This window comes from Martes martes, assembly GCF_963455335.1.
Source record: "Martes martes genome assembly, chromosome: 5".
Lineage (NCBI taxonomy): Eukaryota > Metazoa > Chordata > Mammalia > Carnivora > Mustelidae > Martes > Martes martes.
In genome coordinates, this window is record NC_137892.1 from 18005560 (window position 1) to 18077648 (window position 72089).

Here is a 72089-nt window from a genome sequence, read left to right on the forward strand (position 1 = left end):
AGGAAGGACATACATAATCATAATAAAAAAAGAGTCCAACAAGAAGATCTAATAATCACAGACGATTTGTGTCCACCCAACATGGGAGCACCCAGATATGTAACCCAAGTATCAACATGCAAGCAGGGAATAATCATAAGGAATACGATAGTAGGGGACTTGAATGCCCCACTGACATCAATGGCTAGATCATCCAAATCGTCCAAGAAAATCAAGAAGGAAACAGTGGCTTTGAATGACACACTGGACTAGGTGGATGTAACAGATACATCAGAAGATGGCTTTCTAACCAGCAGAATGCAGATTGTTTTCAAGTTTAAATAAAAAAAAATACATGGAGAGGAATGAAAATGAAAACCTAATGGTCCAAAATCTTTGGGATGAAGAGAAACTATTCTAAGATGGAAAACTGTAGCAATATAGGCCTATGTCAAGAACAACAACAAAAAATCTCACGAAAGCAAGCTACTCCTACATCTAAAGGAGCTAGAAACACAAGAAACAAAACACAGGACTAGACAGGGAAGGGCGTAATGAAGATTACGAATGGAATAAACACAGTTGGAACCAATAAATAAATAAATGAATAAATGAATGAATGAATAAATGCCCCAACAATCAAAAAGATCAATGAAACAAGGAGCTAGTTCTCTGAAAAGATCAACAAGAATGATCAATGTTTAGCCAGACTCATCAGAGAGAGAGAGAGAGAGAGAGACATCAAGACAAGAGGATTTAAATAATCAAAATCAGAAGATAAGGAAAAGTAACTACTGACACCACAGAAAGTTAAAGGAATGTAAGAGATCACATTGGACAGCCTAGGAAAAGAAGGTTAAATTGTTAGAAACATACACCCTTCCAAACCTCATGCAAGAAGGAATAGAAAATGTGAACAGACTGATACCCAGCAATGAAATGGGATTATAATTCAAAACACTCCCAGCAAAGTCCAGGACCACATAGCCTCAAAGATGAATTCTATTAAACAGCTAAGAAGAGTTAATAACCTATTCCTCTGAAACAATTCCAAAAAACAGGAGAGGAAGGAAAATGTCCAAATTCATTCTGAGAGGCCAGCATTACCCTGAGACCAAAAGTAGATAAAGACACTATAAAAAAAGGAAACAACAGGGTACTAGCTCTGATGAATACAGATGCAAAATGCTCAAAAAGCTTAAATAAACTTAACCAAGGAGGCAAGAGACCTGTACTCGGAAAACTATAACACACTGGTGAAGGACATCGGAGATGACAGAGACACATGGAAATATATACCACACTCATGGACTGGAAAACTCAATAAATGTTCAACGCCTATAGTATGCAACACAATGTGCAGATTCAATGCAAGCCCTATCAAAATACAAGTAAACAGACCTAAAAAAAACCCTTAGAAGAGTTCTGAAATCCTAAAATTGGAACCACAAAATAATTTGAATATTCACGGGAAACTAAAAAAAAAAAAAAAAAAAAACAAGAACAAATCTGGAGATATCATAATTCCAGATTTCAAGATATAATAGAAAGTGTAGTAATCAAAACATTATGGTATTTGTACAAAAATAGACACAACATCACTGGAACAGAATAAAGGACCCAGAAATAAACTCACAATTATATGCCCTATGAATCTATGCAATGGGAAAAAGACATTCTCTTCAACAAATGGAGTCGGGAAAACTGGAAAACTACATGCAAAACAATGAAACTGGACCAGTTTCTGACATCATATGTAAATGTAAACTCAAATGCATTGAAGATCTAAATGTGAGACCTGAAACCATAAAATCCTAGGAGAGAACACAAGAAGTGTCCAACCTTAGTTATAGCAACATTTTTCGAGGCAGGGGAAACAAAATAAAAAATAAACTCTTGGGACCACATTAAAAAAAGAAAAAGAAGGTTTGTACAGTGAAGGAAACCATCAACTAATCAAAAAGACAATCTACTAAATAGACAATATTTGGTAATGATCTATCCAATGAGAGGTTAATATCCTAACTGATGAAACTCAACACCAAAAACCCCCAAATAATCCAACTTCAAAAATAAGAAGACATGAACAGCCATTTCTCCAAAGAAGATGTACAGGTGGCCAACAGACACATGAAAAGATGCTCAACATCACTGCCCATCAGGAAATGCAAACTAAAGCCCAATGAGATATCACCTCACACTTTTCAGAGGGACTGAAATAAACACACACACACACACACACACACACACACACACACACACACACACGAAACAGGTGCTGCTGAGGATGTGGAGGAAAGGAACCCTCCCACGTTGTTGATGGGAATGCAAACTGGTGCAGCCAATCTGGAAAACAGTATGGAGGTTCCTCAAAACCTTAAATATAGAGCTGTCCTGGGATCCAGCAATTGTACTATTAGGCAATTACACAAAGGATACAAATATACAGTTTTGAAGCGGTACCTGCACCCTGATGTTTACAGGAGCATTATCTACAATATCCAAATTGTGGAAAGAGCTCAAATGTCCATCCACGGATGAATGGATAAGGAAGTATGTGATCTACACCAGAATATTACTCAGCCATGAGAAAGAATGAAAGCTTGCCCTGTGCAACAACTTGGATGGAGCTAGAGAGCATTGTGCTAAGCAAAATAAGTGAGTCAGAGAAAGAAAAACACCATAGAATCTCACTCATATGTGGAACTTAAGAAACCAAACAGATGATCCTGGGGGATAAAAAAAGGGAGACAAGCCAAGACATAGACTGTTAACTACAGAGAAGAAACTGATGGTTACCAGAGGGGAGGTAGGTGGGAGGATATGTGAAATAGAATGGGGAATGAGTGCACTCATCATGATGAGCACTGAGTCATGGTTAGATGTGTTGAATCACTGTTTGTACTCCTGAAACTAATATAACACTGTATGTCAACTCTATTGCAATTTTAAAAACTAAAAATAAATAAGTGCAAATAAATAAATAAATAAATAAATAGAATCTTGAAATAATTTTTATTTTGTTAAGCCAACAATAACCTCAATTTGTTTTATGCTCTGTATTTCTATAAATGTTGGGTCTTTTTGTTTAATTACACAGTTATCTAGCTTTGTAAAACTGTGGTGTGTTCCAACGTAAAACAAGTTTTACTGAGTAAAATCTAGCCCTTACACTGTCTCTGCACGTGGTACCACTAATTCCCCTATAGATAATGGAATTTTATTACTGAAGTTGTCTTTTGTTAAATTGAAGAACATAGCAAATATTTATTAATATTTTGCACTGTCTTAGATCATCACTAACATGATATATGGACTTACTTCTTGCACTGAACAGTATCCTGGAGATGAGAGCATAGCAGTGTACAGGGTATTACTCCTCTGTACAGTTGTCCAGTCATCTATTTTGTGGATGTAACATTTCCTGCTGAAGAACATTGGATTTTTGTGTTTTACCATTTCAGTCAGTGCTGTGATTAATAGTTTTAAGCAGACATATTTTGTATTTTTTTTCTAGTTGTTTTGTTCTTTTCCCCCAGGTTTATTTAGGTAAAACTGACAAACAAAATCATATATATTTTAAATGTACATATATATTATAAATCATATATATTTTAAATGATATATGATTACTGCAATGAAATTAATTAACACACCCATCAACTCACATATGCGCCAAATTAATACATCCATCACCTCACATGTTTATCCTTTGTGTGTGTGTGGTGAGCAGGTGGAGAAACTACTCTCTAACAAATTTCAAATATTGTGTTGTATTATTGCACAGTGTTACTAAGTATAGTCACATGCCACACATTCACCTTATAACTGAAAGAGGTGCTCTTTCAGCAGCATTACATATTTCCCCCACTTTCCACCCCCTGCCAGCCATGAATCTACCCTCAATTTCTGTGGCCCAGGTTCTTCAATGTGAGATCACTGGGGCAAAGTGTAAATGAGTGTGTAACTTTTATTGAGATGGCCTAATTCACCACATTACAGGCAGGTCATTTTGTGCAAACACCAATATTGCATGACAATAACTATTTCTCTACCGTTTCACCCACGGAATGTCAAACTGTACAATCTCCTCCAATGTAATGATATGAAAAATGATATGTTAGTGATATGACATTCCTCTTATTAGATGAGGGATCAGATATGATTACGAAAAACTTTTGTAATTTTTAAAAATTTCCACTTAGATTTGCCACAATCCTCTTGTCTCTTATTCCCTAACTTCTCAAGTTCAGACACAAAATACACTGAGAGCAACCAAGGGGTGTTGGTTGCAATATGCAAACCTTGGACTATGTCCCTTCTTATGCACTTGTCCCTCTCACAAGTTACCCCAGATAACGGTTTTCCTTAGCTGATGTTTCTCTTTCATTTCCGGTGACACATGTTCAGCTCTCCATCTGTTATGTTCTTAAATAAAATGATAAGTCTAGAGAGGACAAGGAGGATATCAGTCACCTTAATTGAGGATCTATTAATGATCAGAACGTATGCATTCCCAACAAAATGTCAGGAACACCAAAATTGCACTATGTATGCATTCATTTAAAAAATCGTTTTTGAGGACCTACTGAATGTGTGCACAGCCATTTTTTACTAGATGTCGGTAGAGAGACCAGTGCTGGCTATGAAGTAACCATCACACAAGGACTAAGATCATCTGAAGGAAGGATTCTTTAGAGCTGATTACTCTCACTATCAAATAATAGTCACTAAGTGGGTAGTTTGTTTGAGAGTGTATTATGGAAATGTCCGTGATACACCTTGAGGGCAGTGGGACAGGACTGCTTCAAGGGAGCCCAAAGTCAATGTTCCAGGCACCAGGCACCATGACAACACTGAGAAGAATCAGGAGCTGGGTGCCTCACTTTTCCCATTATTATTCCTGACATGCTGAAGTAGAGAATTTGGTCCAGAGCCCACAGCATCCTTAAAATTCTCTTTTCTAAGAAGAGCTTTAGCATCCTTTGCCACACACTCAAGGAAATAATTTTGCAAACAGAAAATCATCTCAATGTAAAAAGGAGTGGCACTAACAGGGAAGAATTTTTCCACATATCTCAACAGTTTTTTGTCTAATGACTCATCATCCTTCTCAACTGATAGCAAATGGGGAGACATGAGGTTTGCCTTGAGTTTCTCTACTGACACGTTAAAGTCTTTGGCTATGGTTTCCAGGGATGCATCATCCAGACTAAAATGAGACCTGTAGAAGGATAAACTCTCCTCCAGTTTCTCCATATCCTTATCACTGAACGAACCCATAAAAAGGCTGGTGGCCAAAGTTCCAGCCTTCAGGGCCTCCAACAAGACCTTCTTTCTCAGGGAATCCCTTCTCTCATCAATGGCAACCTCAGCAACAGTTGACAGGTATTGCATGAAGATGTAGTGCTTTTGGTGCTTGTGGATTGGGAGCTCCCTCAGAAGCGTGGTCTCTAGGCGTTCGAAATCATAGTTAGACAATTCAAGGCTGGAGACTAAGAAGATCTGAGTGTCATCCATATTGGCTTTCTCCAACTGAGTCACATAGTAATTGCGGATCCTTTGCAGGACTTCATCCTTCTTGAATGTGCTGGGTTTAAACATTCTTAGATTATTTAAATCAAGGTCCACTTTAGTTCGGACAAAATAGAAATTCTTCTTCATTTTCCTAATTGCCATAGTCAGATGCAAATCATTCTCTTTGAAGTGTGTAGCAGAGATGATAATAAAGAAATCATATTCCCCAAATTTCATTTTCTGCATATACTCCTGTAGTGGAAGTTGAGTGGTTCCCAGGCTAGGCAGGTCCCATAACAACACATTGGGAAATTTTTTGTATTCATATTTAGTTCTCTCCAAGTTTATCTCCACTGGCCCAGTGTGGGCATCGTTTTCTTTGTCTTGCCCGACTCCCCGCAGGGCATTGATGAAGCTGGACTTCCCTGCCCCAGACTCCCCGATCACAGCAATGTTCAGAGGGGCATTGTCAATGTCTCTCAATGCATCACTAATTGCAGAAACGGCTCTCTGAAGGTCCCCGTTCTCCAGGTGTGATTGAATCAATGTGATGGCTTCCTGAGAGACCATTTTGCTTTCCAGTTTGAAGTCCTTAAAAAGCTTGTCAAGGCTGGAGACCAAATCACCAACCTCTGTAGGAGAAGGTGTGGAAGAGGAAGAGGAGGACTGACTCATGGCTGGAACATTGAAGGCACAATGGGGAGGAGACAAGAGGGAAGGAAAAAGAGTTAGTACAATAAGGGGTGGCTTGGGCTGTGCTGTATAACAACAGTCTTGGACACAACATTGTATCCAGAAGCCCTTCTTTTTCTGTCTAGGCATTGTGTGGACTTCTGACCTGGATGTAAAGTTTGCCCTTGCTCAGGCTCTTCCCTTATCTCGGAAAGCTCTTTTTCCTTAAGATACTCTTCAGACTTGCAGACTAATTTTTCTATCCAAACTTTCTTGCCCACATTATCCTTTATTTATCTTGCTTCACTTGTCTTTAATGTAATGTTATGAAAATAGTATTTCTTCATGTGGCAAATCTGAGAAGACAGCACCAGCACTTACCTCCCCACCCCCTCCCTTCTCACTGGTGGTATGAGACCCTCCAGAAAGTCCACTTCTGATCACCTCCTACTTCATGTCGTAGACTTTGGTTCTCATATGGGGAGGTAAAGGATGAGTGGCTCCTTTCTTTCTCAGAAAAGATACTGTATATTTTCATTAGGAGATAGAAACGTTTAATGGTTGCAAATGTGGTTTCTTTTATCTAGAAAGTATGTTGGTTCATGGAACAAGGTGTTGAAAGGACTCTCTGTTTTTCCTGAAGCAGAAACAGCAGGTGATATGGATTCTCATGTTCTAAAAAGTCATGCTGGACTATCCACTTGGGACTTGTTATGGACCCTCCCAACTGTCCCGAGATCCCACCCATCCTTTGCTTCCTGCTGTGTATTAAAGAGGACAGAACAGAAGTCAGGAAGATAATTCACCTGGTGGACTGTATAATGTATAGAAAGTGGCCTGAATAAAAAGCTGTGTAAAGTGTCACTGATGTAACAAATGATGTTAACAAAGACTGAAGCTGATTGGAATGTAAGGCAGCCATGATAAGGAGGTCCCTTTGTCACCTTCTCTGAGGTCAATGAAACTGAGCTTGTTCTGGAATCTTGGACCTATCTGATCACTGGAGGCTTATATCTTGAGAGGGGGGACCAGAAAAAAATCATATACCCAGCACTAAAAGTAATGTGAAAGATTTGTATACTGTTCCCTATAACAACTGAGAATAGAGTATTAATTTATTTTAAATTTTTAAAATTTTTAAAATTTTATTTTTTCAGTGTTCCAAGAGAGGAAAGAGTTTTCAGACTAGGAAGCAAGTCACTTCAAGTCACCACTGATGTCTGGGCAAGAGGCAGGTTGGAGAGGTGTCTTTGTCTAAAAGTGAGGGATCAGACACATCTTCTAGGGGCTTCCTGGCAGCCAGAACTACAGCCCAGAAGAGAGGATGGTGAAACCAAATTGGAGAAGAAGTTTTTCAGACCAAGCGTACATTGTTTGGAGTTTCACACATATGAATGGGGCATGCGAACATTCTCCTTAGAAGAGTAAAGTGTGGGAATTTAGCTCATTATGGGTGAAAGGGGCACTAAAAATTGTACTGATGGATCCTATTCTCTCCCCTTAGGAGAACAACCTTGCCTACAACAATGGATCCTTTGCCAATCATTGTTTTTCTGCTTTCTCTCTTCACTTAAAAACCTTTCTACTTCTACAGCTCACTGGAGTTCCTTTCTATTCCCTAGATGGGACACTACCCAAAACAAAAATTGTTTAAGAAAGCCAATTAGGTCTTTAGAATTTACTTGGTTGAATTTATTTACCAGATTGGCAGGGTCTAGATCCAAAGCAAATTTCTGACAGTATTTGGGGACAATAAGAAAACAGGTGTGGTTTCCCACAAATCCTTTTGAGTTCATGTTCTCTCTCAGCATTTCCATGGGCCATTGGTAATGCTATCTTGTTTTGAGCTCTGCTCTCTTTTGCATGAGAGCTTCTCATTGAATTGCCAGTCTAGGGTTAATGAATCACTCTGTCACAGACACAGCAGGCAGTGACAGATCACCAGGCATTAGCCCGTGGTTGAGTTCAGAAGTTCACTTTGGAATTCCTTCCCCAGTTCCAGTCCACAGTCTGTACTTACTGCTTTTTGCTGGCTTAGGCTGTTTCTTGTTCCTTATCTGCAGTCTTTATTAATGGAACCTCCTGGTTTAGCTCATGTGGACATTGATGGTGATGTATAGAAGGCACTCTATGGAACAGTCCAGAGTAACTTCTAAACCTAGCCCCTGGCTGTGAACTCAGATTCCAAGTTGGCAGCTGTTGGTGGCAGCTACAGTTCTCCGTGTGTGTAGAATCAGGCAGCGGTCCCGATTCTCCCTATTCTTGGAGGTGTGCTGGTTCAGTCCTTGCCCTGGTCCCTAGTTCTTTGGTTACTGCTGTGTCCATAGTTCCACTACCTAAGTACTTTGGTTTCTCTTAATAGTCCAATGACATAAAGGCTTAGCTTAAAGATAAACAATAGATAAACAAGTGAATAAATAACCAACGGAAACATAAGTGGGATACTTAAAAATCCAAAGAGGTAAGTGCTCTACGTTTGTTTTACACCTAAGAATGATGGTTCTGACTCTTACCATGTTGGTGGGAGTGCCAACTGGGGCAGCCACTCTGGAAAACAGTGTGGCGTTTTCTCAGAAAGTTAAAAATAAGACTGCACTATGACCCAGTACTTGCACTAGCAGGTATTCACTAAATGTTATAAAATTACTGATCCAAAGGGTTATATACACCATGAAGATTATAGCAGTCTTATCTACAATAGCCAAATTACGGAAAGAGCTCAAATGTCCAATAACGGATGAATGGATAAAGAAGATGTGGTACACACATATACCTCATACACAATGGAATATTATTCAGCCATAAGAAATATTGAAATCTTGCCATTTGCAATGCCATGTGCAGAAGTAGAGTGTATTTTACTAAGTAAAAAAGTCAGTGATGAAAGAAAAAATATCACATTATTTCACTCATATGTGGAATTTAAGAAAAAAAAATGATCATAGTGGACAAAAAAGGGAGGTGAACCAAGAAAGAGACTAAGTATAGAGAAGAAAGTGATGATTACCAGAGTAAGGGGTTGGGTGAAATATGTGATAGATATAAAGAGGGCACGTATTGTGATGAGCACCAGATGTTGCAAGCAAGTGTGGAATCACTACATTATTCACCTGAAACTGATATTACACTTTATGTTAATTATCCTGAATTTAAGCAAAAACTTAAAAAACAACAACAAAAAAGAGCTATGGTCCTGGAAGCCATAGAAGTCTACAAACCTGTTTTGTGTCACTTGCCTTGGTATCCTTCAGGTTGGGAGCCACAAAATAAGGCCAGACAAATATGTATCAGTTGCCCCCTATTTGCTATTGGATATAGATGGACAGAAACGTGTGTTAACCTCCATTTAAGGCTAGCTTTGTAACAAACTGCTGTCAGCACTCAGAGGCAGTACAATGGCCATTATGAGGACTGTAAAGCACAGAGGAAAGAAAATGAAAGCGACACAAAGAAATGGAAAGACTTTTCATGTTCATGGGTTGGAATAACAGATGTTGTTAAAATGTCTCTACAACCCACAATGACTACAGATTCCATGTAAGGTCTACAAATATACCAACAGCATTTTTCACAGAGATGGAATGAATACTCCTAAAATTGGTAAGGAACCACAAAAAAGATCCCAAAAAGCCAAACCACCTTGAGAAGAAACACAAAACTGGAGGAATCACAACTCCAGACTTCAGGTTATATTACAACCCCGCAGCAATCAACACAGTGTAGTACTGGCCTAAAAATAGACACAGAGTCCAATGGAGCGGAGTAAGACACCCAGGATTAATCTCCCAATTATTTATGCAATTAATCTTTGACAACACAGGAAAGAATATACAATGGGCAACAGACGGATGCTGTTGGGAAATCTGGACAGCTACATGTCCAAGAACGAATCTGGAGCACTGTCTCATCCCACCTGCAAACACAAACTCAAAATGGATTAAAGATGTAAAGTGAGACCTGGAACCACAGAAGAGTGCACATGCAGTGTTGTCTCAGACAGAAGCCACTGTAACGGTTTATAGGTAGGTCTTCAGAGGCGAGGGAAACATAAGCAGAAATAAATGATGAGGACCACATCGAAACAAAAAGTTTGTGCATGGTGAAGTAAACTCTCAACAAAACTAAAGGACAGCCTATTGAATGGGAACAGGTATTTGTAAATTACATATGCTATGATGAGTTAGTATCCAAAATATATAAGGAATTAATACAAGTAAAATTACTTGTATTAGTCCAATTACTAAAATGGGCAGAGCACCTAAATAGCAATTTCTCCAAAGCAGATATCCAGATGGCCGACAGACACAAAAAAGATGCTCAACAACACTTATCCTGAGGGAAATGCAGATCAAAAACCACAGTGAAACATCACCTCATGCCTGTGAAAGGCTAACATTAAAAACACAAGGAACAAAAGTGTTAGCGAGGATTTGGAGGAAAATGAATCCTTTTGCACTGTTGGTAGGAAAGCGCACTAGTACAGTGAATGTGGAAAATAGCTTTGAAGTTTCTCAATAAGTTAAAAATAGAACTACCATAGAGTCCAGTAATCGTGCTACTAAGTATTTACCCAACAAACACAAAAACACCAGTTCAAGGGGATGCATTATCTCTATGTTTACTGCAGCATTACTTCCAAAAGCCAAATTAGAGAAGCTGCCCAAGTGTGTATCGATGGATAAAGAAGATGTAGTATATACACTCAATGGACTATTACACAGCCATTAAAAAGAATGAAATCTTACCTTCTGCAAAGACATGAATGGGGCTACAGTGTATAACAGTAAGCCACTTGTGCCAGTCAGAGAAAGACAAATACCATAGGATTTCACTCATTTGTGGAATTTCAGAAACAGAACAAATGAGCAATGGGGGGAAAAAAAAAGAAGAGGAAGACACAACGTCAAAAACAGACTGTCCACTAAAGAGAACAAACTGGTGGTTACCAGAGAGGATGGTGGTAGGGGATGGGTGAAACAGATGATGGGGTTTGAGAGTACATTTATCATGAAGAGGACTGAGCGTTGTATAGAACTGTTGAATCACTATCTTGTATGCCTCTAACTAATTTAACAGTATCTGTTGACTATACTGGAATTAAAATTAAAAACTTAAAAAATAATAAAAATAAAAACACTGTATTGTGACTAACATAATATAGTAAAAAAACAAAATAAAATAAATAAAAATACCTTGGGAGAATAATTGACTAATTTTTCATGGTGTCTGATGACTCATTTTAGTGGTAATCTAAGGTTAATTATTAAGAACAAGTATAGTGAGTAAATGTTTAAGTAAAATTTTTAAAAATTTAGGTATACTTTAAAGTAGTTTTGATAACCTAATACTTCAAAGTTTTGTTCAAAGTAGCGATTTAACTTAAGGTCATTAAATACCTAGATCATTTCCAAGTAAAATAAAAAATGAAACATTAATTACTACATACCAGTTTCTTTAATTTTGGGTTTTTTTTTAACATGGAAACTAAAGATAAATGTAGGTCTATTGGTAAACGTTTTGGGCATGTTTATTTGAAAGATTGTACTACAAAAGAGCATATGTTCCCAGAAAATATTAAATGCATTTATAAATTTGCAATCTAAAGAATTCTGAAGTAACATACAGTTAATCAGGGCTCACCCTTTATTTCCTAGAAATTGAAGTTTTTAAGGGCGAAGAACTCTAATTATGTGAGTTGTTAAGGTACAAAAATAAAAAAGAAAACATCTCTGAATGAAATAGAATTAGGACATGCGCTTTTGGTAAAAAAAAAAAATAAATAAATAAAGGGTATGAGGGCTGGAGATACACTTTCTTTCTTTCTTTCTTTCTTTCTTTCTTTCTTTCTTTCTTTCTTTTTTTTAAGACAAAAGAAGTAGAAAGATTGAAAAATGATACTCTAGAATGGAATTTTGTGCACTGTCAGGACTAACATTGGAATGAATCCATTCTAATACAAAAGTAAGCTGATGCAAAATTAGAATTTGATTTCCTATCTGTTAAAAAGACAAAGTTCTGTGGCTTTTTAACATGTGATACACTTTTGGGAATAGCTTCTGAAAGCTTCCTTATCATTTAAGTGATCTTCCTAGAATCAAAGAGCCTATATTTTACGTTGTAGTTGTATAGGTATATAAGTATTACAGAAATGACGTGAAATTCCTGGATATATGCTCGGTCCTAGTATAATTTTATCACTTGTAATTACTGTCTTCCCTTCTGAAATTGCTGTCGTTAAACAGGCTCACTCTAAAAGGATTTGAACCAGAGTGCCAGGAAAATGCCCCAGCTGACTCTCACGCAAAGGCAGCCGGCAAAAGGATCTATAAAGAATGTGGCACATGTGGGTAACATCCATTCTGCCTCTGCAAAAATGTCCCTTCATTGTGAGATTTCTGCCATTCTGATGTCAGGGTAACATGGCAACCCTATGCTTCTGAGTCAGAGAAAAGGAGAAAGATAAACCTCCTGTAAGCTGAACAGTCAGGGCTTTGGGAAACCCAAGACATCTGTCTGCTTGATACTTCCTGGCTTACTGGTAAAGTCCCCCCACCCCCAAATTTGTTTTATTTTGTTTTGTTTTCATTCCTTCACCCATTGTAGTGCATTTAAGATGTCTCAAACTATGACTAGCTATTAGTGAGGACACTCGTATAAAATGGTGGAAATAGTCTACCAGCCATGTGGGACTTCTCAGGTCCATTATCCTGGAAAAATTATTTGTGCCTCTAGAGTTCTCACATGTATTCCCTCTGGACTTTGAACACCTGAGGATGGTTTTTATTCAGTTGCTACCTATTATGGGTTATCAATATGTTCCTGTTATTATATGTATATGTTTGTAATAGGTTGAAGATTTCCTCTGCTGCAAGGCTGATGCCCTCAGGGTGGCAAAACAACTATTAGAAAATGTGTTTGCTACTTGCAATATAGCTTCCACAATCTCTGGTGATCAAGACAGCGGCTTCCTTAGATAAATGATATAAGCCTTAACAAAACCTTGCAAACTTCTTGGAATCGTCACTGGTCCTATCACCCACAATCATGATGCAAGTTTCAGAGATCTAATGGAAGTGTCAAACTTAAAAATTTTAAACTCGCCCAAAGTACTGGGTTTCCCTGTCCTAAGAGATTTCCTTTGGACATAAGATCACTCAGCAAGCCACTTGTCTTAAAAGAGATAACTCCTTCAGCAGGGTCTTTCTTTGACGTATTTAGTTTTGATTCCTTAGTCTTGGATACCATGGCTTCAATCTGACCTCTAACCATTATCCTGTAATTAGGAACCTTATGCCGCTTAGAAAAAACACAATAATCTGACAGGTACATTATCTTCTCTCCACGTTTTCAAAGTATGTTCAGGCAACTAACCACTAAACAAATAATCTCCCTGAGGCTGGAACATCAGAGAAGGAATGAAGAGCATGGATGATCCAAAAATTATGAACCTGAAATCATCAGCTGTGAGCATCATAGAGGTTAAGCAAAAACATGATGACATATGACTACCATGCAAGGGATCAACAAAAGCTGTGAGAAGCACTGAACAGTAGCTGGAAGTGGCCCCAGTTCCTCACACTTGGATCACATCTCTAAGTTCAGCTGAGAGCTGATCAAGAGGGGGGAACTGTGAGACAGGGCCACAGGGTCACAGGGCTGTAGGAGGCCCCTTAAGTTAAGGCTTTGACTCCTCAAACCAAGACCTAATACGGAACCTAACTACAGTTTAATCCTCCAGGAATGTATCCTGTGACCAGTCACCATTGGAATTGCCTGATCAGCATGAAGGAATTAGCTGATAGACCCTTTCCTTTCCCTTTGGCAGAGCGATTTTGACGGAAACAGTGTATTCTTTACTGATGATTTCTTTCTCACTTCCTCTAAAAACATGTCCATTCCTACAGCTCAGTGGAGCTCCTTACTATTCTCTAGATAAGATGCTGCAGAACTCAGGAGTCATTTAATAAAAACCAACCAGCTCTTTATAATTTTCAGTTGAATTTTGTTTTTTAACCGATAATATGCATTGACTTTGCAGTGAAAAGTATTTAGGCATGAGATGGGGGTTATCTGATTCAGAAGTTCTTGGGGAAAGCCTAATCCATCGACACACCTGACATTCACATAATCCTTCTGTGTTCACGGGAATAAAGTTTGTTCTCCAACTGCCCTCTGAAAATGTCCCAAATAGTTAGATTCTCCAGCTGGCTCACAGCCATCCATAGCCATCTGCCCCTCAGCCTTTCAAGTCCACATCACCCAAAATCAATCATCTAGTCTCTCCCAGCCTTAGATATACAAATCTATAATTCTATTTTTATATCTGTACTTAATCCACAGTTGTTTCTTACGTACCAGCTCCTGGAGGAAAAGAGACTCCTGGTGTCAGAGTTGAGCTCTGAACGTGTCCGTTGGCAGTTCTGGAAATTCTGGGACTGGTGGATGTGCTCCCAGCAGCCCACAGCAGGAGCACTGCTCTGCTCAGACTGGCCTTGCACTGGAACAGGTCCTGTGTGCTGGTGTGGTCACCGCAGAGAGAAAGAGCTGACTGTCACCCCAAATTTCTACACTGCCTGTGAGGAGCAGGCAGGACTTAAATAATCTCTGACTTCTGCTTCCCGCTCAGAGAACTCTGGCCACAGTAAAGAAGCAGCCAGCTGGTGTAGAGCTCTGCGCAGGAACAGAAAATGAAACAAAGTCTGAGGCTCCTTTTCTGAGAAATACAGCCATTGCTGGGAAGGGATAGTGAAGGGCACCATGGCCATTGATTTTGTGTGTTTTTGGCATCATGAGTGAGAGGAGAGAATAGGACCCCAGGTTGGAGGCCCTTCAGTAACCCCCAAAGGACACCCTAACCAGGCCCTGGGCTCCAGGCGAGGTAGAATTTGAATCCACAGTCAGAGAACATAGGCCTGAACGCTAGGAAAATGAACCTTGTGCTTTCTCTGTTAAACTTGGACAGCCCACACTCTATGTGGAGTGAAGCCTAATAAAGACTCTATCTAGCCTTGTCCTTGGCTCCTGCCACAGAGGTTCAAGGACCCTGGGAATTTCCTGGGTGACAGGAGCTGACTTTGTTATGCTAATGAAGTGATTCCAGGCAGGATCCTAGATAGCTTCAGGTCAATGGCTGGTCACCAGGAAGACCAACCATGGGAATAGAGGGTGGAGACTTTGGGCCAGGTGAACCTCTGGGGAGGAGAAGGGAGGTGAGAAGGGAGTACTCAGTCAAGTAGGCCATGATTTGATCAATCATGTCTATGCACTGAAACCCCAGTCAAAACTGTGCTAGGGTCAGTGGACTTCTTGGTTGATGTTTGCTTTGATGTTCTGGGAAGGTGATGTGTCCTATTCCATGGGGAGCGACATGGAAGCTGAGTACTTGCTCCCAGACCTCACCCTGTGTATTTCCTCTTAAATAAAACTCTACTCCTATGTGTAAAACTTTCCTGACTTGTATGAATCATTGCCATCTATTAACAAGCCTGAGAGGCTTATGGGAACCCTCAGATTTGTAGACTCTGGGTTCGAGATCCTAATGACCTAGTGAATTTGGTCAAGTTCACCTGGTGTCTGAAGTGAGAGTAGTCTTCTGAAACCTGGTGGGTTTTTGCTAACTCTGGGTAATTAGTGCAGGAAGAAAAAGGCGGTATAACCAGTTGGCTTGGAAAGTGAATAGGCAGTAAACTTGGGTCCTGGGGAGCCATATTCTGGCTTTAGCTTTTACTTTTTTCATTTAGTTTTTGAATGAAAGGCCACTCTATAGTTTGACAGTTTATAATTCAAGAGTTCTAAGGTTTATGCAATGTTGTGTCCCCCTCCACACAATAGCCCTTTGTCACGTTTCTGTACCAGAGGAGACTGTGTCATTTTTATGAGTGTATTGAGCAAATATGTACTATCTATAGTCTGCTTTTTCCAAAAATAACAGCATTGCATGCACAATGTCCTGTACCCTCGGCTCTTTATTTGCTATTTGGTAATTGTTCTAGATGAGCACACTCAAAGCTTCTCCTGCCTCCTGGCAAAATATTTTTATTAATGAGTTTTCAAGTAACCATCTATTTTACTGACAAGTAATTCAAGAAATAAGGCCTATGTGATCTACAGCTCGATAAAACTTTCAATTTATAATATGAAAGCCTGGTAAACTCTGATGAGTTTATAGCAATCCCTCTCCAACATGGAGTTTATTCCCCTCCTCACACCATTTTTTTGAAGCAAATTAACATAAAATATTCCATTAGTGTTAGGTGCACAACATCCTGATTTGCAATGATGTGGGTGGAGCTAGAGTGTATTATGCTAAGGGAAATACATCAGTCAGAGGAAGTTAAATACCATAAGATTTCACTTAGATGTGGAATTTAAGAAACAAAACAGAGGAGCATGGGGAAGAGAAAAAAGAAAAAAAGAGAGGGAGGTGAACCATAAGTGACTCAACAATACAGAAGAAACTGAGCATTGTTGGAAGGGAGTTGTGTGTGAGATGGGCTCAGTGGGAGTTGGGTATTAAAGAGGGCTCTTGTTATGATGGACACTGGTGTAGTATGCGTTTAGATCCCTAAATTCTACTCCTGAAACCAATATTATACTATATGTGAACAGAGTAGAATTTAAATAAAAACTTGAAACAAAAAGCCAAAAACATTTTATACATTACTCAAAGCTCAACACATCACGTGCAGTCACCGTTCATCATCCTACAACATTGTTCCAATATTGTTGACCACATTCTCTGTGTTGTACTATTCTCTCTGTGACTGAATATTCTTTATAACTGGAAGTTTGTACCTCTTAATTTCCTTCATTTATTTCACCTTTGCCCCCACCCACCTCTCCTGTTTCAACTATCAGTTTGTTCTCTGTATTTAACAGTCTGTTTTGTTGTTGTTTGCTTGTTCAGGCGTCACATAAAGTCAATTTATGCAGTATTTGTCTTTCTCTTTCTGACTTATTTCATTTCCTCTAAACCATCCATGTTGTCACAAAAGCAAGCTGTCATTTTTTTATGCCTGAGAAATAATACATTGTGTATGTAAATATATATATAGATCACATCTTGTGTATCATCTGTCAATACATGTGTTGCTTCCATATCTGGACTATTGTAAATAATGCTGCAATAAACTTAGAGCTGCAGATACCATTTTGAATTAGTGTTTTTGTTTTCTTTTGGTAAATGCACAGTGGTGGAATTACTAGATTATATCATGTTTCTGTTCTTAATCTTTTGAGGAATTTCCATACAGCTTTCCACAATGGCTGGATGAATTCAGTTCCCTTTGTTCCACATCTTCACTAGTTGTTATTTTTTTATCTTTTTAATACTCTCCATTCAGACTGGTGTGAAATATCTCACTGTGGTTTTGATTTTCATTTCCTTAGTGATTAGGGGTGTTGATCATCTTTTTCATATCTATTGATAATTTGTATGCTTTTGGGTTTGTTATTGCTTTTGGACAGGAGTAATGTCTAATTAGGTCCCCTGTCCATTTTTAAATCAGATTTTTTTTTTTTTTTGGTGTTGAGTTGGGTAAGTTCTTCTTACATTTTCTACATTAACCCCTTACCAGATATTTTATTTACAAATACCTTCTCCCATTTACTGGGTTGTGTTATATTTTGTTTATAGTTTCTTTCCCTGTGTGAAAGCTTTTTATTTCATTATAGTGACAATAGTTTACTTTTGCTTTTCTTTACCCTGACTGGAAAGACATATTCTCCAAGTATATTGCTAAGGGAGATATCCAAGAGCTTACTGCATATATATTTTTTAGGAGTTTTATGGTTTCAGAAATCACATTTTGGTTTCTAATCCATTTTTAGTTTATTTTTGTGTATGTTGTAAAAAGTGGTCCAGTTTCATTCTTTTGCCTGTAGCTGTCCAGTTTTCCTAATACAATTTATTGAAAAAACTGCTTTTTCTCTTTGCACAGTCTTGCTTCCTTTGTTGTACATTAATTGACAATATATGTGTGGGTTTATTTCTGGGCTTTCAATTGTTTCATTTATCTCGTTTCTATTTTTTGTGCCAATACAATACTATTTTAATTACTACTGCTGTAAAACTTGGCATCTGGAGTTGTGATGCCTCCAGCTTCATTCTTCTTTTTCAAGATAGCTTTGGCCATTGAGATCTTTGTGGTTCCATACAAATTTTAGTATTGTTTGTTCCAGTTCTGTGAAAAATGCTGTTGGTATTTTGTTAGGGGATTGTATTAAATCTGTTTGTTGCAATGCATTGTATAGATGTTTTAACAGTGTTTGTTCTTCCAGTGCACAAGAATGGAATATCTTTCCATTTTTATGTATCATCTTCATTCTTTCATCAATGTTTCATAGTTTCCAGGGTGCAGGTCTTTCACCTCTATAGTTAAGTTTATTCCTAGGTATTTTATCATTTTTGGTGCAATTGTAAGTGGGATTGTTTTTTATAATTTCCCTTTCTGCTGTCTTATTATTATTTTATATAAATGCAAAGGATTTCTGTACATTGATTTTGCATCCTGCCACTTTAGCCTTTTATTCCTTTTTCTTGTCTGATTGCTGTGGCTAGGACTTGCAGTACTATGTTGAATAAATGTGATGAGAGTGGACAACCTTGTGTTCTTCCTGACCTTAGGTAAAATGTTCTCAGTTTTTCATGATTGAGAATGATGTTTGCTGTTTGTTTTTCCATATATGGGCTTTATGATGTTGATGTCTGCTCCCTCTAAGGCTACTTTGTCAATGATTTTTATATGAATCAGTGTTGTACTTTGTCAGTGTGTTTCCTTTTTTTTGTATGTACTGAAAATGATCCTATGGTTTTTATTCTTTCTCTTATTCATGTGACATATTACGTTGATTGATTTATTTTGAATTATTTGGATATATTGAACCCTACTTGCATACGGGAATAGATCCCACTTGATCATGGTGAACGATTTTTGTAATGAACTGTTGCATTTGGCTTCCTAATATTTTGTGAGGGTTTTGCATGTAATGTTCATCAGAGATATTGGCCTGCAGCTCTCTCTCTCTTTTATTTTTGTTTATATTTTATCTGATTTTGGTGTCAGGCTAATGTGGGTTTTATAGTATGAATCTGGCAGTTTACCTTCTTCCATTTTTTTTTGGAATTGTTTGATGAGAACAGGTATTAGCTCTTCTTTAAATACTTGCAAAACTTCACCTGTGAAGCTGTCTTGTCCTGACTTTGGTTTTTGGGAGTTTTTTGATAAATGATTCAATTTCATGGCTGGGAATTGGTTTGTTGAAATTTTCTAGTTTTTCTTTCCTGATTCAGTTTTAGGAGGTCACATGTTTCTAAGTATTCATCCATTTCTTCTCTGTTATCCAATTTCTTGGTATATAATTTTTCATAATATTCTCTTGCAATCCTTTGCATTTCTGTGGTGTCACCTGCTATTTCTCCTCTTTTAGTTCTGATTTTGTTTATGGGAGGCTCTCTCCTCTCTCCCTCTCTCCCACACCCCCTCTTTTTATGATTCTGACTAGAGGCTTATCAATTTTGCTGATCTTTTCAGAGCACCTTCTCCTGGTTTCATTGATCTTTTCTATTGACTTTGGAGTTGTAGTTCATATATTTCTGTAATCTATATTATTTCCATCTTTCTGCTTTTGGGGCGGTTTTGTTTGCTCTTCATTTTCTAGCTCCTGTAGGTACAAGGTGAAGTTGTTTATTTGAGATTTTTCTTGCTTCTTGAGGTAGACCTGTATTGGTATAAACTTAAGTCTTAAAACTGCTTTCACTGTATCCCAAAGATTTGGGACCACTGTGTATTCATTTTCATGTCTCCATGTATTTTCTGATTCCTTCTTTGATTTCTAGGTTGACCCCTTCATTGTGTAGTAGCATGTTATGTAACCCCCATGTACTTGTGCTCTTTCCAAAGTTTTTTCTTCTGGTTGACTTCTAATTTCATAGCATTTTGGTCCAAAAAGGTGCATGGTATGACTTTGGTCTTTTAAAATTGATTGAGGTTTGTTTTGTGGCCTAAAATGTGATCCATTCTGGAAAATGTTCCATGTGCACCCAAAAGGAACGTGTATTCTAATATTTTAAGATGAAATGTTCTGGATATATCAGTTAAATCCATTTGGTCCAGTGTGTCATTCAAAGCCATAATTTCCTTAGTGACATTCTGTTTTGATGATCCATCCATTGAGAAAGTAGGGTGTTAAAGTCCCCCATTATTATTGTATTATTAGCTATTACTTCCTTTATGTTTGTTTTTAGCTGTTTTATGTATTGGGGTGTTCTCCATGTTAAGTGCATAAATATTTACAATTTTTTATCTCCTTGTTGAATTCTTTTGTTTATGATCATGGAGTGTTCTTTCTCTCTTACTATAGTCTTTGTTTTAAAGTATCTTTTGACTATAAATGTATTGCTACAGCAACTTTCTATTTGTATCAGTGTTCATGATAAATGCTTCTCCATCCCTCACTTTCTTTCTTTTTAAAATATTGTATTTATTTGTTTTAGAGAGAGTGTACAAGCACGAACAGAGGGGAGAGGTGGAGGGAGAGGGAGAAGCAGACACCCCACTGAGAAGGGGGGCTGATATGGGGCTCGATCCCAGGATCTGGGATCATGATCTGAGATGAAATCAGATGTCTAACCAACTGAGCCACTCAGGCATCCTGAGATCCCTCACTTTCAATCTGCATATGTATTTAGGTATGTAATGAGTCTCTTGAGGGCAGTGTATAGATGACACTTTCATTTTTATCCATTCTGTCGCCCTATGTCTATTGATGGGAACATTAGTCCATTTTATTCAAAGTAATTAATGAAACCAGGAGGAAAGTTTTTGAAAGGAAAATCAGAAATATATGCATATTAAACAACTTGCTCCTAAACAACCAAGGGACCAAAAAGAAATTAAAAGGGAAATGAAAAATATCTCGCACAAATATAATGAACAAACAACATGCCAAAATATATGTGTCACATAAAAAGCAGTTCAAAGAGGTTACAGTGATAATCCCTACATTAAGAAAAAGGAAAAAAAAATCTAAAAAGAAATCCACACTTTACATCTCAAAGAAATAAAAAAGAAAAAAAAAAACTAAGCCACGTGCAAACAGAAGGAAGAAAATAAACACTGAAACAGAAAGAAATAAAGACAAGAAAACAATAGAAAATATTGATGAAACTAAGAGCTACTTTTCAAGAAAGATATTCAAAATTGACAAATTTTAATCTATACTGAGAAAAAAAGGTAAGATACAAATAAATAAAATGACAACAACTGGTAAAATAAAGGATTTTGTATGCCTCCAAATTGGATTTTCTAGAAGAAATGGATAAATTCCTGGAAACATACAACTATCAAGACTGATTCAGGGAGAAATTAAGAAAAATATCTGAGCAGATAATGATGAAAGAGTGAATCAGTAATTAAGACTCTGAATAAAGAATAATTCTACCAAACACTTAAAGAAGAACTTATACAAATTTTTCTCAAAATTTCTAAAAAAATAAATAGCAAGAGACATGTTGACAACCATTCTGCAAGTCCAGAATTACGTGTGGACTAAAGCCTAAGAGGATACTAGAAGAGAAAAAAACATTATAGGCCAGTATCCTTAATGAATATAGATATATTCCTCCCCCCAAAATGCTAGTAAACCAAATACAACAGCATATCAAAAGGATCATTCATCAGGATCAGGTGGGATTTATCCCTAGGAAGCAAGCATAATTTCACATGTGTATAATATATCACATAAACAGAACAAAGGATCAAAATCATATGGTCATCTCAGTTGAAGCAGAAAAAGCATTTGACAACGTTAAAAGTATTTTCATGATAAAAATGTTCAACACATTGTGTATAGAAGGAAGGGAACTCAACAAGCTCTCCTGCCCTGGTGTTGGGCTCTGCCTTTCATGTCTTTACATTAGCAGAGTTATTAGCCAAGTTGGGTTGTAGGAACTCTCTCAGTCACCTCCTCCAGAAAACAGAAGGCGACCATGATCAGGCAGATATCAGTAGTCTCCTGGTGAGTTACCCCACCCTGGGGAAGGGGCCAGCAGAAACGGTTACCTCTGGGACCCTCCTTAACTGGTTTCAGCCCAGGATGCTCCCAAAGGAAAGAAGCAAGATGTGTTGGGTTGTGGTTGTCCTAGGAAGAGCCTAAAGAGAAGGCAGGAAGTGGTGCTGAGAAGGACAAGGACGTTTTTGAGGGTATTCTTCTCCAGTACTTTTCCTCTCAGATCTGTGTAATTTCTGGATAAAGGTGGTGGCAGGGCTGCAGCCCCAGCAGGGTAGTTACAGAGGACCACTTTCTGTTTGTAGTCCTGTAGACGACTCCAGTTCTCAAAATGGGGATGAACCATCTTCAATTTCTTCATTCTGATGGGTAGGGCTCCTACAGCATTTACCTGAGGATTATGCAGGATTATTTTGAGCACTTTCAGTACAGAGTCCCAGAAGTGGATGGGGTGTTCTGAGACAAACCCTGCTACATTCTACCTGAGATGCTTCCTCTGATGTCAGTGCCCAGACCAGTGAGAAGTCCACATTTAGCACCGGAGTCTAGTCCCTAAGATGGGTGCAGACACTGCCTGCAAAGTTGCTCCTTGGGGATGCCCAATGTGTACAGATCAGTGGCTAATTCACTTCCATCCATGGGGATCAGAGTGCAGATGCTCCATCCATAGTGGTGTTCTTGACCCAGCTGTGACCTTACCTGGTGTCAATTTACCTGTCTCAGTCAGGTGAGGATGTGAGTCTCTGTATGTTCACTACAGTCTGGGTGATTTGGGGTAGCTGCTCAACTCTTCAGTGATTGTCATGTCCTCATTATCATGAAGGAATAGAAGGAAAAGCAACCCAAGGTGATTGTGGTTGGGAGTGAGGCCCCAGGGAGGGCACTATGTGAATGCCACAGTCTGTTTTATAGTGAAGGTCTGTTTTTTATTTTTTTTAAAGATTTTATTTATTTATTTGACAGACAGAGAACACAAGTAGGCAGAGAGGCAGGCAGAGAGAGATGAGGAAGCAGGCTCCCTGCTGAGCAGAGAACCCGATGCGGGGCTCAATCCCAGGAGCCTGGGATCATGACCTGAGCCGAAGGCAGAGGCTTTAACCCACTGAGCCACCCAGGCGCCCCAAGGTCTGTTTTTTAGTGATTCAAAGGGGGCAATGCCCCCCAATGTTTATATTAGCAATGTCCAAAATGCCCAAAATGTGTAATATATTTTATATATATATATATATCTGTCTATCTCAGCCAGCCAAAAATGGTGAACTCTTGCCATTTGCAATGATGTGCATGGAACTAGAAGGTATTAAACCAAGTGAAATAAGTAGTCATAAAATATAATGATTTCAAATATATGATTTCACTTATATGTGGAAATTAAGAAATAAAACAGAGGATCATAGAGGAAGGGAGGGAAAAATAAAATAAGACAAAATCAGAGAGGGAAACAAACCATAAAAAACTCTTAATATAGGAAACAAATTAAGGGTTGCTGGAATGGAGGTGGGTGGGGGGATGGAGTAACTGGGTGATAGGAATTAAGGAGGGCACTTGATGTAATGAGCAGTGGGTGTTAAAGGCAACTGATGAATCACTAAATTCTACATCTGAAATTAACAATACACTATATCTTAATTAGATTGACTTTAAATAAAAAAAGGAAGGTCTGTTTTACAGTTTCCACCAATATTGCTATGTCCATAAAAAGTTATGAGATACTTCGTCGGCTAAGAGATTGTGAATTTGGCATTGCCATCCTTGAGTCCTCCCCTGGGGGAGAAAATGACAGCTGAAAGGTTGAGGAGAGGAAAGGCAAGGCTCATTTTAGTGAGTCTGTTTCAAGGGACATGGTCAACCATGAGGGCTGCACATGGTCTTCTTGGGTAGGACAAGGAGAAAAAGTTAGGGTTGCCCTCCTGTGACCAACACCACGGAGGAGGTAGAAGTCTACAAAGTCTGGATTATTCCTGCCCCAAGATCCCAATGGGGGCATCAGCATGGGCCTTCCAGGGACCCTCTCCCTGAGGGACATTTACCACACCAGGCTATCAGCTGGATTGCAAATGTCCTACCTGAGTGAGTCCTTTCCTACCTTCGTAGTTCTCCTATCCAAGTTTGTTCCTATAATGGGGGCAGTGGGAGGAAGAAAGAGGAAAGAAGCTGACTCTTTTCCTGTCCCTGCTTCAGGTGTCTCACTCGTCTCAAAGAGGAATTGAGCCAGGGCAGGGAAGATTTCTATTCTACAAAAGTCTGGAAATTGCATATTATACTAACTGGACCTCTACTCATCTGAGTGGGACCAGGAGAGAGGGTATTTCTAAGGTCATTCATTTCTGAAAAGAGTTGATTTTCCTTTTCTGAACAGAGGAAATATCCTCATAAATCATACCTCCTGATGTTTTAACATTGACTTAGGAGCAGCAAGTCTGACTCTGGACCCTGAGGTGGGCATACTAAGGCATCAGGCCCCAGTCCACTGGCTGCCAAGGACACGGCAAGCCAGAGCCAAATACACTACCGGCCCCAGAGTGATTCTCACACACTGCTGGAGAACAGCCCACCTTAAGGATCCCCTGAGTGAGAGCTTTCTGCCACTACAAAGAGCCCCATCACTGCCAGGGTACCTGAGCCTCAGAGGATTTTCCTACCTTACTACTGACCCCTGTAATTGGCTGTCTGTGTGTGCTCCTCTGCATCCACGGCCACTTGTCAAGTCCATGTGTGAGCCTGCGTCTTTGCCTTGCCATTGCTTCCACCTGGAATTTCAGTCTCTCTTGCCCAATGCTTCCTCCCTGAATGATTTCTCAGTCTTTGTCCCATCATAGCAGTGATTGTCTCTGTATGTCAGACAGAGTATTTCTCTGATGTCCCCAAAACATGACAGGAGGGAGAGATTCAGGACCAAGTACACACAGAAGAATATACACAGCAAAAATCTGGGAAGAACTGAGATATTTTTCTATTTTAAATGTTACTTTCTGGTGTAGTATAGTGATCACCTACTTACTGAAAAATCACCAGAAAAAAATAGGACATTTCTAATAACTCATACCTACCTCTGTGTTTCTATTCACTCCAGTTCTGTCCACAGCCTTTATGTAAGAATTTCGTGAAGCATGTGATTATAACTGCTTTCTTTGACTTGTTATGTTACCACTTAGGTATGCTTACATATCATGTATGTTTAGTTTTCTTGAAGCTTTATTTAAGGTGTATTCTATGGGTTCTTAATATTTGATCTCAACATTATACTAAAAGATTCATTCTTCACCATATCCCTATGTTCTTTCTTTCAACATTATGTACCTCAACTTACTAATCGATTCTCTGTCAATGCCTATCATCTCCTTTTTCACAATTATGAAGACTGTTGCTAGGAGTACATGCCCACCTGTCTTCTGCTCATTTTTGCAGAGTGACTCTTCGGTATAGTGTCAGGAGTGGAAATGCTGAGTCCTAAGGTGTATAGATGTGATTCAGCCATATTGTTTCTTCAAAGTGATTCTATTAAATTACAAACCCCACAGGCACCTGATTTTGTCCAACTTTTAATTTTTCTGACTGAATTAATGTATGTTGTTATTTTGTAGTGCAGAAATATACATTTGCCTCATTCTTAGTTAATCTCTGGTACTTTCTCTACTTTTTCCCCCCTCTAATGTGTTTCTATTTCTGAGAAAGTTCTGTTCACGTCTTTTGCCCACTTACATGCGGGATTGTTTCACTTTTTCTTGATGATTTCTGGAATTTAAAAAAATGTTCCTTCCACTGATCCTCAGTTGACTACCTTTATGCAAATATCTTTTCCAGATTTGTGGAGATTTTTAACTTTCTTTTTGCATCTGTTTTCATGAAGAGAAGCTTTTCACTTTAATGTAGTCAAAGGTATCTCTTTGATCTATCTGTTTTATACAGCTATCATCCTGGTGTCTTTATATGGTATCATCTTGTTCAAGGCATCTTTCTCTAAGAACAGCTGTATTTTCTTATATTTTCTTCTACAGTGTCCGTTTAAGATTTAGGTCTTAAATCCATGTGGAGCTGATTATCATAAGTGATGTAATCAGAGATTCAGTAACCTCTATCCATATGGAGAATCAGTTCGTCAAATCCATTTACTAGATGGTGCCTTCTATACCCATTGACATCCCATGCACTTGTCCTATGCCACAGAAATCCTACACAAGGCTCTGTGTCCCTTTCTGTGGGTGAGTTGGTCTATCCCTGTGCCAGCATCCAAATTTCTTCCATACTATATCAGTGAAATAAATCTTATCTGATAACAGCAGATTCTCCTATATTCTTTTTCTTCTAAGGAACTTTGGTATTTTCCTTTTGATCTTTCATATAAATCTAAAATTCCAGGCTCTTTCCTCCCTCTTTGGGTCTCCCTCCAAGCTGCTTGTCAAATTTCTTCAGAATGCTTCCTGGTAGATTAAGGTGTTCATGAGATGTGACCCCATGACCTGGCAGAGTCATCTATACCTAAGTGTTACAATGTGGCAGTCAGCAGTAGGGCTCCTAAAAATGAACAAAACAGAAAGAGAAATGATAGAGTCCCTCTCCTTTCTGACAGGAAAGGCTTCTCTTGTATTGGAAGCTTTGGATACTTGCTCATAGCCTTCTTCCCTGTCCCCAGTCTTCCCAACAGATTCATGGCTAGATGGCCACACAAGAGTCATTGGAGACCTGCCTCCCCTGGCCTCTGGTGTTTCTCTGCCCTACCCCCAACTCCCTGAGACACTCGTGGTCACAAACCCTTCATGCTTCTTCTTTTCCTGGAACTGCTTGTTTTGTGTAGAAATAATGGTTTCACTTTCATGTCCTGTAAATGTGGGCCTTAGAACTATCAGCCAAATCTTCCTCAGGGAGGGGCTCAAGTCAGAGGCTGTCATCATCCTGTTATCACTCTTTACCTAGGCAGAATAGATGTTCTGTAGCCCCTTGCTTAGGGCAGTGACCTCAGGAGCACTCAGTGCCTATATTTCCTAGGAAGTATAAGCCTCTGGATTGTTCCTGTGCCAGGGGCTCCAGGGAATACTTGAAAAACACTCAGCATTTTCTGCTGTGTTACTGGAAACATTCCTGAACTCTATCATCAGAAGCCTCTCTTCTTTCCAGAACTGGTGAGTGAGAAAATGTGTACTTGCAATGATGGGATACTGGCTTTGTGCTTGCAGGGTTGAGGTGTAGGTCAGATGGGTTGAGAGTTAAGATTTCATCCAGCTGCTCATGTCATCCTCTTTGAAGAGAGAACCATAGTCTGAAAATGCCTCTTTTTCTTCTTTTTTTTAATAATGAAAAAGTTGTAAGAAAATTTAGAATAAGCAGAGTGTTTATTGTGTGTCTCCTTTGGAAACTATGCCATCTTTAAATGCAATCTAGCTTTTCATACCATAGAGCTATTTCAAAACAGCGAGTTTTAATTATTGGTAGCAATGCAAAATAATTCTTTTTTTGGAAATTTCTTCCCATCCATTCATGCTATAACAAAATACCACAGACTGGGTGGCTTATGAACAGAAATATACTTTTCATCCTTCTGAAGGAATGGACATCTCCCTGTCACCTCACATGGCAGAATGTGCAAGTTAGTCTCTGCAGTCTCTTAATCTGGGGGTGTCTGTGGGATTAATGCATTCATGATCCCTCTGCCCTCACGACTAAGGAACCGCCGAAAAATCCACGAGCTAATACCAGAACTTTGAGCTCATGCATCATCTATGGATTTTGTGGAGGACGCATTCAGTCCATAGCAGTCATATATCTAATTTCTGTCTGTACAGGTTCAGTTGCCTTCCCACGCTCACCTTAGAATACAGCACTCTGACATCATTTTAATATTCATTTCAATATTCTTGAACTATAAATGTCTCTTTGGGAATATCTGTTTAACAAGTAATGTCTTCTGCCTGTTTCCTTCATTAGTAATCCAATAAATAAAATCTTTAACACACGTTTATTTTATATTTCTTTGAAACTCATGATTCTTCCTCTTTTGAAAATCGTTTTTGCAGAACATATAGGAAGTGGATGAGCCCTGAGCACATTCCTACTCTTAAAAACCCACTGGGAGTCCCTGAGAAAACTTACATGTATAAATATTTTTAAAATCAGAGTTTTCTCACTCATAAGAGACCACATCATATGTAGTGATGATTTCCTTGAATTGCCATGATTTAATCAGATATCTCTACTTCAAGACTGTGCAGAATTGAATTGGGAAAATTAGAGGTCTCATTTACTTCTCCTGCCACTTCCTGTCACAAATTTTAAATTGCACACAAACTTTTCCATGAGGTGAGATAAATGGACATTAAGCTGCCAGGGGGTAATTATTACCAGAAGGACTATGTGCTTGGCTATCCCTCTTATGGAACAGACATCCGGGCAGAATTTTCTCCGCCCCCTGCCTCTACCAAAAGACAACTCTTGCCCCTATTTGCTGCAGGTTATGTGAACTGAGGTATATGTGCTATTCTGTGCTCTCTAATGTGCTGGCCTGATTGATTCCTCCTACAGAATGGAAAGGGGTATGGCTCAGTGTTACAGTTTCAGGCAAATGCAGACTGCATTAGTTTCTCATTGCTGTGTAAAAAAAGTAACACAAAATTTGTGGCTTAAGACAACAACAGATTTATTGTCTTATAATTCCAGAGGGAAGTTGTCAAAGATGAATCTTAAAGGAGCTAAAATCAAGATGTCAGTGGGTGATGGGTATTAAGGCAGGCACTTGTGATGAGCACTGGTTGTTACAAGCAAGTGATGAATCACTAAATTCTACTCCTGAAACCAAATATTACACTATATATTAACTAACTAGAATTTAAGTACAAACTTGAAAATAAAATAAAATAATAAAGTAGAGGTGTCAGCAATGTTGGTTCCTTCTGAATACTCCAGGAGACAATCCATTTCTTTGTTTCTCCAGCTTTTGGAACCTGCCTGAATTCCTTATCTTGTGACCCTTCTTACATCTTTCTGGATCCTCACTTCTATCTCCACCTTCATCATACCACCTCCCTTTCTTCATTTGGCCTTGCTTCCTTCTTAAAAGGTTCCCTGTGATTATATTGAGCCCATTTGGATTATCCAAGAAAATCTTTTCATCTGAAGATCCTGAACTTCTTCATACCAGCAAAGTCCCTTTTGCCATGCAGGGTCACACATTCACAGGCTCTGAGGTTCAGGATGTGAACAACTTTGAGTACTGTTACTCTCTATTCCACAGGCCTTGACTCTTGTAACATAAGAATCATCAGAGTAGACAACAAGTAGTTTCTACTGTAGCACGAAAACAAAATTCATCAGGAAAAGCAAATCAGAGTAACGTTAGTAAGTGTGAGAGAATGGGAATGGGCTGTTGAGACCTGTGCGCTTCCTTAGCTCACACTATGTGTCTATTCCGCTGCTCCATTTGTCTTCCTAATTCACTTTCCTTTTCCCACAGACATTTCACAGTTAACCAGAATGGATCAGTTGCTATTTGACTTCCTGGCAGGAAAGAATTTTCAGCAGTTGGCCACCAACTTTATCCCTCACTACACCACATTAATCAGTAAGGTAGGGGGAATCCTCTCTCAAGAAGATCTTGGTAGAATTCAAACAGCCCTTAAAGAGGCCAAGCTAAAAGATGTGGCTGACATAATTGAGAAATCACTTGTGGCAGCAGAGAATGCTCCACTAGATGTGGCTGTGATTGGGGAATCTGGCACGGGGAAGTCCAGTTTCATCAATGCCCTGCGAGGACTTAGTTATGAAGAGGAGGGTTCTGCAAGTGTTGGCGTTGTGGAGACTACCAAGAAGAGAACGCCCTATCAACATCCCAAATATCCCAATGTGACCTTCTGGGACCTGCCCGGAACGGGAACCCCCAATTTCCAACCATATGAATATCTAGAAAGGGTGGAATTTGCTACCTATGACTTCTTCATCATGATTTCTTCCTCTCGGTTTAGCCTCAATGATGCTTTGCTGGCCAAAAGTATCAAAGAGATAGGCAAGAAGTTCTACTTTGTTAGAACCAAGGTGGACAATGATTTATATAATGAAGAGAAACGCAAACCCACATCTTTCAAAAGGGAGAGAGTGCTTCAGCAGATACGAGACAACTGCCTAGCTAACCTCAGCCACATTGGAGTGCGTGAGCCGTGCGTCTTCTTGGTCTCCAACTTTGATCTGGATGACTTTGATTTCCCAACACTGGAAGAGACCTTGCTGAAGGAGCTCCCTGTTCATAAGCGCTACGCTTTTGCGCTTCTGTTGCCCAATTTGTCTGATGCTTCTATTGAGATGAAGAGAGCTTTCCTCAAAGAGAAGATCTGGCTGGATGCCCTGAAATCATCTGCTTTGAGCTTCATCCCCTTCATGGCCTGCTTTAAGGGCTTTGATTTTCCCGAGCAGGAAAAGTGCTTGAACATTTACCGGAGCCATTTTGGTTTGGATGAGAAATCAGTCAAAGAGATTGCGAAGAATCTGGGCATATCAAAAGAGGAGATGGAGAGTTTCACCAAGTCCTTGAATTTCTGGTTACTTGTGAAGGATGACAACATAATAGCCAGGGCCATGAACTGTGTTGAATGCTATTGCTCAGTAAATGGAGGCCTGCCATCCACTGTCTTCCAGTTTTTTAAAACCTACTTTCTACATTTGAAATTCATCAATACAGTGGCTGATGATGCTAAAATTCTCTTGCATAAGACTTTAGAGAAAGTAAGTCTCAGGAGATGCCAGAGAGATGGGTCAGACTGCCTAACTGAATAACAAATAGGCCTCAGGTCTGTAGGTGGGGGTGGAGTCCTCTTCCACCCACCACTAAGACCAGATCTTCTCTAAGGTAGGGAAGATTGTCTCCACTGGACAAAAGCATTGCTCCATATTGATACTCCATTGCTATACAAAGGGGATTTGCCCATGGCTTTTTTTTGTACTCTTTAGGCTATTTTGCTGAAATTATGACAGAAATGCACCCCATAGTTTTCATTAATCTCCATGTGTTATAAAGGTAGTTTACATTTGCTTCATTTACTCAGACAATAAACATTTAGTACAATCAATATAACTCTGTCCTTTGTTCTTTTCTATGAATAATTTTCCCCAGGCCTCACGTCAATACCCTCCTCATCAAACCAAGGAAAATGCATGAGTCAGGGGAATGTCTAAGTGAATACTGTAGTGTATAGTGTAGGGCACTATAGCAGGGAGGAGGAAGTTGAAAGAGGATCAGGAAGGTGTTCTAAGATGTCGTATTGTCAGATACTACAGGAGAACACAGTATTTCTAAGACTTTGCAAACACTGGATGGGATGAAAGACCTGTGAATAATTGGACAATGAGGGACAGGAGATACAAGAGAGTAAATGTAAAATAGGAAAGGCACTGGAAAGCAAAGATGAACTCAAATTAGGCAATTTGGAGGAATAATGTGTTTTGCTTTCACTCAAATTTCCACATCAAACTTGTGAAATGGGACCAGCAAAAATCAACAATATCTGCCTCAAGGCTCAAGGATCGTTATTCCTGTTATTACTGTAGTTGAAATCTTCCCACTTCTTCCCCATCACTGGTATAGGGTAGATGCTTTAAGGTGTAACAGATGTACATGGAGGTGGATGTCCCTCAGACCTCTTATTACATTGAAGGTCTACCCCACAGAATGAAGAGCACAGATGTAAAGGGGAGGGCACTACTGGCCCATAATTTCCTGACTACTCCTTGCTCCCCCATTGCTCAGAGTAGAGGTCTGCAGGAGGGCAGAAGAGAGTCAGTAAGGGATAAATGATTGTTTGTGCTGCCTCATAAATAAGATATGTGAAATATTCAAAGAGAAGGAGCTCTTGACCTTCTTGTATAGCCACATTGCATTTAAAAATGTGCCTTAGATTTTGATGTGTGTTCCCAGAGCAAAATTCACACTGGCAGGGCCCAGGTTTCTTACCATCTTACCACCAGATCCCATCTATCCTTATAAAGAGCATGGACACTGAGGAAATCCTCCTCCTTTTTCATCTCATCAACCTGGTGTCGCTGGCAATGTCTTATACAACCTCGTCCTCCTCTAGAAGTCATGAACTTCTCAAGATTCCCTGGCCTTTTTACTTCCAATTCATTGGCCTTAAATTAAGACAGAAAAAGATAATTTCAAAGGGTCTTTTTGAGTCCTTTTGGGAAGACACTTGTGATTAGAGCAGAGTTATCAAATATTTACAGCTGTGGGGCTTATTTTAAAGTTCCTTTTTTTTTTTTTCAGATGAGACAGAAAAATAAATCTTTTGCTGTGGGAAGGAAGAACTCAGACGAAGGTGAAAGTAGGGGAATAAGTTTTAGCGCTTTGGTTCTATCAGACTCATCCCAAGGTTACCAAGAGTGTTCATGTGTCTGGCTGGCATTCATGAAAGGACTAAAAGATTCCCCTGACAGTGCAAAACATGAAAAAGGGGGCTATTAAGAGGGTAGAGGGGTGTTAGGTTTTGGGAGGAGGAGATAAAACTATGAGGTGTCTGCTATCCAAGACCTGTGAACCTAGCCAATCAATGATTGTGAGCAGTTTTGGGTGCTTTAATGTCACTGTGCAAGACTCAGTCGGTTTCTGTCTGGGGACTTCTGAAGTTCCTTTAGGAGGTGTTGTGATGAAGATTGGCTATCACTTTATGCATCTGGGGTGAGCCCTATCATTCAGCAGGCCTCAATATCATTTTTCTGTGCCTTAACTTTTTTGTTCTCATTGTGACCTCCCCCCGAAAACAAAACTCCTTTTCCTGGCCTCAATTCGGAGGTAGTGGCTCAGATAACCAGAGATATGGTGTGGATGAAAAAGGGAAAGCCCTCCCCATTGATCTTTTTGCTCCTGTGGGAATGCATACTGCAGTCTTCTCACCAGCTGTGTCAGTGGTAGTACAATCCTTGTCCTAACTTCTCTTCAGTTCAAGAGATGACATATTGGTTCTCCAAAGTAGGCCATTTTTGGACCAGGTAATGTGAAAAGTCCAGCTCTCAGGCCAGCTGGATCTTTCTCTCCTACTGTAGCAGCCCTAAGTCAGTATAGCAAGGGACAAATAAAATCACTTCCTGGGAGTCATCATCAAGAAAGGGGGAGGTAAACTTTTTTTTTTTTTAAACATATAATGTATTTTTATCCCCAGGGGTACAGGTCTGTGAATCACCAGGTTTACACACTTCACAGCACTCACCATAGCACATACCCTCCCCAATGTCCATAGCCCCACTCCCCTCTCCCAACCCCCCTCCCCCCAGCAACCCTCAGTTTGTTTTGTGAGATTAAGAGTCACTTATGCTTTGTCTCCCTCCTGATCCCATCTTGTTTCATTTATTCTTTTCCTACCCTCCAAACCCCTCATGTTGCATCTCCACTTCCTCATATCAGGGAGATCATATGACAGTTGTCTTTCTCTGATTGACTTATTTCACTAAGCATGATACCCTCTAGTTCCATCCATGTCGTCGCAAATGGCAAGATTTCATTTCTTTTGATGGCTGCATAGTATTCCGTTGTATATATATATATACCACATCTTCTTTATCCATTCATTTGTTGATAGACATCTAGGTTCTTTCCATAGTTTGGCTATTGTAGACATTGCTGCTATAAACATTCAGGTGCACGTGCCCCTTCGGATCACTACGTTTGTATCTTTAGGGGAAATACCCAGTAGTGCAATTGCTGGGTGATAGGTAAACTTTGTTTTTTTTTTTTTTTTAAAGAATTTATTTATTTGAGACAGGGAAGCAGACAAAAACCCTACAGCTGATATCATAGCATTATTTTTTTAAAGATTTTATTTATTTATTTGACAGAGAGATCACAAGTAGACAGGCAGTCAGAGAGAGAGAGAGGGAAACAGTCTTCCTGCTGAGCAGAGAGCCCGACATGGGGCTTGGTCCCAGGACCCCTAGATCATGACCTGAGCCAAAGGCAGAGGCTTAACCCATTGAGCCACCCAGGCGCCCCTAGCTAATATCGTTCTTAATAATGAAAGACTAAATGCTTTCACCTAACATCAAGAACAAAGCAAAAAGAGCCTCTTTCACCAATCTATGATACGTGATACTTGAAGTCCTAGTTTATGCAATAAGGCACGAATTAAATATATATTTTATATATTTATATTTATATATATACTTCCTGTGCACACATGGCATCTCCACTCTGAGTTCAAACAAACTATTTAAGTCTCACAGTTCTGTTTCTGAGCTCTTTTTTTTTTTTTTAAGATTTTTTTTCTTTATCTTATTTGACAGAGAGAACACAAGCAGGGAGAGCAGGAGGCGGGGGCGCGGGGGGGAGCAGACTCCCTGCTGAACAGGGAGCTCAATGCGGGGCTCAATCCCAGGACCCTGGGATCATGACCTGATTTGAAGGCAGACACTTAACCGACTGAGCCACCCAGGCACCCGTGTTTGAGCTTTTGATTCTTGACTCCCCTGTTTCACCCTTACCCACAGGGCTACCTTTCTAGAGCCTTCGCCATCTCCTTGAATGGCACTTCCCTTCACTCAGTTGCTCAGAACAAACCCAACGTGTGATTCTTATATCCTCCCTCTGATATCTTCCTCCAGCATGACAACAAACCCAGAAGATGTGTCTTCAAAATACATCCTGAGCCCGGTCTCTTCTCATACCCTCTGTTGCTCTTGCTCTTGCCCAGTCCACTGCCATCTCTCACATGAACCACTGAATAAGCACATTTAGGTGCATTAAGCCTGCCCCATTGGCCCCATGGTCATCTATCTGCCAACCCCCTACCAAAACCTGAATTAGATCATGTCCTCCTTTCAGTGATTTCCATCTAGTTAGAATAAATTCTGAAGCAAATACTATATCCTCTAGCGTCCTACATCACCTGTTCCCTGATTACTTCCATTCTCTCCTTTCCTACCACTCTCCCACTGTGTGCACTACTGCATACTGCACCCCTAGGTAATCAGTGGACATGACAAGTTCCTTGCATTTTCATGGACTTAGCATTTGCTAAGAGTGCCCAGCTATGACATTCTGTCTACATATATGCATGTTTTGTATCTCTGCTTAACTGTCAGGTCTTCAGAGAGAACTTTCCCAACTACCGATTTGAAATATCCTCCCTTTCTACTTCCACTTTCTTAGTCTTTTACATAGCACCAGCACAAACTTACATTGTGTTACTTATTAATTATTAATAATTAATATATGACATAACATAATTATATTATGTTACCTATTAATTTCTCCACTATTTCTTGTATTTCTCCCCTATGAATGAATGCTCAATGTGGGTAGGGACTTGCTTCTTTTTATTCTATGCAATATTCCTAGTGCTCTTTGGAAAGTACTCAAGCAATGGGTAAGGGCTGCTGAAGGAGCCCTAGATTTTCGTATGTTGTGTCTATTCAATTAATGCTGAATAAACAAGTGAAAAAGCAAATGAATGAAGGTGACAGGACCAGACCATGAGCCAAAAGTTCTTGACCATAACAATATCACTGTATCTCTCCTTGGTAGAATTTCTATTCTTCATTGTGTAGAGTAGCAACACTTAACTTTTCTCAGATTAGCACACAGTTGGTTTTGTTGTTGTTTTGATTTATAAAGTCTTATTGTTCTCAGGGAATCATCTAACTTTGCAGCATCTGAGCTGAGATCAAGGTTATTAGATACACTGTGATCCAGACAAGAACCTTCATATGTGGATAGGGATGAAACTGGGGCTTTGGTTAGAATACCCAAAGAAAAGGCCACAAAAAGCAAATGATAAAAAGAGAGTCTGGTGTCCAATCCCAATTTCCCCATTACCCAGCTTTGTAACACTGTGCAAATGACTCAACAATCTGGGCTGCATTTGAAAAAAAAATGGGTGATAAAAGTGCCATACTTCAGCTTGTTATGAGAGTCAAATATGATAGCATTAGCCTGCCCACAATTAAATTTCAATAAATATTCTCTGTTTACAATGATATAGAAGAAAAGCCATCCCAGTGAAAATCACTAGTTTGCCTCCCCATTGAGAGGCCTGGGTGGCTTAGTTGGTTAAGTGTCTGCCTTTAGCTCAAGTCACGATCTCAGTGTCCCTGCTCAGCAGGGAGTCCTGCTTGTGTTTGCTCTGTCAAATATTCCATTTGAGAAGGAAGAACTCAGAAGAAGGTTAAAGTAGTGGAATACGTTTTAGTGGATTGGTTTTATCATTCTTGTCCAAGAGTGAACAAGAGTTTTCATGTGCCTGGCTGGCATTTATGCAAAAATCTTAAAGATCCTTCTGGCCATGCCAAGTGTGAAAGAGGGAGTTGTTAAAAGGGTGGAGAAAGTGTGTAAACCTGGCGATTCACAGACCTGTACCTCTGGGGCTAATAATACATCATACGTTTATAAAAATTTTTTTAAAAAAAGGGTGGAGAAGCGTTAGAGTCCCAGGGGGGAGGAGATAGAGCTGTGAGGTGTTTGCAGACCAAGACCTATGAGTCCAGCTGATCAAAGGTTGTGAGCGATTTGGGGTTGTTATCAGGTCAGCATCCAAAACTCAGCCAGTTTCTATCTGAGGTGGCTATGAGACCTCATCTTGAAGACAAAACTCCTTTTCATGACCTGAATTTGGGAATCATCACTTGCATCACCCAAGAGTTGCTATAGGTGGAAAGGGAAATTCCTTACCCCTGATCCTTGGTGCTCCTGTCTGAAGGCATCTTGTAGTCTTTTTACAAGCTGGGTCAGTGGAAGAACAACCACTGTCCTAACTTCTTTCTTGTTTAGGAACTGTGAGATGACATACTGTTTTGTAGAAGTAGGACATCATTAGAACAGGTGATGTGAAAACTCCAGCTATCAAGCTACCTGGGCCTCTCTCTCCTAATGCATCTGCCCTAAGTTGAGGGCAAGGGACAATGAAACACTTCCTGGAGTCATCATTAAGAAAGGAGGAGGTAAACTTTAGTGATCTTTATTGGGGTGCCTTTTCTCCTGCATAATTGCATGACAGAGAAATTTTATTGAAAGCTAATTGTGGGCCAGGTAACTACTAACATGTTTCAAATAAACCAAGACACCCAGACACAGGGGTCCTGCACTGGAAGGTAGAGTCCCCATAACATTTGGCTTTGAAACCAGTGAGGCTTAACTTCAGGAGTTTTTGTTGTTGTTTGTTTTATTTTGCTTTACTGTTTTGTTTTCCACAATCAGTGGTATTTAACACCAGGTATTTTAGAAATCAACTGGATCAGCTCTGGAAGAGCCAGTGGCAATAGGAAACTGACCCCAAACCTTGAACAGCATAAACAAACAGCTCTTTGGAGATACAGCATAGAAGAAGCAGTTCAAAAGCCCCTGGGGTATACAGAAAGGAGATCTGTCACTAATATCAGAATGTGCACTGGAGGAATAGGCATCTTTAGGAGACTTCTCCAAGAATAAACAAGCTGGTGAGTGCCACTCCTCTACTCACCCCAACCTAGTTACCAGAACACCTGAGGGAATGAGCATGAACACTTGCCACAGAGCTTGCTAACACTGTGTGACCTATCCCCACATTCTCCAGTGTACCCACCCTATCCAACATCTTCCATTTATGTAGGAGTCCTCCAAAGTGTCTCCAGACAGGTCTCATCCTTCATGTAGACCTGGTAGGGACAAAGGAACAATACCTACGATAACACCATGCATCCCACCTCCATGTATTCCAGTGGACTTGTTTTACTCAATCTACCCCATCCAGCAGGAGTCCCTCCAAAGCAGTTCCTGATGAATCTCATTCTGCAAACAGTCCCAACAGTGCACCACGCCACTCCAGAGTGACTTTTCTCCACAAAGAAGGGGAGATAACCACATATACAGGTTCAAATACAGCCACAGCAGTGGGCTGGGGGCAGACGTCTCATCTGCCTTCCAGTCCAGCTCACTAAGAAAAACCTCACTGGGGGTTTCACAAGAGGCAAGCCCTATATTGGGGGGTTACCTCAATCCTAAGACAGATTGGGAGCAGACATCTGGTCTGACTGCAGGCCAGGCACAATAACTAAAGCCTTAGGGGACAATGTAAGGAAAAGTACCCTGATGTTTGGTGTGACAATAGTTCTGGCACGTGGATTGTGAGCAGACATCTACTCTGACTCAAGTACAAACCCAAGGCAGTCCCAGAAGGGCCCCTTAACAGCACAGGGACCACACAAAAAGTAAAGGGGGCACTGCAGCTAACTGGAATGAAGGCAAATGCATTTTGATAATGCGTAGGACACAACACACATAAGAGACACCACAGATGCACTTGGTTTTGGTAAGCAGGGGACATTGCACTATAGGTTACTACAGGACCTCTTCTTCATAAGGACACTGCTTTCAAGGTCAAGAGACCTAGCTGACTTTCCCACTACATAGAATCATGGAGAGTTTAATGAAATAAGGAAAGAGAAATATGTACCAAATAAAAGACAAGACACAAGATGCCTGGGTGGCTCAGTTGGTTAAGCCCATGCCTCAGCTCAGGTCATGATCTCAGGGTCCTGGAATTGAGGCCCCCATTGGGCTCCTTGCTTGGCAGGGAGACTGATTCTCTCTCTGCCTCCTCTGTCTGCCACTCCCCCTGCTTGTGCTCTCTCTCTCTCTCTCTCTCTGACAAATAAATAAATAAAATCTTAAAAAAAAAAGACAGGACACAATCACACCAAAAGAGCTAACTGAAACAAAGTTAAGCAATACACCTGATAAATAAGTCAAAGTAATGATCATAAATATACATGCTGAAGTTGAGAAAAGAGTAGAGGATCTCACTCAGTGACAAGATAGAAAGAAAGAATAGAGGATCTCACTCAGTGAAAAGATAAAAAGATAGAAAATATAAAAAAGAACCAATTGAGCATGAAGAGCTCAATATCTTAAATTAAAAGTTCACTAGAGCGAAGAAACAGAGTAAAAGAAATAGAAGAACAGATCAGTGACTCAGAAGACAGAGTAATGAAAAGGAACCAGAATGAACAAAGAGAAGGAGAAAGAAGAAGGAGGAGGAGAAGGAGGGGGAGGACAAGAAGGAGAAGGGGAAGGGAAAGGAGAAGAGGAAGGGAAGGGGGAGCGGGAGGGGGAGGAGGAGGGAGAAAGAAGAAAGAAAGAAAGAAAGAAAGAAAGAAAGAGAGAGAAAGAGAAGAAAGAAAAAGAAGAGAAAAAGGATAATAAGAAATGAGAATAGGTTAAGGAAACTTGGTGATGTCACCAAATGTAATAACATTCACATTTAGGGATCCTAGAGGGAGATTAAAGAGGGCAGAAAAATTATTTTAAGAAATAATAGCTGAAAACTTTCTACATCTGGGGAAGGAAATGGATATCCAGATTCAGGAGGTACAGCAAGTTGTCAACAAAATCAATAAAAGGTGGTCCACACCAAAACACCTAGTAATTAAAATAGCAAAAAGTAATGATAAAAAAGTGAACTTTAAAACAATAGGAGAAAACAGCTGCATACAAGGGCATCCCCATAAAACATCAGTTGATTTTTAAACAGAAACTTTGCAGACCAAAAGAGTGTCATTAGATATTCAAAATACTGAAAGAAAAATACCTGCAGCTAAGAATATTCTATTGAGGAAGGCCGTCGTTCAGAATAAGAGAGATAACGATCTTCCCAGACAAAATTAAAAACTTAGAGGAGTTCATCACCACTAAATCAGCATTATAAGAAACGCTAGAGGGAAATCTTTGAGTGAAAGAAAAGGTCATAATCAAGGTTAAGAAAATTAAGAATGGCAGAAATGTCACAGGTAAATACCAACATAATAAATAAGTAGACAAATTGCTTAAAAATCAATCTTGAGGTTAAAGCAGAAAAGCAGTAAAATCAATTAAATCTATAAAAATCAGTCAAGGGATTCACAGCTAAACAGGTATAAAGGATGGCTCCATATAAAGTATGGTGACATAAGGCTTAAAGAATGGGTTCAAACTAAGTGACCATTCATTTAATAAACACTGCTATGTGCAGAACATTTACATGCAAACCTAATGGTAACCACAAATCCAAAACCTGTAATAGATATGCAAAAATAAAGAGAAAAGAATCCAAGTATATCACTAAAAAAGCCATCAAACTATAAGGGAAGAGAGCAAAAGAAGAAAGCGATAGAGAAGAACTATAAAAACAAGCATAAAACTCAGTCAAGAAAATGGCAATAAGGATATACTTATCAATAATGACTTTGTAAAACAACCAAATGCGCCAAACGAAAGACATAGGTGAATGAAAGGATAAAAAACAAGACCCGTGTTTAAGCTCCTACAAGAAACTCAGTTCAGACCTAAAGACATGCAAATTAAAAGCAAAGGAATGGAGAAACACTTATCATGCAAATGGAAGTGAGAAGAATGCCACTGTAGCAATACTTACATCAGACAAAATGACTGTAAAACTAAGACTGTAGAAAAAGACAAAGAAAGACACACATAATCATAGAGAAAACAATCCAATAAGAAGATACAACAATCACAATTTGTATGAACCCAACATTGGAGAACCCAGGTATGTAAACCAGCTATTAACAGAAATGAAGGAAATAATCAAAAGGAATACAATAATAGTAGGGGACTTGAACACCTCACTGACATCAATGGGTATATTATCCAAACGATCAACAAGAAAACTCTAGCATCGAATGACACATTGGACCAGATGGTTGTAATGGATATATTCAGAAGATTGCTTCCTAAAACAGCAGAATACACATTCTTTTTAAGTTTACATGGAACATTCTGCATAGATCACATGTTAGGCCATAAACAAATCTCAACAAAGTCAAAAAGATTGAAGTCATAACATGCATCTCTTCTGACAACAACATTATGAAACCAGAAATCAAGTCTGAGAGAACAATCTAGAAAGAACATAAATACATGGAGGTTAAATAAAAGCTAACAAACAATGGATGGGTCAACTAAGAAATCAAAGAGGAAAAAAAACCACATGGGGAGAAATGAAAAGAAGCACGCAATTGTCAAAAATATTTGGGATGAAACAAATCTGTTCTAAGAGAGAAGATACAGCAATACAGACCTAGGTCAAGAACTAAAAAAAACCCCTCAAATAAACAACTTAACCTTACACCTAAAGAAGCTGTAAAAAGAACAATAAACAAAACCCAATAACAGTACAAGGAAGGAAATAATAAAGGTTAGAGTGGAAATTAAAAAAAAAAGGTTAGAGTGGAAATAAACAAAACAGAAACTAAAAAATTAAGGTGCCTGGATGGCTTAGTTGGTTAAACATTTGCCTTCAGGGTTCTGGGATCCAGCCCCACATCAAGCTCCCTGCTCAGCAGGGAGTCTGCTTCTCCCTCTCCTTTTTCCACCACCCCTCACCCCCTGCTCATACTCTCTCTCTTTCTCTCTCTCTCTCTCTCAAATACAAAAATAAATTAATAAAATCTTTTTTAAAAAGATAAACTAAAAAACCAGATGGATAAATAATAGAAAAGGTCAATGAAACCAGGAGTAAGTTCTTTGTAAAGCTCAACGAAATTGATAAATGTTTAGCCAGACTCATCAGAGAGAGAGAGGGAGAGAGAAGAGGACTTAACAAATCAAAATCAGAAAGGAAAGAAGAGAAATAACGACTGACATCAGAGAAATTTAAAAGATTGTAGGAGAATATTATGAATAATTGTTATTGGCCTTAATTGTAATTGGCCTTAATATAGGCCAACAAATTGAAGTACCTAAAAGAAATGGATAAACTCCTGGACACCTATAAACTTCTAAGACTGATTCAAGGAAAAATAGAAAATTTGAGCAGACTGATATCTAGCAATGAAATGGAATCAGTAATCAAAACACTCCCAACCAAGTCCCAGACCATATGGTTTCACAGGTGAATTCTATTAAACATTTAAAGAAGAGTTAATAACATATTCTTCTGGAAACAACTTCAAAAAATAGAAGAGGAAGGAAAACTTCTAAATTCATTCTAAGGGCCAGCATTACCCTGAGGTGAAAAGTAGATGAAGACACTATAAAAAAAAGAAAACTACAGATCAAGATCTCTGGGGAATATAGACGCAAAACCCTCAAGGATATGAGAAAACCCAATCCAAAGACGCACTGAAAAATCACTTACCAAGATAAAATGGGATTTATTTTGGTGGGGCAAAGGTGGTTCAACATTTGCAAATCAATCACCACTGATACATCATATGTATAAGAGAAAGGATAAAAACCATAGGATCATTTCAATAGATGAAGAAAATGCATTTGACAAAATACAATGTCCATTCAGGATAAAAACTCTCAGCATAGTAGGCTTAGAGGAACATACCTCAACATAACAAGGTCATCTATGAAAGATCCATACAAACATCATACTTAATGCTGAAAACTGGAGAGCTTTCCCTCTGAGATCAGAAACAAAAACAAAGATGCCCATTCTTATTACTTTTATGCAACATAGTACTGGAAGTCTTAGCCTCAGTAATCAGATAAGAAAAAGAAACAAAAAGCATCCAAATTGATAAGGAATATGTAAAACTTCCACTGTGTGCAGATGACATGATACTATATATAAAAAACCATGGTGAGTCCACCAAAAAACTTCTAAAACTGATCATGAGTTCAGTAAAGTCACAAAATGCAAAACGAATATAGAGAAGTCTGTCCCATTCCTATACACTAATAATGAAGTATCAAGAAGTGAAATCAACAAAACAATCCCATATACAAGTACACACAAAGAAAAAAATAACTAGAAATAAACTTAACCAAGGAGGGAAAAGACCTATATTCTGAAAGCTATAAAACACTGATGAGGGAAACTGAAGATGACACAAACAAATGGAAAGAAATACCCCACTCATGGACTAGAGAATTTAGTATAATTAAAACACCCATACCACCCAAAGCAATCTACAGATTCAGTGCAAGCCCTATCAAAATACCAAAAATAGACCCCCTGCAAATTCTAAACTAATCCTAAAATTTGATCCACAAAAGAACCTGATTAGCAAAAGCAAACTTGAAAACAAAGAAAAAAGCTGGAGAAATCAAAATTCCAGATTTCAAGGTACCCAAGAAGCATAGTAATCAAAACAATTTAGTTCTGGCACAAAAATGGATGCAAGATCAATGGATCAGAATGAGAGCCCAGAAACAGACTCACAATTATATGCTCAATTAATCTATGCAAAGGGGAAAAAACAGTATCTTCAACAAATGGTATTGGGAAAATTGGACAGCTACATGCCAAGAAATGAGACTGGACCACTATATTACACCATACAAAAAATATACTCAAAATGGATGAAAGACCTTAATGTCAGACCTGAAACCATAACAATTCTAGAAGAGAGCAGAGGCAATAATATCTCTGACATCGGTCATAGGAACATTTTTCTAGATAGGTCTCCTGCAGCAAGGGAAGCAAAAGCAAAAATGAACAATTAGGACAACATCAAAATGAAAAGATTTTACACAGCAAAGTAAACTATCACGGAAATCAAAAGACAAACTACTGAATGGGATCAGATACAAATGACATATACAATAAAGAGTTAGTACCCCAAATATAAAAGTAACTTATACAGCTTATGACACAAAAAAACAGGGGTGGCTGTGTGACTCAGCCAGTTGAGCATCAAACTCTTGGTTTTGGCTCAGGTCATGATTTCTTGGATTGTGAGAGTAAACCCCATATTGGGCTCTATGGTCAGTGGGAAGTCTGCTTGAAAGAGTCTCTCTGTCTGCCACTCCCTGCCAGAATAAATAAATCAATAAAACCCCACAAATAATCCAAATAAAACATAAGCAGAAGATGTGAACAGCCATAACATCCAGATGGCCAACAGACACATGAAAAGTTGTTCATCAGCACTTATCATCAGGAAATGCAGATTAAAACCACAATGAGATATCACCTCATGCATGTCAAAATGGCTAAAATTAAAAACACAGAAACAAAAGTGTTGGGGAAGATGTGTAGGAAAAGGACCATTGGTGCACTGTTGGTGAGAATGCACCAACAGTAGCCACTGTGGAAAAGAATTCTCAAAAATTAAAGATTCTCAAAAATTAAAAATAAAACTACTCTATGAAAGATTCTCAAAAATTAAAAATAAAACTACACTATCATCCAATTATTGCACTAGTGGGTATTTACCCAACAAATACAAAAATACAAATTCGAAAGGATACATGCACCTCTGTGTTTATTGCAGGAGTACTTACAAAAGCCAAATTATGGAAGCTGCCCAAGTGTCCATCAATAGATGGATAAAGAATGTATCTATATCTATGTCTATATATCTCCATCTCTATCATCTATCTATACACAATGGAATATAATTAAACCATAAAAATAATGAAATATTGCCTTTTGAAAAGATGTGAATGGGACAAGACAGTATAGTGTTAAGTCATATAAACCAGTCAGAGAAAGACAAATTCAATACGATTTCACTCTTATGTGAAATATAAGAAGCAAAATAAGTTAGCAAAGGGAGAAAAGAAGAAAAAAAAAGGAGAGAGTGACATAAACTAAAAAAACACACACTTAACTGTAGAGAACAAACTGAGGGTTACCAGAGGGGAGTGTGGCAGGGGATGGGTGAAACAAGTGATGGGGATTAAGAATGCACTTATCATGGGGCCGCCTGGGTGGCTCAGTGGGTTAAAGCTGCTGCCTTCAGCTCAGGTCATGATCCCAGCGTCCTGCTCAGCAGGGAGCCTGCTTCCTGCTTCCTCCCTTCTCTCTCTGCCTGCCTCTCTGCCTACCTGTGATCTGTCTGTCAAATAAATAAATAAAATCTTAAAAAAAAAAGAATGCACTTATCATGTTGATCACTGAGTAATGTATAGAATTGTGGAATCACTATATTGTAAACCTGAAATTAATGTAACACTGTATGTTAACCCTACTGGAATTAAAATAAAACTTTAAAAAATAATAAAATAAAAATAAAATAAAATACTTAAATAAAAAATAAAATAAAATAATAAACATAAAAATTAAATTTAAAAAAGCTTTGGAGAATAATTGACTTTGATATCTCATGCTGTCTGATTACTCATTTCATGGTTGTTAAGAACAAGTATATTGATTGATTCATTTCATGTTTGTTAAGAACAAGTATATTGATTGACTAGTTTCAATAAAATTTTTAAAGATTTCAAGTAAAATTTTAAATAATTTCCAAGGGACGCCTGGGTGGCTCAGTTGGTTGGGCGGCTGCCTTCGGCTCGGGTCGTGGTCCCGGCGTCCTAGGATCGAGTCCCACGTCGGGCTCCTTGCTCGGCGGGGAGCCTGCTTCTCCCTCTGCCTCTGTCTGCCAGTGCTCACTCTCTCTCTCTCTGACAAATAAATAAATAAAATCTTTAAAAAAAATAATTTCCAAAATTTTTTTGTTGTTTTTGTAGAACATAAGGAATAGTGCAGAGGACAATGGGGTGGAGGAGAAATGAATGGGAAGAAATCAGAAAGGGAGACAAACCATATGAGACTCTTGACTCCAGGAAACAAACTGAGAGTTTCAGAAAGGGAGGTGGGTTGGTGGATGGGGTAACTGGGTGATGGGTGCTAAGGAGGGCACAGGATGTGATGATCACTGGGTGTTATATTGAACTGATGAGTTACTGAACATTATTATCAAAAACTAATGATGTACTATACCTTGGCTAATTGAATTTAAGTAAAGAAAAAATAAATTCTAGTTAGTTAACATATAGTGTAATATTGATTTCAGGAGTAGAATTTAGTGATTTATCTCTTACATATAATATCCATTACTCATTATAAGAAGTGCCCTTCTTGGGGACCAACAGTGTGTCAGTCCAACAGTGCATCAGTCAGTTAAGCATCTAACGCCTGATATCATCTCAGGTCTTGATCACAGGGTCATGAGATCAAGCCCCATGTTGGGTCCTGCAGTGGGCATGAAGCCTAATTAAAAAAAAAAAGTGCTTTCCTTAATATCCATCATCCATTTAGCCCACCCCCACCCACTTCCCTCCATCAACCCTCAAGTTTGTTCTCTATAGCTAAGAGAGTTAGCTTTCCTCTCCCCCTTTTTTTTTGCCCTTCTCCAAATCTTTTTGATTAACAAAACCCTTAAAGTTTCAAGGAGTTAGATTAAGTAACAGTTTAAATTCATTAAATATCCAGGTCATTTATAGATATGGTAAAATTATGAAACATTAATTACTAAGCATTGATTTCTCTAATTTTGGGTTCCTTATTACAGGGATACTAAAGGTAAATATAGGTCTGTTGGTAAACTTTTTTGGTGTGTTTATTGAAAGATTATACTATAAAAAAGCTCATGTTACCAGAAATTATGAAATATATTTATAAATTTGCCATCTAAAGAATACTGGTATTACACACAGTTAGCCAGTGCTTACTACTTACTTGTCCTAGAAATTAAAGTTTCTAAGAGTTAAGAACTCTAATTAATGTGTGTGGTTAAAACTACTAAAAATAGGGGCGCCTGGATGGCTCAGTGGGTTAAACCTCTGCCTTCGGCTCAGGTCATGATCTCAGGGTCCTGGAATCGAGCCCCGCATCCGGCTCTCTGCTCAGCAGGGAGCCTGCTTCCCTTCCTCTCTCTCTCTGCCTGCCTCTCTGCCTACTTGTGATCTCTGTCAAATAAATAAAATCTTAAAAAAAAAAGCTACTAAGAATAAAAAAAGGAAACATCTCTGAATGAAAGAAAAATAGGACATAGGCTTTTAACTAAAGAAAATGTACGTGGTCTAGAGAAGAACTTTTCAAAGGCAAATGAAAGTTGTAGAGAGATTGTTAAAAATGTTTCTTTGGAAAGGAATTTATTCATGATCAGGACTGACTCACATTGGAAAGAATATGTTCTAACAAAAAAGTAAGCTGGTGCAAAATTAGAATTTGGCTTACTATCTGTTAAAGGGACAAAGTTTTTGTTTATTTGTTTTTAAATTTGATCTAGTTCTGATAATAGGTTGTGAAAGTTTCCTTACCACTTAGGTTATCCTCCTAGAAAACAAAATACATGTGAAATTACTGGAAATTTGACATCTCCTAGTATAATGTTTTTGCTTGTAATTACTCTCTTACCTTCTGAAACTGCTGTCATCAAAACCGAGGCTCACAGTAAAAGAACTACACCAGAGTACCAGGAAAATGCCCCAGCTGACTCTCATGCAAAGGCAGCCAACAAAGAAATCTATAAAGATTATGGCACATGTGGGTAACATCCATTCTGCTGCTGCAAAAATGTTCCCTCATTGTGAAATTTCTGCCGTTCTGATGCCAGGGTAACATGGCAACCCTCTGCTTCTGAATCAGAGAAAAGGAGATAGATAAACCATGGCTGTAGGTTGAACAGTCATGGCTTTGGAAATGTAAGGCAGCCACTTGATTCTTCCTGACTCCCTGGTAAATTCCATTTTTTGGATTTTTAATTCCTTCATCCATCATAGCAAATTTAATATGACCCAAACAATGACTAGACATTAGTGGGAAGACTTCTACAAAATTATGGAAACAGTCTACCAGTAATGTCTGACTTGTTCAGTCCATTATCTGGAAAAATTAGTTTTTCCCCCAGTGGCCTCACACTTATTTCCTCTGGACTTTGAACACTTGAGGATGGTTTTTATTCATCTAACACCTCAGACAGATTATCAATATATTCTTGATGTTATATGTATGTTTTTCACAGATATTGAAGATTTCCCCTTCGGCAAGGCTGATGCCCTCACAGTGGCACAGAGTCTGTGAAAAAATATGCTTCCCACATGGGATATACCTTCTACAATCTTCAGTGATCCAGGCATCTATTTCTTTGGACAAATTGTACCACCTTTAACAAAAGCCTTGCAAACTTCTTGGAATCATCACGGTCCCTATCACCCTCAATCATCGGACAAGGTTGAAAAAACTAATGGGATCCTCGAACTTAAAAATTTTAAACTAGCCAAGTCTACCAGACTTCCCTACCCTAAAATGTTGCTTTTGGACTTGCTGGCTGTTTGCAGTACCCTCCTCAGCTATGTAAACTCACCTCACACAACATAGTCACTGGCAGACCAATGTCTACTGGTATACAACTTTCTGCTGCTACCTTGTTTTCTCATGCTAGCATGACCAACAATGGCAAACTCTCTAACGTTTTATCATTAAGCCTATCATCAACAGGTAAAGATGTCTTCCCAGATCCTAATGCAAAGGATCCTATTGGTTATAGTCTAGAGCCTAGTGAGTAGGTATTGTGGAATTGTCATCAGAAGAATATAGTTTTTGAACTCCATTGAAAGGAATCTTACCAAGTGCTCCCACCACTAACACTGCTACAAAACTAGAAGGTGTTGAATCTTGGGTACAATTTCACAGCTAAAGAAGGCTTTACCTGACACCTGGTCCTGTACATATGCTAGAAATCTCTAAATCAATTGAATAGGAAGATAAGTAGCTGACATTGAGATAGAATGCTTTCATCCAAAACAATAGATCAAGTCTTCATACTTTAACTAAAGTGAAACTTTTTCTTCATCTTTTTCTCTCCTTTACTTTGGCATAGTCCTAGAAAAATAATACCCTCAGCTATATGATCCAGCCCATTGCTAAGAAGGGGCGTGCGTAAACTCCAGAATTTAAAACAACCTTTTATTTTAAGTTAAGAGAAAATCACATTATGTTCATAACCTTTCTGAAGCAAATTAGAACTCCTCATTGGTTGACTCTCCTGGATTCATACCATTGAGTTAAATAAATAAGACCAATCAGGAGTCATTCATGACTCAGGATTTGCTTTTTTTGGTGGGGCCAGGTTTCCTTGGTTATGAATAAATTTACATAATAATTTGATCCAGAAACTTTCCTTAATTCCTAAAGATATTGCAGAATCCAAAAGATATTGCTAAGGCAGGAGCCACCCAACAAAGATTCTTGGACTCTCTGGCCAAAGATTCTCTTGACAATAAGATATCTCCTGATTGGGGTGCCTGGGTGGCTCAGTGGGTTAAAGCCTCTGCCTTTGGCTCAGATCATGATCCCAGAGTTCTGGGATAGAGCCCCACGTCAGGTTCTCTATTCCGCAGGGAGCCTGCTTCCTCCTCTCTCTCTCTGCCTGCCTCTCTGCCTACTTGCGATCTCTGTCTGTCAAATAAATACAAAAAATCTTTAAAAAAAAAGATATATCCCCTGATTATATTTTAGGTGAGCAAGAGCTGTCTGTACTGTTACAAACACCATCTGGTGCATCCAGATTAACACTTCTGCGGAAGTTGACACACAACTATGTAAGATCACTGAGCAAGACAGTTGGCTTAAAAAGATGACTATTTCAATGGGGTCTTTCTTTGACTTAATTTAATTTTGAGCATTGGATCTTGAGACCATGGTTTCAATGTGCACTCTAACCATGGGAAACTATCTGTTTATAAAAACCACAATCATCTTCCAGGTACACTATATACTCTTAAAAAATTTAAATGTATGCTAAGCAAATAATCTCCCTGAGACTGGAACATCAGAAAAAGAATGTAGAGGGATAGCTGATACCAAAATTGTGCACCCGAAGTCATCACTTCTGAATATCACAGAGATTAAGCAAAAACATTATGACACACAAATATCATGCAAAGGAGCAGCAAAAGTTGAGAGAACCACTGAACGGTAGAGGAAAGTGGCACCAGTGCTTTACACTTTGATCACATAAGCTGAGAGTTGATCAAAAGGGGGAATAGTGAAAGAGGGAACTGAACAGAAGTGGGGAACTGTGAAAAAGGGCCACAGGTCACAGGACCATAGGAGCCACTTAAGTTAAGGCTTTGATTTAGTAAACCAAGACCTAATACCTAAACTAACTACAGCTTCACTCCCCCAGGAAAGTACACTTTTACCAGTCAACATGGGTATTTCCAGAATACCCAGCAGCACCCAAGAAATTTGCTGATAGGCCTTTTCCCTTTCCCTTAGGAGAGCAGTCTTGACTAAAACAATGGCTTCTTTGCTAATAATTTCTTTTTTTTTCCCTTTCCTTTCTTCCTTTAAAAATGTTTCCTTTCCTACAGCTCAGTGGAGATCTTCTATATTTGCTAGATAACATCCTGCTTAATTCATGACTTATTTAAAAAAGCCAATCATAGTTTAAAATTTATTGATTTGAATTTTGTTTTTTAACAGATATGTATGCATTGTCTCCCCAAGGAAAGTATTTAGGCATGAAAAGAGGGCTGTCTGATCTAGAACTTCTTGAGGAAAGCCCTAGACACTGACAGTCCTGACATTCACATGATCCTACTGCAGCTCACAGGAATAAAGTCTGTTCTTCAGCTGGCTTCTGAAAATGGCCCAAATAGTTAAATTCTCTAACTGGCTTAAGCCATTCACCAGACATCCTGCTCCTCAGACTTTCAAGTACACAGGACCCAAACTCAACACAATGCAGACTCTTACAACCTCAGGCCTACAGATCTATAATTCTGTTTTTAGACCTGCACTCAATCCAAAGTGATTTCTTTTTTAGCAGCTCCTGAATGAAGGAATACTTCTGGTGTCAGAGTTGAGCTCTGAATGTGTCTCCAGGCAGCAGAGGAAATGCTGAGCCTGGTTGAAGTGCTCCCTGCAGCCCACAGCAGGAGCACTCCTCTGCATGGACTAACCTTGCAATGGAACAGGTCCCGTGTGCTGCTGGAGTCATTGCAGAGAATAAAGAGCTGACTGTCACCCCAAATGTCTACACTGCCTGTGAGGAGCTGGCTGGAATTAAATAATCTTAGGCCTCTACTCCATCCTCACAGGAATCTGGCCAGTAGTGAAAAAGCAGCCATCATATTGCAGAGCTCTGCATTTCCAAGAACAGAAAGTGAAATCAAAGTTCTGAGGGCTCCTTTTCCTAGAAACACAGCCATTACCAGGAAGGGAAACTGAAAGCCACCATGGCCATTGATATGGTGTGTTTTTGGCATCATGAATGAGAGGAGGGCACAGGACCCCAGACAGGTGGCTTCTCAGTGATATCTGAGAGGCCATCCTAATGAGGCTATAGCCTCCAGGGCAGGCAAAGTATGAATTCAGACCTGAGTATGAACACAGACCCGAGTCCTGGAAATGACACTCAACATTCCCCCTGTTAACCTTCGACAGCCCAAACTGTATGGGGAGTGAAGTCTAATCAAGAGCATATTTAGTTTTTCTCCCTGGTTCCTGGCACAGAGCTTCAGAAACCTTAGGAATTTCCCGAGTTGCCTTTTTTATATTTATTTTGAACAAAACTTCACTATTATTATAGAAGCCTAATAGAAATAGAAGAGGAAAGGAATCTACACATAGACAATAGATAGATAAGTAGATAGGTAATAGTAGGCAATAAATAAGAATGAGGCAAAGTTACATCAAATTGGGTACTTATAACATCCAATCTCATCAACTGGGGAAGCCCATGGAAACAGCCAGGCCGGAGTCCTGTTTGAGAGGCCTCAGCACAGTTAGCTCCCCTCAGGTGAGATTTCCAATGGACCCTCTCCATAAAAGCCTTATTTATAGGGAAATGACAGTGTCTCAACAGCCCATTCTGTTTCTCTCACTTATTCATGTTACTCTGATTAATTTTTCCTGATGGCTTATGTCCACTGTTACAGAAGAAACTACTTGTTTTCTATGCTGATGATTCCTATGACTCAATGGGCAGGAGTTGTGGAATGCCATGAAGAAACCCCCTATCAACATCCAAAATATCCCAAAGTTACCTTCTGGAACCTGCCCGGAACTGTAATGCCCAATTTCCTTCAACATGCATATCTAGAAATGGTGGAATTTCCTACCTATGACTTCTTTATCATCCTTTCTTCTTCACCATTTTACCGCACTGCTGCTTTGCTGCCCCCCCCCCCAATCAAGAAGATTGGCAATAAGTTCTACTTTGTTAGAACCAATGTGGAGAGTGATTTATATAATGAAGAGAAATGAAAATCCAAGTCCTTCAAAAAGGAGAGAGTGCTTCAGCAGATATGAGAAAACTTCCTGGCTAATCTCAGCAATATTAGAGTCCTGAGCCATGCATCTTCTTGGTCTCCCAACTTTTATCTGGATGACTTTGATTTCCCAATGCTGGAGGAGACCCTGCTGAAGGAGCCCCTTATTCATAAGCACTACACTTTTGTGCTCCTGTTGCCCAATTTGTCTGGTATTTCCATTGAGATGAAGAGAGCTTTTGTCAAGGAAAAGATCATGCTGGATGCCCTGAAATTATCTACTTTGACATTTACTGCCTTCATGGCCTGCTTTAATGGCTTTGATTTTTCCCAGAAGGAAAAGTGCTTGAACTTTTACTAGAGCCATTTTGGTTTCGGTTAGAAGTCATCTGAAGTTATTGCCAAGAAGCTTGGCATGTCTGTGGAGGAGATCAAGAGTTTCACCAAGTCCTTGAATTTCTTGTTACTTGTGAAGGATGACAGCATAGCAACTAAGGCTATGAAGTGTGGTGAATGCCATTGCTCCTGGAATGGAGGATTCTCATCCACTCTCTCAAGTTTTTGAAAAATCTACTTTCTACATTTGAAATTCATTAATAACAGTGGCCAAACATTAATACAATGATGATAAATTATCTTGAATAGGCCATTAGAGAGCTTGCTAAGAAGATGTCATAGAGATGGGTCAAATTGCCTAACTGAATAACAAATGGGCCTCAGGTCTTATATTCTGTAGATGGGGGTGGGGACTTCTTCCACTCACCAACAAGGCCAAATATTCCCCAAAGTGGAGAGAAGATCTCTCTTTTGGACAGAAATCATTGCCCATAATGATACTCCATTGCTATGCAAAGAGGATTTGACCATTACCTCACTATGTATAACCTGGGCTATTTTGCTGAGATGACATGAAGGAATACACCCTATACATTTCATTAATCTCCATGTGTTATGAGGTAGTTCATATCTGCTTTATTTACTCAGATAATAAACTTTTGGTACAACCAAGATAATTATTGTTCATTGGTTCTTAATGAATGGTTTCCCCCAGTCATATCAATACCCTCCTCCTCAAACTAGAGGAAATATAATGATATGGGAACATGTCTAAATGAATAATTTAGTGTGTAATGGGACACTATAGCAGGGAGGAAGAAATTGAAAGATGATAAGGAAAATGTTTTAGGATGTCATATTTTCAGACACTATGGGGGAACAGAGGAAAAGGAACAAAGTACTTCTAAGATTTATCAGCATTAGATAGGCCATGAGATCAGTGAACAGGGCACAATGAGGGGCAAAAGATATGAGAGAAGGGAGGTGAATTAGGAAAGAGACTGGAAAGCAAAAATGACATGAATTAGGCAAGTTGGAAGGAATTGAGTTTTTGCTTTCACACAAACTTCTGCATGAAACTTGCAAAATGAGACCTGGAAAACATCAACAATATCTGCCTCAGGGTTCAAGAATTGTTATTCCTGCTGTTACTATAATTGAGACTTTTCCCGTTTCTCCTGCCATCACTCCTTGCCATACCATTTCACCTGCTTTATGGTGTAAAAGGTGTACATGGGAGAGGATGTCCCTCAGATCTCTCATTACTCTGAAGGTTATCCCCAGAGGATGGAGGGCACAGAGGTATGGAGGAGAGCCCTAGTGGCCTACCATCCCCTGACTCCTCAGGAGAGGTCCCCTGTTGGACACAAGGGAGTCAGTAAGCGATAAAGTGAAGGATTGTTTGTGCTACCTCATGCATAACTGATGTATGAAATATTCAAAAGGAAGGATTTCTTGACCTCTTGTATGGCTACGTTGCATTTAAAATTGTTTGTTCCTTAGATTTTGATATACATTCCCAGTGCAGAATTTATACTCTTAGGATGCAGGCTTTTTGCAATATTTCCACCAGATCCCATCTATCCTTATAAAAAGCATGGACACTGAGGAAACCCTCTTTCCTTTTCATCTCATCAGCTATCACTAGGACTTACACAATCTTCCCATCCCCTACAAGCCATGACCTTCTCAAAATCCCTGGGTATTTTTCTTCCAGTTCAGTGGTCTTCCATTAAGACAGCAAAAGACAGTGTTGCCTGTGTGGCTCAGTTGGTTAAGCATCTGCCTTTGGCTCAGGTCATGATCCTGGGGTCCTGGGATAGATCCCCATGTTGGGCTCCCTGCTCAGTGAGTAGTCTGCTTTTCCCTCTCTCTCTGTCCCTTTCCCTGCTCATGCTCTTTCTCTCTGAAATAAATTAATAAAATCTTTTTTTAACATCTTAATTTTATTTTATTTTACTTTATTTTTTATTTTTTAAAAGATTTTATTTATTTATTTGACAGACAGAGATCACAAGTAGGCAGAGAGAGAAAGGAAGGGAAGCAGGCTCCCTGCTGAGCAGAGAGCCCAATGCAGGGCTCAATCCCAGGACCCTGGGATCATGACCTGAGCCAAAGGCAGAGGCTTTAACCCACTGAGCCACCCAGGTGTCCCTATTTTATTTTTTTTAGTGTTCCAAGTTTCATTGTTTATGCCCCCCACCCATGCAATACATGCTCCATGCAATACATGCCCTCCTTAATACCCACCACCAGGCTCACCCATCCACCACCCCTTCCCCTCTAAAACCCTCAGTTTGTTTCTCAGAGTCCACAGTCTCTCATGGTTCATCTCCCCCTCTGATTTCCCCCAATTCACTTTTCCTTTCCTTCTACTAATGTCCTCCATGTTATTCCTTATGCTCCACAAGTAAGTGAAACCATATGATAATTGACTTTCTCTGCTTGACCGATTTCACTCAGCATAATCTCCTCTAGTCCCATCTACATTGATAAAAATGTTGGGTAGTCATTCTTTCTAATGGCTGCGTGATATTCCGTACCATATTTTCTTTATCCATTCGTCTTTTGAAGGACATCTTGGCTCTTTCCACAGTTTGGCAATTGTGGCTGGTGCTGCTATGAACATTGAGGGGTACAGATGGCCCTTCTTTTCACTACATCTGTATCTTTGGGGTAAATACCCAGTAGTGCAATTTCCAGATTACAGGGTAGCTCTGTTTTTAATTTTTCGAGGAATCTCCAAACTGTTTTCCAAAGTGGCTGTACCAACTTGCATTCCCGCCAACAGTGAGAGTGTTCCCCTTTCTCCACATCCTCTCCAACACTTGTTGATTCCTGTCCTGTTAATTTTAGCCATTCTAACTGGTGTAAGGTGGTATCTCAATGTGGTTTTGATTTGAATTTCCCTGATGGCTAATGATGATGAATATTTTTTCATGTGTCTGCTAGCCATATTTGTATGTCTTCTTTGGAGAAGTGTCTGTTCATGTCTTCTCCCCATTTTTTGACGTGATTATCTGTTTTTTGGATGTTGAGTTTGAGGAGTTCTTTATATATCTTGGATATCAGCTCTTTGTCAGTAGTGTCATTTGTGAATATCTTCTCCCTTTCCATGGGTTGCCGCTTTGTCTTGTTGACTGTTTCCTTTTCTGTACAGAACATTTCATCTTGATAAAGTCCCAAAAGTTCATTTTCAATGCACATGGAACTTTCTCCATAATAGACCACATACTGGGTCACAAATCAGGGCTCAACACATACCAAAAGATTGAGATTATTCCCCGAATATTCTCAGACCACAATAAATAAAATCTTTAAAAAAAAAAAAAAAGAAGACACAAAAAGACAAATCCAATGGGTCTTCTATGAGTCTCTTTGGGAGACACTTGTGATAAGATGAGGATTATCACACACAGCTGTGGGTTTTGTTTTAAAGTTCCCTTGTTTCCAGATGAGACAGGGAAATGAATCTTCCCCTGTGAGAAGGAAGGACTCAGAAAGTGGAAGTAGGGGAATAAGTTCAGTGCTTTGGTTTTTTTTTTTTCTTTTAAGATTTTATTTAAATTTAAATTAGTTAACATTTAATGTAGTATTTATTAGTAGTTTCAGGGGTAGAGTTTAGTGATTCATCAGTTGCATATAACATCCAGTGCTTATAACAAGTATCCTCCTTAATGCCCATCATCCATTTACTCCATCCCCCCTATCCACCACCCCTCCAGTATCCCTCAGTTTGTTTCCTATAGTTAAGAGTCTCTTATGGTTTACCTCCTTCTGTTTTTATTTTATTTTATTTTATTTTCCTTCTCTTCCCCTATGTTCATCTGTTTTGTTTCTTAAATTCTGCATGAGTGAAATCATGTTATTTGCTTTTCTCTGACTGACATATTTTGCTTAGCATAATACCCTCTAGTTCCATCCACATCATTGCAAATGGTAATATTTCATTCTTTTTGGTGACTGATTATTTCTTTCATATATCTATATCTATCTATATCTATATCTATATCTATATCTATATCTATATGTCATATCTTCTATTTCCCTGATGATGAGTGATGTTGAGAATTTTTCATGTGTCTGTTAGCCATTTGTATGTCTTCTTTGGAGAAATGTCTGTTCATGTCTTCTGCCTCTTTCTTAACTGGATTTTTTTTTAAAATTTTGAGGTATTGGGTCTGATAAGTTCTTTGTAGATTTTCAGTATTAGTCCTTTATCCGATATTATCTGTAAATATCTTCTCCCATTCTGTACGTTGCCTTTAGTGATTTAGCTTTATCAGTCTCATCACAGGGTGGAGAAAAATCTTCATGTGCCTGGCTAGACATTCATGATTCCCCTGGCAATGCAAAGTGTGAAAGAGGGGCCTGTTAGAAGGAAGAGAGGTGTTAGGGCCTGGGAGGAAGAGACAGAGTTGTGAGGTTTCTGTAAATCAAGACCTGTGAGCCAGCCAATCAATGACTGTGAGAGATTTGGGGGTCCTTATCAGGTCAGCATCCAAGATTCAGCCAGTCTGTATGAGGGGGCTTTTGAATCTCCTCCAGGAGGTGCTATAATGGTTGACATATATGGTAAGCTCTTGTCATTCAGCAGCCCTCACTACCATCTCATTGGGCCTTAACTTTTTGTCCCCATGAGGACTCTCCTTGAACACAAAACTCACTTTCATGACCTGAATTTAGAGGTGGTGACTTGGCCCACTAAAAAGAGTTGGTATTAGTGAGAAAGGTGATGACTTGTCCCACTAAAGAGTAGGGATCACCCATGATCATCAGCACTTCTGTCTGAAGGCATCCTGCAATCTTTGTACAATCTGGATCCATGATAAAACAACCCCTGTCCTAAATTCTGTCCAGTTCAGGGACTGTGAGATGATATATTGGTTCTCTGAAGTAGGACATTATAGGAACAGTGATGTGAAAAACACAGCTCTAAAGTCAGCTGGGCCTTTCTCTTATTATAGCAGCCCTAAGTCAACATAGCAAGGGAAAAATGAAATCACTTCCTGGGAGTCATGATCAAGAAAGGAAGAGAGAAACTTTGGTGATCTTTAGGGATACGTTTTCTCTCATATAATTGTAATGAGACAAGTTTTCTTGGAAGCTAATTGTGAGCCAGGCTATACCTATCATATTTGACTCTCAACAACCTGAGGTGTGGCACTTTTATCACCCACTTTTTTCAAATTCAACCCAAATTGTTGAGTCATTTGCTCAAAGTCACAGAGCTGGGAAATGGGAAAAGAGGGATTGGACTTGAGACCTTATTTTTATCACTTGCTCTTCCTCATTTTTCCTAAGACTTGAGGTGGCTTTCTGAACTCAGAATGGTGATGCCATGTGGACAGAGTGATATTTGTCTGACTGTGAGCACAGAGTGTGGTTGTGCTGCTTTCTAGGAGTCTGACTCTTGGCAAATCACTCAAAAATATTTCCCTTTACTCCCAAAATAAAGGTTGACTCACTTACTCAAGGACCTTGTCGGGAACCAATTTAACATTTACATAACAAAAGTATAGGACAGTGAAAGTGTTCTATGGGAGACCAAAATTTTTAGGATGCATGCCACAGGTAGATTTACTAGGGAGAGAGAAATTTGTCATCACAAACCCTCACTCCATGGAACATATTGATTAATTTGTTCTTTATCTCCACCTCCCATCTTATGGGTATTCACTTGTTCTGGTAACAGTTTTTAAAGATTGTTTTAATTTATTATTTATTGAGAGAGAGAGAGAGAGAGCACAAGCAGGGGAGAGGAGCAGAGGGAGATGAAGAAGCAGACTCCCTGCTGAGCAGGGAGCCTGACACAAGGCTCAATCCCTGGACCCTGATATAATGACGTGAGCAAAAGGCAGACGCTTAACAGACTGATCCACCCGGGCACCACCCCCCCATAATATTTTTTATAAAAGAAATTTCTTTTTCTACTTAATTGTTTTAACAAGTTGTCAAAAATTGTGTGATCATATGTAGGTCAATTTCTGTCCTATTTTGTTCCATTGCTGTGTACATCTATTCCTTTCTTCAATACCACAATGTCCCAATTATAACAATCTTCTGGTAATTCTTAGAATAGTCTAAGAATAGGGTGTGAGCCTTCAAAATTATCAGTTTCCCTTGTCTTCCCTCTATAATTTTAGCATTAGCTTGTCTATCTACGAACAAAGCTTGCAGGGATTTTGATTGAGTTTTATAAAAGATTTTATATATCTATTGAGAGAGAAAGAGCACAAGTGAGAGTAGGGAGAGGAAAAACAGACTCTGTGCTGACCATGGACTCTATGTGCAGCTCATCATCAGGCTTGATGTGAATCTCATTGCAGGGCTTGATCCCATGACTCCAAAATCATGACCTCGCCGAAATCGAAAGTTGGATGCTTAACCAACTAAATCACCCAGGAACCCCTCAATGGGATTGTTTTGAATCTACAAATCTAATTGGAAATAATGGACATCATCACATTAGTGATGCTTTCAATCTATGAACACACTTTGTATTTCCATGTATTTCAATTTTCCTTTATGTCTTACATCATGTTTTGTAGTTTTCAATGTATAGCTTCTGCTCATATTTTGTTCTTTATACTGAGGAATTTTATTTATTTAGTGCTACTATAATTTTATTTTTTCAAACTTCAAATTCCAATTCTCCATTGCTAGAATACAGGAATACTTTGGTAAAATGGTTTGTGTTTTGTAACACTTCCACCCACTATTTGGTTAGGACGTTTTTTGCACTTTTGGGGATTTTTTTTTTTTAATGCAAACAATTATGTCTCCTGTGAATAGAGGCAGTTCTATCTCTTCCTTTCCAGTAAGTATACTTTTTTTAAATTTTAAAATTTTTTTTAATAAACATATAATGTATTTTTATCCCCAGGGGTACAGGTCTGTGAATTGCCAGGTTTACACACTTCACAGCACTTACCATAGCACATACCCTCCCCAATGTCCATAACCCCACCCCCCTCTCCCGACCCCCCTCCCCCCAGCAACCCTCAGTTTGTTTTGTGAGATTGAGTCACTTATGCTTTGTCTCCCTCCTGATCCCATCTTGTTTCATTTGTTCTTCTCCTACCCCTCTAACCCCCCATGTTGCATCTCCACTTCTTCATATCAGGGAGATCATATGATAGTTGTTTTTCTCCAACTGACTTATTTCACTAAGCATGATACCCTCCAGTTCCATCCATGTCATCGCAAATGGCAAGATTTCATTTTTTGATGGCTGCATAGTATTCCATTGTGTACATATACCACATCTTCTTTATCCATTCATCTGTTGATGGACATCTAGTTTTTTTCCATAGTTTGGCTATTGTAGACATTGCTGCTATAAACATTCAGGTGCACATGCGCCTTTGGATCACTACGTTTGTATCTTTAGGGTAAATACCCAGTAGTGCAATTGCTGGGTCATAGGGTAGTTCTATTTTCAACTTTTTGAGGAACCTCCATGCTGTTTTCCAGAGTGGTTGCACCAGCTTGCATTCCCACCAGCAGTGTAGGAGGGTTCCCCTTTCTCTGCATCCTTGCCAGCATCTGTCATTTCCTGACTTGTTAATTTTAGCCATTCTGACTGGTGTGAGGTGATATCTCATTGTGGTTTTGATTTGTATTTCCCTGATGCTGAGTGATGTGGAGCACTTTTTCATGTGTCTGTTGGCCAGTATACTTTTTTTTTTTTTAAAGCATACTGTACAAACTAAGATTTCAAGTAGCATATATTATACAATGGTGAGAAAGGATATCCTTGTCTCTTTCTTGGTGTTAGGAGAAAACATTTAGTCTTTCATGATTAAGAATGATATTAGTGGGGCTCCTGGGTGGCTCAGTGGGTTAAATCCTCTGCTTTCAGCTCAGGTCATGATCCCAGGGTCCTGGGATCGAGCCCTGCACTGGGCTTTCTGCTCAGTGGGGAGCCTGCATCCCCCTTTCTCTCTGCCTACCTGTGATCTCTATCTGTCAAATAAATAAATAAAACCTTTTAAAAAAAGGAATGATATTATATGTAGGGGGTTTTTGTTTGTTTGGTTTGTTTGTTTGTTAATAAGAATGGTATTCATCAGGTTAAGGAAGTTTAATTCTTAGTTTGCTGAAATTTTTTTTTTTTGCAGTAAATGGATAGTATTATTGAAATATTTTCCTGCATCTATTGAGATTGTCACAGGGTATTTCTTACTGCATCTGCTAATCCGATGAATTACAGTAACTGGACTTTTTCCAGTAATCAAAGATCTTTGCATTCCTGGAGTGAATCTCACTTGATTGTGATGTAACATCCTTTTCACATGTTGCTGTAATTACATTTCTAACAGTTGAGTATTGTTCTTATATCCATGAGGTTGCTTCTTTAGTCTACTGTAGTAATTGTGTTTTATTTTCTTTGGTTTAATATTGGAGTGTACTGGCCTCATGAAATGAGATGAAAGGAGTACCTTCGTCTTTTGGAAGAGCTTGTGTAAATTTAATATTATTTCTCTTAAATGTTTGGTAGAATTTACTAGTGAAAAATATGGGCTTGCGGTTTTCTCTTTCTTTCTTTCTTTCTTTCTTTCTCTCTTGGAAGAATTTTAATTAATAGGCATAGAACTTCTTATATTGTCTCTTTTTCTATGAGTTTTGGTGCTTTGTGTCTTTCAAGAAATGAGTTCATTTTGTCTAAGTTGTTGAATTTGTGAACATAGAGTTCTTACTATGCTTTAGTATTCTTTTCAAGTTTTTATTTAAATTCCAATTAGTGAATATACAGTATAACTTTAGTTTCAGATGTGCAACACAGCAGTTCAACACTTTCATACAACACCTTGTGCTCATCAAAACAAGGGCACTCTAGAATCCCCATCACTTACTTTACCAGTCCTCCCACTTACCTGCCTTCTGGGAACTATCAGTTTGTTCTCTACAGCTAAGAGTGTGTTCTTGGTTTGCCTCTCTTTTTATCTCTTTCTCTGTTCCCTTTGCTCTTTTGTTTTATTTCTTCAATTCCACAAATGTGAAATTGCATGGTATTTGTCTTTCTCTGGCTGGCTCATTTCACTAACCAAAATACTCTGTATCACCATCCATGTCATTAGAAATGGTGAAATTTCATCCTTTTTTATGGCTTAATAATAGTCTATACATTATCCATTCATCTTTTTGGCTATTCATCAGTCAGTAGAAACTTAGGCTGCTTCTATAATTTGGCTAATGTAGATAATGTTGCTATAAACATCATAGTGCACTACCCCTTTGCATTAGTATTTTTCCTGATCTCTCCCCTTTCATTTATAATTTATTAATTTGGGTCCTTTTTCTTTTCTTTTGGACAAGTCTGGCCAGTGTTTTATCAATCTAATTAATTCTTTCAAAAAACCATCTTCTAGTTTCATTGATCTGCTGTACTGTATTTCTGGTTTCTAATTCATTGGTCTCTGCTCTAATCTTTATTATTTCTCTCCTCCTCCTTGGCTTAGGCTTTATTTGTTGTTCCTTCTTCAGTTATTTAAGGTGTAAAGTTAGTTTGTGTATTTGGGATTTTTCTGTGGTTTTTTTTTTTTTTTTTTTTTTTTTGAGTGAGGCTTGGGATAGCTATGTATTTCCCTTAGGACTACCTTTGCCGTATCCCATAGGTTTTGGACCAATGTCTTTTTATTCTTATTTGGATTCCTTTAATTGTTTAAGTTCTTCTTTGATTTCCTGGTTGACCCAAACATTCTTAAGCAGTATGGTCCTTAGCTTCCAAGTTTTTTAATTCTTTCCAAATTTTTTCTTGTGATTGAGTTTCGGTTTCAAATCATTGTGGTCTGAGAATATCCAGGGGATAAGCTCAGTCTTTTGGTATCAGCTGAGCCCTGATTTGTGACCCAGTATGTGGTCTATTCTGGAGAAATTTCCATGAGCACTTGAGAAGAATGAATGGTCTGTTGTTTTAGGGTGGAATGTTCTGTATATATCTATGAAGTCCTTCTGGTCCCATGTGTCATTCAAAGCTCTTCTTTCTTCATTGATCTTTTGTTTAGATAATCTGTCTATTGCTGAGAGTGGAGTATTAAGGTCTCCTATATTAAAGTATTATTATCAATATGTTTCTATATTTTAGTTAACATTTGGCTTATGTAGTTGGCTTCTCCAATGTTGGGGGTATAGATGTTTACAATTGTTAGATCTTCTTGTTGAATAGACCCTTTAAATAGGATATAGTGTCCTTCTGTATCTCTTACTACACTCTTTAGTTTAAAATCTAATTTGTCTGATATGAGAATTGCTATCCCAACTTTTTTTTTGAAGTCTATTGGCATGAAAAATTGTTCTCCATTCCCTCACTTTCAGTCTGGATGTATCTTTAAGTTCAAAACGAGTCTCTTGCAGACAGCATATGGATGGGTCATGTCTTTTTATACCATCTGCAACCTTGTGCCTTTTCATGGGATCATTTAGGCCATTCATGTTGAGAGTGATTATTGAAAGATATGATTTTATGGCCATCATGTTGTCTGTGAAGTCCTTGTTTCTATAGGTTATCTCTGTAAATTTCTGGTCTATATTACTCTTGGGGTCTTTCTTCTTTTTAATAGGACCCCCTTAACATTTTTTACAGGGCTGGCTTGGTGGTCACACATTTTTTCAGTTTCTGCCAGTCTTGGAAGCTCCTGTCTCTCTAGCCATTCTGAATGACAGCCTTGCTGGATAAAGTATCCTTGGTTGCATGTTCTTCTCATTAAGTATCCTGAATGTGTCTTGCCAGCCCTTTCTGGTTTTCCAGATCTCTGTGGATGATATTCTGATATATGATGTTATTCTGATATTCCTCCCTCTGTACGTAAGAAATCTCTTCCCCCTCACTGCTTTTAAGATTGTTTCCTTGGATCTAAGATTTGGATTAGTGTTTTTGTATTTTGGGGGTAAAGACCCAGTAATGCAATTGCTGGATGATAAGGTACATCTATTTTTCACTTTTTGAGTTACCTCCATACTGTTTTCCAGAGTGGCTCCACAAGTTTGCATTCCCACCAACAGTGCAAGAGGGTTCACCTTTTCCCATATCTTTGCCAACACCTATTCATTCTTATATTATTTATTTTAGCCATTCTGAATTAGTAGGGAAGATGTAAAACTGTCAGGATTTGCAGATGACATGACACTATATAGAGTAAACCAAAAGCCTCCACCAAAGAAATACTAGAACTGATAAACAAATTCAGTGAAGTCACAGGGTTAAAATCAAGTGTACAGAAATCTGTTGCATTTAGTTACACTAATAATGAAGTAGTAGAAGGAGAAATTAAGAAAATAATCCCATTGACAATTATACCAAAAATAGTAAAATACTTAGGAATAAACCTAACCAAAGAGGTGAAAAATCTGTACTCTGAAATCTATAAAACAATGATGAAAGAAATTGAAGATGACACAAAGAAAAGGAAAGACATTCCATGCTAATGGATCTGAAAAACAAATATTGTTAAAATGTCTGTACAGCCCATAACAATCCACATTTAATGCAATTCCTATCAAAATACCAACAGCATTTTTCACAATCCTAAAATTTGTATAGAAATTTTGTATAGAAATTTGTATAGAAACACAAAAGACTGCAAATAGCCAAAGCAATCTTGAAAAAGAAAAGAAAAAATGAAGGCATCACAATTCCAGACTTTGGGCTATATTACAAAGGTGTAGTAATCAAAACAGTGTGGTACTGGAACACAAATAGACACTTAGATCAATGGAACAGAATGGAAAACCCAGAAACGAACCCACAACTATATGGTCAATCTTTGACAAAGCTGGAAAGAATATTCAACGGGAAAAAGTCTTAACAAATGATGTTGGGAAAACTGGACAGCAACATGCAAGAGAATGAAACAGGACTGCTTTCTTACACCATACACAAAAATAAATTTGAAATGGATGAAAGACCTAAATGTGAGACAGGAAACCATCAAAATCCTAGAAAAGAACACAGAAAGCAAATTCTTTGGAAATATGTCTTTTGAAGCATCGGGGGAAAATGTAAAAAAAAAAAAAAACCACAAAAAAAAAAAACTTGGGTCTACATCCTTATTATCCTTTTAATATCCATGGGAACAGTATTGATGTCCCATATTTCATTTATTGTATTATAATTTTTGCCTTCTCTCTGTTTTTTTCAGTCTGACTAGAAGTTTATCAAATTTATTGATCATTTCAAGCAGCTGACTTTTCATTTTATTGCTTTTCTGCATTGTTTTTGTTTTTCACTTAGTTAATTTCTGTTTTCATCTTTATTATTTCTTTCTTTCTTTCTTTCTTTTTTTTTCATTTTCACCTACTCTTTTCTCTCTAGACTTAGTGTGGAAATGTAGGTTTCTGATTTTATGTCTTTATTCTTTTGTAATTTTGGCACATAATGTTATAAAGTTCCTCTAAGCACTACTTTAGTTTCATAATAAATTTTGATATGTGGCATGTTTATTTTTAATTAGTCAATATGGTTTTTAAAATTTTTTTTTGTTTTTTTTGTCAATATAAGTTTTGATTTCCTTTGTGACTTCCTCCTTTGATTCTTGCATATTTAGAAGTCTTTTATTTTCCAAATATTTGGGGATATCTTCATTTTGTATTTTAAATTGAGGTATAATTAATATATATGTTTATTTTAGTTCCAGGTGAACAATAATGATTTGATATTCGTATATATGGCAAAATGATCACTAAAACAAGTCTAGTTGTCATAGCTCTCCATATACAGTTACAAATTTTTTTTCTTGAGATGAGGACTTTATTTTAATTCCAGTTAGTTAACATACAGTGTTATATTAGCTAAGGTATACAATGTAATAATTCAATATAGTAACTCACATCACCCTGTGCTTGTTTTCAAAAGTACATTCCTTAATCTCCATCACTTATTTAACCCATTCCTCTTCCTCTCTGGTAACCATCAATTCTTCTCCATAATTGTTTCTTGCTCTCATGTTGTGCTTTCTCTCTCTCTCTCTCTCTCTTTTCCCCTTTGCTTGTTTGTGTTCTTTCTCAAATTCCACATATGAGTACAATTAGTTGTAGCAACTTCTTTTAAGATATGTCTCTTGAGGCAAGAGAAACAAAAGCAAAAATAAACTACTGAGACTACATCAATATAAAAAGTTTCTACACCACACCAAAGGAAATAATCAACAAAACAAAAGGCAAATTATGGAATGTGAGAAGATATTTGTAGATGACATATTTGATAAAGGGCTAGTATCCAATGTATACATAAAAAATACAAAACTCAACATCCAATAAAATAAATAACCTAATTAAAAAATGTGCAGAAGACATGAACAGACATTTCTCCAAAGAACACATCCAGATGAGCAACAGACACATGAAAAGATGCTCATCATCACTTAGCATCAGGGAAATATAAATCAAAACTACAATGAGATATCACCTCACACCTGTCAGAATGTCTAAAATAAAAAAACACTAGAAACAAAAAGTGTTTCTGAGGATGTGGAGAAAAAGGAACCCTCCTGTGCTGTATGTAAGAATGCGAACCGGTGAGGCCATTGTGGAAAACAGTTTGGAGGTTTCTCAAAAATTGAAAAATAGAGCTACTTTATTATCTCTAATCACACTACTGGGAATTTACCCCAAGAGTACAGAAATACTAATTCAAAGGGATATATGCCCCCCTATATTTATAGCACCCCACTATTTACAGTAGCCAAGAGCTGGAAACAGCTCAAGTACCCATCAGTTAATGAATGGGTAAAGAACTTGTGGTATAAAGGGTATCACAATGGATAGAGACACAAGGCCCATTTATATGTTGCCTACAAGATACTCACTCTAAACCTAAAGACACCACAGACTGAAAGTGAGGGAATGGAGGAATACTTTTATGATACAAATGAACATCAAGAGAAAGCTGGAATAGCAATGATTATATTGAATAAACTAGACTTTAAGTCAAAGACTATAACAAGAGATGAAGGGCACTATATCATAATCAAGGGAAAATCCAACAAGAAAATCTAACAACTGTAAATATTCATGCTCCAAACTTGGGGGCAACCAAATATATAAAAAAATAATAAAAACATAAGGAACTCACTGATAATAATACAATAATATTAGGGGACTTTAACCCCCCACTTATACCAATGGACAGATCAACTCAAAGGAAAATCAACAAAGAAACAATGACTTTGAGGAGGGCACGGATCTGATGAGCACTGGGTGTTATATGCAACTAATGCATCATTGAACACTATATCAAAAACTAATGATGTATTGTATGTTGGCTAATTGAACTTAGTAAAAATAAATAAATAAATAAATAAATAAATGAAACAATTGCTTTGAATGACACACTGGACCAGATGGACTTAACAGATATATTCAGAACATTCCATCCTAAACAACAGAATACATGTTCTTTTCAAGGCACGTGGGGCATCCTCCAGAATAGATCCCATGTTAGGCCACAAATCAGGCCTCAGAAATACAAACAAATAAAATACAATTATATCTTTCATCTTTTTTGACCACAATACTAGGAAATTTGAAGTCAACCACAAAAAAAATTTAGAAACACCACAAATACATAAAGGTTAAACAAATACTACTAAACAATGAGTGGAACAACCAGGAAAACAAAGAAAAAACAAATTAAAATACATAGAAACAATTAAAATAAAAACACAATGGTCCCACAATTAAGATACAGCAAAAGCAGTCTTAAGAAGAAAGTATATAGCAATACAGGCTTACCTCAAGTAGCAAGAAAAATCTCAAATAAATAACCAAACATTATACCTAAAAGGAGCTAGAAAAAGACAATAAACAAAGCCTAAAGCCAGCAAAGGAAGAGAAATAATAAACATTTAGAACAGAAATAAATTACATAGAAACTAAAAACAAATAAACAAAGCAAAAACAAAACAAACCAGGCTCTCTGCTCAGCAGGGAGCCTGCTTCCTCCTCTCTCTGGCTGCTTCTCTGCCTACTTGTGATCTCCGTCTGTCAAATAAATAAATAAAATCTTTAAAACAACAACAACAACAACAACAACCCCCCAAAACCCTACAATAGAACAAGCCAATGAAACCAGGAGCTTGTTCTTTGAAAAAAAAAAATTAATAAAGTTGGTAAACCACTAGCCAGACTAATCAGAAAGAAAAGCAAAAGGACCCACATAAGTAAAATATCAAATGAGAGAGGAGAAATAACAACTGGGACCACACAAATACAATTATAGGAGATTATGAAAAACTATACACTAAAAAATTATACAGACTGGAAGAAATGGATAAATTCCTAGAAATGTATAAACTACTAAAATTGAAACAGAAAGAAAAAGAAAAATTTCTTTTTAACATATAATGTATTATTTGCCCCAAGGGTACAGGTCTGTGAATCATCAGGCTTACACAAAGAAATAGACAACTTGAGAAGACCAAAAGCCTGCAAAAAAATTGAACCAGTAATAAAAAATTTCCCAACAAACAAAAGTCCAGGGCCAGAGGGCTTACAAGTGAATTCTACCAAACATTTAAAGAAGGGTTAATACCTATTCTTCTCAAACTATTCCAAAAAATAGAAAAGGACAGAAAACTCCCAAATTCATTTTGTGAGGCCATCATTACTTTTATACCAAAACCAGATAAAAACTCTACTAGAAAAGAGAACTATAGGACAATATCCTTGATGAACATGGATGCAAAAATTTTCAGTAGAATACTAACATACGGAATCCAAAAGTAAATTAAAAGAATCATTCACCATGATCAACTGGGATTTATTCCTGGGTTCCAAGTGTGGTTCAATATTTGCAAATCAATCAATGTGATACACCACATTGATAAGATAAAAGATAATAATCCTTTTAATAGTTGAAGAAAAAGTGTTTAACAAAGTATAACATCCATACATGATAAAAACTCTCAACAAACTAAGGGTAGAGGAAACATATCTCTACAAAATAAAGGCAAAAAAAAAAATAAAGGCCAAATATAAAAAACCCACTGCTAATATCATTCTCAATGGGGCAGAGGGGAGGGCTTCTCCTCTACAGTCAGGAATAAAACAGGGATGTCCACTCTAACCAGTTAATTTACATAGTATTGGAGGTCCTAGCCACAACAATCAGACAGCATAAAAGAAAAACAAAAGGCATCCAAATCAACAAGGAAGAAGTAAAACTTTCACTGTGTGCAGAAGACATGATGCTCTATAGAGAAAACCCAAAAGACTCCATCAAAAGATCATTAGAATTGATACACAAATTCAGTAAAGCCGCAGGATACAAAATCAATGTACAGAAATCTGTTATATTTCTGTCCACCAATAATGAAGCAGTAGAAAGAAAAATCAAGGAATTGATCCCATTTATAATTGTACCCAAAACCAGAAGATACCTAGGAATAACCTAACCAAAGTAGTAAAATCTGTGCTCTAAAATCTATAAAACAATGATGAAAGAAATTGAAGATGACACAAAGAAATGGGAAAACATTCCATACTTAGGGACCAGAAGAACAAATATTGTTAAAATGTCTATACTACTCAAAGCAATCGACACATTTTATGCAATCCCTATCAAATACCATGAACATTTTTTTTTCACAAAGAGACAACAAACAATTCTAAAATTTGTATGGAACTAGAAGAAATCCCAAATATCCAAAGTAATCTTGAGAAAGAAAAGCAAAGCTGGAGGAGGCATCACAATTCTGGACTTCAAGTTATATTACAAAGCTGTAATGCCCCAAACAGTATGGTACTGGCACAAAAATACATGTGGAGGTGAATGACACAGAATAGAAAACACAAAAGTGAACCCACAACTGTGTAGTCAATTAATCTTTGACAAAGCAGGAGAGAACTGCTAATGGGAAAGACAGTCTCTTCAAAAAACGTGGTTGGGAAAACTAGACTAGCAATATACAGAAGAAAGAAACTGGACCGTTTTCTTATGCCATAAACAAAAATAAACTCAAAATAGATGAAAGACCTAATTGTGAGACAAGAAACCATAGAAATTCTATATGAGAACACAGGCAATAACCACTTCAACATTGGCCATAACAACTTCTTACTAAATATGTCAAAGGAAACAAAAGAAAAATCAACATTTGGGATTTCAACAAAATAAAATGAAAAGCAACCTATAGAATGGGAGAAGATATTTGCAAATAACTTATTTCATTAAGGGTTAATACCCAAAATCTATAAAGAACTTATCAAACTGAACACTCAAAAAACAATAATCTAATTAAAAATGGGCAGAAGTCATGAATAGAAGTTTTTCCAAAAAAGAAATACAGATTGCCAACTGATATGTGAAAAGATGCTCAATATCATTCATCATCAGGGAAATACAAATCAATTGGAAGCGCTAGCCACAATGAGGTATCACCTCACTCCTGTCAGAATGGCTAAAATCAACAACACAAGAAACAGTGGGTGTTGGTGAGGATGTCAGGAAAGGGGAACCCTCCTGCACTATTGGTTGGAATGGAAACTGGTACAACCACTGTGCAAAACAGTATGGAGTTTCCTCAAAAAGTTAAAAATAAACCCAGCAGTTGTACTACTAGGCATTTGCCCACAGAATACAAAAATACTAAATCAAAGGGATACATAATCACCTATATTTAAAGCAGTAATATCTACAATAGCCAAACTATGAAATTAACTCACAATGGATATTATCCAGCCATAAAAAGAATTATTTTGCCATTTGTAACGACATGGATGGAGCTAGAGAGTATCATGCTAAGAAAAAATATGTCAGAGGAAGACAAATACTACATGATTTCACTCATGTGGAATTTAAGAAACAAAACAAAGGGAAAAAATGAGAGCTAGAGAGTCAAAGTGAGAAATAGACTTAATTATATCTTTTACCCCTTCAACCAATTTTACGCCTCACCCAGCAGCAACCACCAATCTGTTCTCTAATGTTCTCATGAGCTTTTTAAAAAAAAAATATTTTGTTTTGTTGTTTAGATCACTTGAGATCACATGGTTTTGTTTTGTTTTGTTTTGTTTTCTCTGTCTGACCTATTTCACTTAGCTGAAGCAACCAAGGTCCAACCATGGTGTTGCAAATAATGACAGTTACTATTTTTTATAGCTGAATAGTATTCTACTACATACATACATATATGTGTGTATATATGTACACATATATACATACAAACATATAGATATGTATGTACACATATACACACATAAATATATACTGCATTTATATATACCACAAATTATATATATTTTTATATATCTATATATGTCTATATAGATACACAATTTCTTTATCCATTGATCCATTGATGAACACTTAGATTGTTTTAATATCTTGGCTATTGTAAAAATGGTGCAATGAACATGGAGGTGTGTAAGTGCCTTTTTAAGTTAATGTTTTTCATTATCTTTGGTTGAATACCCAGAACAGGAGTTCCTGTATCATATGTTAGTTCTATTTTTACTATTTTTGAGGAAATGTCATATGTTTTCCATAGTGGCTGCATCAATTCACATTCCTGCCAACACTGCACAAGAATTCCCTTTTCTCCACATCCTTGCCGATGCCTATTATTTCTAGTCTTTTTGATAGTAGTCATTCTAAAATGTGTGAGACAGTATTTCATTGTGGTTTTGATTTGCATTTTCCTGAACAATGGTGATGTTGAGGATCTTTTTATGTACCTGTAGACCATCCGTACAAATCTTCTTTGGAAAAATATCTCTTCAGATCCTCTGTGAATCTTTTAATCAGATTCTTTTTTTTTTTTGCTATTGAAATACACAGGTTTTGGGGCCATACTGGGGGCTTAATAAACTGTTTTCCCCTGATGTTGGGGTTTTACAGTTTTATGGGGACAATGTGGTGGTTGTCCTCTTGTTCTTTTGGTTTGTCTTCTGAGGACGGGGCCTACCACGTTGTTTTTCACTCAATCTCGCTTGGGCTGAGTTGCCCTGCCCCCATCAAGAGTCTGGACTCTGTGGAAACCGGTTTTTCAGGCTTTTGTTTTCTGGAGTTTTTGTTCTTTGGTGACTTTATGTGGCTTTTCAGAGAGTTAGTGCAAAGTAAACTGCACCCAGTCCTTGGCCTCAGAGAGAAGCCTCAGTCTCCTCCTCTCTGAATGGTCTAGAACACACAGACTCCCCCTCTGCAAACTCCGCTGAACACCACAGCCTCCCACATGTGGTGTGCACTCCCAGCCACTGTGTCAGTGGTCACCCGTGACCCCCGCTTGTCTCTGCACCCCAGTGCCACTAAAACTGCAAGCAATATTGGTCTGAGTGAACTTAATACTGGCAGCTGCCGTTGCCGGGACTGCTATCTGGGGTCCATGCCCACGACCCAGCACTGGTGCAGGTCACAGAAGGCTCCCCATTCAGGGACCTCTGGCAGGCGCCTGAGCCAGGCTCTCTCAGGTGTGGGCAGGGGTGCATGCAGTCTGAATGGTGGTGCAAGCAGTGGAAAGCCATGGGCTCAGGGGCTACGAACTGGAGCCCCTGCCAGGCTTTCTCAGATATGGGTGGGCATCGGCTGTGGCCACCCTGGGACTGTGGGTTTATGTCCATGTCTGTGGCTGCCCGATTCCACCAATTACCCCTTAAGGCCCATTTGCTCTTTTTGGGTGCTTTTAATTAGACTCCAAATTAATGCTGGTCCCCAAGCACAGGGCACTTTCGTATTGGGGGTATTACT

The 72089-nt window shown here is 38.4% G+C and overlaps 2 protein-coding genes and 1 pseudogene across 3 annotated transcripts; 2 read left to right on the top strand and 1 right to left on the bottom strand.

Annotated features, from left to right (window-relative positions):
* Positions 1 to 3296: 3296 nt before the first annotated feature.
* Positions 3297 to 6171, bottom strand: LOC308343268 (interferon-gamma-inducible GTPase 10-like; the record flags this gene model as incomplete). Its single annotated transcript, XM_080804316.1, has 2 exons — positions 3297 to 3320; positions 5035 to 6171. 2 exons carry the CDS (start codon positions 6169 to 6171, stop codon positions 3297 to 3299), a joined length of 1161 nt encoding a protein of 386 aa, XP_080660442.1.
* A 20921-nt stretch (positions 6172 to 27092) lies between these two features.
* On the top strand, positions 27093 to 31231 carry LOC308343824 (interferon-gamma-inducible GTPase 10-like). Its single transcript, XM_080805004.1, has 2 exons — positions 27093 to 27296; positions 29621 to 31231. Exon 2 carries the CDS (start codon positions 29641 to 29643, stop codon positions 30931 to 30933), a length of 1293 nt encoding a protein of 430 aa, XP_080661130.1. The 5' UTR covers positions 27093 to 27296; positions 29621 to 29640; the 3' UTR covers positions 30934 to 31231.
* Positions 31232 to 51761: 20530 nt separating this feature from the next.
* LOC308343269 (interferon-gamma-inducible GTPase 10-like) lies at positions 51762 to 52634 on the top strand (annotated as a pseudogene). Its single transcript has 2 exons — positions 51762 to 52373; positions 52452 to 52634. The product of its transcript is annotated as an interferon-gamma-inducible GTPase 10-like (transcript).
* The last annotated feature ends 19455 nt before the right edge of the window (positions 52635 to 72089 follow it).

Excerpts from the sequence above, each read along its gene's own strand:
- LOC308343824 (XM_080805004.1), top strand. The coding sequence starts at position 29,641 with ATGGATCAGTTGCTATTTGACTTCCTGGCAGGAAAGAATTTTCAGCAG.